This window comes from Helianthus annuus, chromosome 15 (genome assembly GCF_002127325.2).
Source record: "Helianthus annuus cultivar XRQ/B chromosome 15, HanXRQr2.0-SUNRISE, whole genome shotgun sequence".
NCBI lineage: Eukaryota > Viridiplantae > Streptophyta > Magnoliopsida > Asterales > Asteraceae > Helianthus > Helianthus annuus.
In genome coordinates this window covers 12340330-12412418 of record NC_035447.2, presented here as the reverse complement: position 1 = coordinate 12412418, position 72089 = coordinate 12340330, and the positions used below count along the sequence as shown (strand labels likewise).

At 37.2% G+C, this 72089-nt stretch overlaps 3 protein-coding genes across 3 annotated transcripts; 2 read left to right on the top strand and 1 right to left on the bottom strand.

Annotated features, from left to right (window-relative positions):
• The first annotated feature begins 30888 nt into the window (after nucleotides 1-30888).
• LOC110914828 (protein UPSTREAM OF FLC) lies at nucleotides 30889-36256 on the top strand. The gene is made up of 5 exons (XM_022159522.2): nucleotides 30889-31177; nucleotides 31257-31326; nucleotides 32145-32257; nucleotides 33826-34426; nucleotides 36002-36256. Exons 1-5 carry the CDS (start codon nucleotides 31012-31014, stop codon nucleotides 36093-36095), a joined length of 1044 nt encoding a protein of 347 aa, XP_022015214.1. The 5' UTR covers nucleotides 30889-31011; the 3' UTR covers nucleotides 36096-36256.
• A 2075-nt stretch (nucleotides 36257-38331) lies between these two features.
• LOC118487418 (secreted RxLR effector protein 161-like) lies at nucleotides 38332-38769 on the bottom strand. Its single transcript, XM_035984252.1, has one exon. It carries the CDS (start codon nucleotides 38767-38769, stop codon nucleotides 38332-38334), a length of 438 nt encoding a protein of 145 aa, XP_035840145.1.
• A 10277-nt stretch (nucleotides 38770-49046) lies between these two features.
• LOC110910837 (protein DOWNSTREAM OF FLC) lies at nucleotides 49047-50875 on the top strand. Its single transcript, XM_022155420.2, has 2 exons — nucleotides 49047-49238; nucleotides 50341-50875. The coding sequence occupies exons 1-2, from the start codon at nucleotides 49085-49087 to the stop codon at nucleotides 50664-50666; spliced, it is 480 nt and encodes a 159-aa protein (XP_022011112.1). The 5' UTR covers nucleotides 49047-49084; the 3' UTR covers nucleotides 50667-50875.
• Nucleotides 50876-72089: the final 21214 nt, after the last annotated feature.

The following is a 72089-nucleotide window of genomic DNA, read 5'->3' as shown; positions in this document are numbered from 1 at the left end:
TGGTATAAAGACAGACAGAAAACTTGAAACACGTACGGTCGAGACACCTGACCAAATACAGATCGACATACAGAAATCTCTAATGAACGCAAAACCAACATATCAGGTCGAGTTTCGTTCGCCAGAACTTGACTAGATTCATGCCGGAATTATTATTACCGAAAATAGTCTGAAACGACACATCAAGAGCCGATCTAACTAAAACTATAACATGCGGCAAAATAGAAGGCTTACCTGATCTTCGCCGGAGACTCGCCATACTTCATCGGAATACAGTCGTCGTCGACGATTGTTTGTGTGTCGGTCATGTAGCCTAGTAAGTGAAAAGCGCCGCCTGGTAAACCTCGGTAAACATTGGTCCTTCCACCGTTTCTCTCTCTCAAACGAATCTGCATCTCTATCTCATGTCTCTCTCTGCTCTATCTTCTGTTTATATGAATATACAAAGCTTCCAAAAGAAGCTTTAGTAAGGAAATGTACATCTCATCTATGCACATACAACAAATAAAGCCAGAGTTACAAGTACCCATTGCATAAAGTTGTTGCAAATTAGAAGTATATATAATATAAAGGGTATTTAAGTCATTTCACACACACTTAACTGATAAAACAAACCCCCATCCGCTCCAGGGACTATCCGGGAACGAAATTGCAAAAGTTGAGGACTATAGCTGTAATTTTAGAAAGTTAAGGACTAAAGATGAAAAATGGGCAAACCACAGGGACTATCTGAGCATTTTTCTCCTTTTTTTAAATAGTTTACCTAAACCCCCATAGGTAAACCACCGCCAACGTTTTTGAGTATTAGGTAAACAATTTAGGTGAATTGATGTGACACTGTCTGATTGGGTGAATGAGAAGTTTACCTATTCCGAATAGGTTGTCACACCCCGAAATATCAGAACATTGGCGTGACTGGACTGGTATCTTCATTGCACAGCGGAAGCAAATAAACTAAGTCTTTTAGAATTTGAATGCCACTAAGTACTCGACTCCACATGGTTCTCCTATTCCAACCTTGCCATAATTTCTAAAAAGCAACCTGAGAAAGAAACATGCAAAAAAGTCAACATAAAGTTGAGCGAGTTCATAGTTTGTTTGTAAATAAATCTTTTTGAAGTAACCGGTTTTTGAAGTATTGTTGAGAAAACGAATTTAAAATCATTTTCTTGTACAGAACATGTATTCTTGTATGTATCATGTATTCATTGTATAAATCACGTATTCTTGTATGTATCATGTTTTCATGTATAAATCATGTTTTCTTGTATGTATCATGTTTTCATGTATAAATCATGTTTTCTTGTATGTATCATGTTGTTAATGGGTTGCAAGGCCATTAACATGTGACACGACATAGGAAGTCACCAAACCTTAGGCATTTTCTGGTTGGCATATTCTGAGACACAAAAGCACTACTTGGTACTCGTTCTCACCAAGAGTGAGGCTGCCCGACACCCGTTAGATCTAACCTTTTGTTCTGCGGTCTAGGTATATTGTTGATTAATGGTGCTTATGTACCCTATTCGTGACACGATTTCTCGTATCATTTCTCATAACGCATCATACTTGGTTCTCGTTCTCCCCAAGTGCGCTTCTTGTATTCTTATATCACCTCACACTTGGTACTCGTTCTCACCAAGTGTGCTTCTTGGATTTTGTATTCTCAATTCTTGTATCTCTTTGTACTTGTATTTTCTCGTAGTTTAGAAAACTAGAATTCATGTGTATAAATATTTCGAAAAATACGCTTGTTTGAAAAACCGGTATAAAACATAAGTTTTTCGTAAACCATTTGTGTCAGTTAAAACTTGCTTGTAAAATGGTTTAGAAATATGAAATTCATGTATGCTTTGCAAAAAGTGCATGTCTTTCCACCCCGAAAACATTTAGAAAAATGTAAAACTGTAAAAAGGTGGGGTTATGAACTCACCTGAATATTCCTGTGCAAAGCTAGCTAATTACGACTTCGTGATGTCGTTTCCAAGACGAGACTCGCTAGCGTGCATTCTACAATATTCCTAACATGGAATATCTAATAAGTTTCTGAATAAACGCGGTAACTAACTACGTGTCACCGAGCTCTACCGAATCGTTAACCGAACGATTCAACGGTAAGTAGTTAACTTGAAGGAACGAAGAAGTTATACTCGTTTAGTTTTGCTTAATGTCGTTAATAGTTTACTAAGTCGAGAAAGTACTTAGTTTCGAGAAATTAGAATATATAGATATTTATACAAAAATATAAATATATTCTTAGGATAGTGTTCGTCTCGTGAAGTCGTACGTGTATGTAAGGAATGTTTTATGAAAAGATTATATAATAACCTCGCATTACATATCGTATGCCGTTGAGGCGTTTGAAATAAATATAAAACTTATATTTATTTTACAAAATGATTCATCAAGTCGTTGCATAAATATATACTATATTTATTTTATAAAAGAATCCGAATTGTATGATATTTAAAATAAATCTATCTTTATTTTCATAAAGAGAAGTCGTGTTGTTTGTCGTTTGGAAATAAATATACAACTATATTTATTTTTATAAAAGAGTTAGGGTTGTCTGATATATTTAAAATAAATAAACAACTATATCTATTTTAATAAAAGAATCGTCGTTTCGTAAGTTGTAAAGTGTCGTTGTAAATAATTATTCATTCGTGTTTATTAAAGTTTCTCGGATACAAAAAGTTGCATTTTTAATAAAGCGCGTTAGTTTTAAAGGATTTTCTCGAAAAACGGGCAGAGTTTCCTCTGTTTTTGGACGCCCCGACAACACAAGTTGTCGCTATTTTTCCAACATTCAACAATGTAATCAACGCAATGTAATCAAATGTATTTCGCCAAGCATTTCGAAATATAAACTAAATTGTAACGAAATGGTTCGAGCTCGTTCACGAAAATAAAACAATCCTTAAATATATAGTTATCAAAATTATAGACGCGTCGTTATCTTTACCATTCTTCGTGTGCCGATACGTCGACTGAGCTGAGTTGACCGAGTTGACTCGGGTTGATTTGCTGAGTTGGCCGAGTCGACTCGCTGAGTTGACCAGGTTGATCCGCTGAGTTGACCACCCTTGACCGCAGTTGACCGAACCCGGATATTGACTATGTTTACTTTCCGACTCGAACCGAGTTACTGTGAAACCCGAAACTCCCAAAATCTAACCCGCAAGAAACCAACTAAGTCTTGAATCAAACTACCCGAGACATCCACAGGTGGGCCAAAACCATAAAACCTGAGCCAAGCTGTGATCCGAACCAGAACCAAACATGAACCGGCACCACCCAACTGAACTGAGTTGACCCGCAGACTGACCTGACCGGTGAAACCCGTCGGATTGAGACATAGACCGCCGGTCCTTGACGCCGACCACCGGACCGGGTCTCCAACCACCGAACAAATGAACTGACCGGCGGTTCGAATCTCCGACCGCCGGTTCTTTCTCCCTCGTCTCTCTCGATCTCTCTCTCTCGTCTCTCTCACTGTTTGTGGCCGCCGCATCACCACCGGACAGTGGTGGTGGTGCTCCGATGGTTAATCGAAGAAGAAAAATGAGTAGGGGGTGTGTGCATGGTGGTCATCGGGTTGCAGGGGGAACCGAGAAGGGGGGTGTCTCGCCGGGAAGGCCACCACCGCCGTGTACGGCGGCTCCGCCGCCGCATCAGTTTGCCGGAGAGAGTGGGTGAGCCGGGTGTGTGTGTGTGTGAGTGTTTGTCGGCGAGGAGGGTGGCGCCGAAGCTCGGTCGGACCTCCGACTCCGGTCGCCGGTGAGTATGCCGAGAGAGTGGGAGAGATCGTGATGTGTGTGTTGCTTGATCTGCTCAAATTGAATTCACAAGGGGGGGGGGTCACGTGCTTTTATGCTGGGAATTGCTAATGGGCTTTGGGCTTGGGCCCAAGGCCCACAAGCCCAAATCTCGCGTTTTAAGTGGCCTATTACATTCTACGAACCCGTCTTCGAAGCCCGAAACCACCGTATCATGATAAAATAAAATTTCAGATTTGAAAATGTGTAAAATAGTGCCGGTAGCTGTCGTTTGCGCGTTCTTTGTCGATAACGTAAAGTTACGTGATTTTCGTCGTTTCTGATTCGTTTTTCGATCCGGTTTCAACTACGAGCATTAAAGTTCGATAACGGAATCAAATATACTATAATATATTAAGGTTTTTGGTGGTGGTGGATGATGTGTGTGTGGGGGGGGTTAGGTTTTTGGTGGTGGTGGATGTTTAAGGTTTTTTTTTTTTTTTTTTTTGTAGTGGGGTTTTTTTGTGTAGTGGGTTTTTTTAGGTTATTGGACACTTGTCACTCTATAAATCCTTCTTACACTTCTTACAATTAGGATCCTTTGTATTTGATCCTAATCCATATCATTAAGCCCTTCTTCTACGATAATGGTAATAAATATGCAATCATATTATCCATTATCTTCTCTGAATGTGGCTTGTATTCATTACCTGGCCTGATGAAATAAAAAATCATTAAGCCTTTCTTCTACAATAATGGTAACAAATACGCAATCATATTATCCATTATCTTTTTGAATGTGACTTATATTCATTACCTGGCCTAATGAAATCATAAACCACAAAGCTTCTCCTGAACACACAAAAATTAAAACTGTAGGAAAACTTCTCAGAAACTGCTCTTTCTAGAAGAAAATATTGAATTCAACTGGTCCATATTAAAAGTTGGGGACTTTCAAGTTAAGATTAAGGGAAACATTAGTATATATAATTGTTGACATTTGTCAACTACTAAGCATTTTTTTTTGTAGGTGCCATACTTCTAAAGTGCATGACACTAATATCCATAATTACATGAAAAAAACTTTATTAGTGGTAGCAGGCGTGGTTGCAAAGCGTTTGTAGTTTTTCCTTTTAACAATTCTAAAACTAATAAGACGTCTTAAATTAGTAGACTCTTACTTCAACCAGTAGTATAGTACAAAGCAAAACATGACAAGAAGGGCACAAACGTCAAATGATCTTAACTTGGGCTAAGAGTGGAATTATGGCACTCATAAACCCCAGACTGAAAGATCTCAATGAGACGGCTTATTACTTATAAGGCTAAAGGTGGTTTTGCAACAATGATAGTCGATAAACTATGAGATGTTGCAGAGAAAAGGTATGGACGATGAGATGATCCCTAATTTGGAAGGAGTAAACTCCAATGGTAAAAAAAAAACATAATATGACTTTGGGGGTGGGTGGGTGGGTGGGGGGTGTAACAACTCTCATTAAAATCCATAATTAGGATGATAATTAGTCAATAAGAAAACCCTAATTGAGACACCCAAGTAATTCTGCACTAACCCTAAAATTTTCAGAACAATTGGAATTAGGATTAGGGCCCCTAAAACTCGGGGGGGGGGGGGGGGGGGGGTAAACCCTAGTGATATTTATCCACAATTTTCGTTGTACAGATTGAAATTCATTTTAAAAGTGAGTCATGCAAGCTAGTCCCGAACCCAGCTAGCCTATATAATTAGACTGCTTCCCTTACGGACCGTAAGGGGAAATGGCATACGGTCCGTAAGCATGTCCCAAAAATCAATATAAATAGCAGACATCGGCACTTGCTTTCAGAAGTTAAAACGACGTCCAAAGTTTCTCTATACGTCGAATTATAGTTATAACACTACAACTAAACACACACTGATCACGAAGTGCTGCCGCAAAACAGGGTAATCACTCGATCGCTATTACGATTCATTTTCCGACTGATCAATATATCCAATGGATGTTTAAGTGCCGCCCACACAGGGTTATACTTTGTCGTTCGTCGTTAAATCGATGGATGTTTAAGTATTGCACTTTGTCGTTCGTTGTGAGAATTTGATCTCGTGAGTTATCGTAAATGTTGTATTGATCACTAACCCGGTTTTGTGTGCATTATTATTTAAATTAGGTTAACAAGGCTAAACCATATTCTGTCCGTGTTAAATCTGCAATGTGAGTCATTCTCTTTTTTTATCAACTATTTTACAATACTCCAAATTATTTTCAGAGTTATAATTACAGTGATTAAGTTTATGTAATCACCAAATTACAGCCAGTATGTGGGGTATTGTGCACATTACTACTGTTTTAATCATATTAGGTGGGCGAACCTAAAATTAAGTAATGTACGTCATTCATTGGGGCAGCCAATGGTGATATGACCACAGTCACAGATCCGGTCGAGTGACAAATACTGTGGGTAGTTGGTAGATATCAGAAACATATGTAAAAACTCTTAATACTGTAAATTATAATAAACGAGTCATTTTAGTAAACTGAATGATTCACTCAGTATTTCCCGCTGACAAAACCTTTTTCAAACATGTTTCAGGTGATCTATTGTAATTCAGGAAAAGTGCTGGGGAGCATTTCAAGCTTAAGAAAGTGGCTCATTATAAAATAGAGAAATATGTTTTCTAAAAATAAAGATTTATCAGTAAAATCATGTTATTGTAAATTACCGGGATTTTATCCTGAATTGTGAAATAAAATAATCGGGAAAAGTTTTTTTTTTTAGCTTTACAACGATCCTGATGATAAAACTTCCGCTGTTAAACTCAATTAAATAAATATCACGGGATTTCTGTCCCGCGGCTCCTGAAACGGGTCAAACCGGGTCGGGGGCCGTGACAGAAATGAGGTGGTATCAGAGCCACTGAGTTAAGCTAATTAAGTATTTAGAAATACTTAATTTTTCCTGATTACTATTATGTGATTATGTGTTTTATAAACTGATTATTTGTTAGTTACAGTATGGGTAAGCAAAAGCTGCAAAATATCTATCTCAAATTAGATAGGTCAGTCTACGAAGAGGGAAGTTCATCCCAAAACAAATCTTCAAAACTCCCTACAATTCCTGAAGAAGGAATATTTGTGCGAAAAGCACAATATGAGAAACCGCTTTCTCCTAGAAAAAGGAGTATGATTATTAAGAAAAGTAAAGAGCAAATCCGAGAAAAGAGGATTAAAAGGGAAACCCAGGAATTAATCAATAAATCACCTTGGGAAGACAAGCTAGATGAGAAATGGGCAAATTTATATATGTTAGCCACAGTAGCAGAACATGCAGATCTTTAAAAACCCTAAGTCTAGTAATAGCACTTCCCAGTAAATAAATAAATAAATCCGAGTGTGTTCTTTCCTGTTATTTTGTACAAATAGTGTGCAATAAAACTTCAATGTTTATTTGTTAAACTTTGTTCCAAAGTTTTAACTTAGTATTTTTGTGCATTTTGCATATATGCTACACAGCATGAATGAGATATCTGAAGCCTTTCAGAACCTCGATCTTTACCCGGTGAATGTAGAAGTTTCCAAAGATTTCACTGGATACTTTGCTGATGTGGAACAACCTGTAGAATTCAATGCTCCACCTTTGACAAAGCCAAAACGAAAGAAAAGAAAGAATTATGTATGGGGTAGTCGTATCCGTAGGAAAAAGCCAGCCACAAAACTTCCTAAAATAAACAACCCTTTAGAAAAAGGAAAAGAAATTGTAATCAAAGAAAGTACTAAACAGCAAGAGATGGAAACTGAAGTCAAGAAAGATTCTAGGCAAATGGAAAAACAGTTTGAGGAATATTCTAAAGATATAGAAATGGAAGTAGGACAAGGTTCTAGACCAACTCAGATAGAAATTGGAGAGAGCTCAAACCAAAACCAGGGAATAACTTTTCAGGAGGAAATAGATTTCCTATTGGCAAGCTGTGAGACTATTCAGCCTGTCAATACGAATGTTTTTACCTATCCTAGTGAAAATCCACTCCCTATGAATTTTGAACCAGCAATCCCGGAACCAATAGTCCACTCTCAACCTGTAGAAATGGACGAATGGTGGACGAATGATTGGCAATTTCAAAATATTGTCAACGACCCTTATTCGTTTCTTCCACAATTCGATCCAGAACCCCTACCTAATCCACCAATGAGTAACGAAAATATGGCGGAACTTCGCCATTATGGTGAAGAATTGATGGATGCAGGAAATAGAATCAGGGAGATAGGGGGACAAATTTCCTGGAAATATGATGAAAGGGAACTTCGTTTTTAGGACGACAAGTGACGAGAGATAGGAGGATGGTAAAACTATAGTTGTGTAATAGTAAAAGAAATAGTGAAATCAGTCTGTAACATAACTACAAATAAAACTTTGTAAAATATTGGTGTGTATTGATGCATACTATAACAGATATAAAATGGAATCGAAAAATCGATAGTTTTGACTATACATGTATTATTGTTTGATTGTTTGTGTGTAATTGCTATTTATCAAATACTAATAAAAATTATATATATATTATCAGATGACAAATATTGGTAATGAACCGGTAAATGAGGTTAATCAGTCGGAGCAACATCCAGGGGATCAATATATGACTAGACAAGATATTGAAAATATTGTTGCTCAAGGGATAGCCAATGCTATTCCAGCATTCGTTGCTGCTGTAAAAAGTCCAATCGAACCATAACATATCGTTCCTAGTAAACGTACTTCTGAAGATAACTTCAGTAACAGTATAAATGGGGGCAATAATCATGTTAATCATGATAATGAATCCCAGCACACGCCGCTCCCTAAGAAACTGAAAGCTGCAACACCTGGTTGCACTTTCAAAGAATTCCTTGCTTGTAAACCCACTGAATTTGCAGGCAATGAAGGGGCAACTGCATCACTGCGTTGGTTAGAGAAAACCGAAGCAGTAATTGCAATAAGTAAGTGTCACAGCCCCCGATCCCTATCTCCCGGGAACGGGCGGCCGTGAGCCAGTTTCGGTGGTATCACATTTATTTATTCAATTTGGCAGCGGAAATTTTCATCAGGACCGTAGTTAGGAAATATTTTAATCAGAGTAAACCACCATGTTTATAACATTAAACATATGGGTAAAGACCCAAGTTTTCAATACACACGTTTCATAGGAATACATCCTATTTATTTGAATAAAAACATCCATTTTATTCTTAGGTAACTTTATTGCCACTTTTCCAAGCCTTCAGTGCTGTCCAGCTGGCTTCTATTTGGCTTTCACATTTTGTTACCTGAAACGCGTTTTAAAAACATTTTGTCAGTGGGAAATACTGGTGAGTGAATCCCAGTTTAATCAAGTTTAAGTAAAAACCAATTTGCAGTATTGAGGGCACATCCGCAATTACATTTGTATCCAAGACATCACAATTAACATCAGTGGTACGGTCATACTCAACATATGGGATGTTACCACGCCAGTAACCAATTTTGTATACAAAACCCCAACATACCCACTATAATTGTATTCTTTACAAATACTCAAAAACTGCTTTATATATATTTAATTAAGTGAGGTTTTGTAAAAACAGTAAACAAAAGGTTTACAAAAAGCGAATCAACTCACATTGCTGTTTTAGGTTTTTCGTAAGGGTTTCCTGGAGATAATCTATAAATTACACAAATACACGTGTGTTAGTATAATAACCCATTTTAACATTAGTAATACCCTCCCCGAGACGGCATTCCAACGACTACGTCGGGCAGAACCACGACAGCCGTTACGGAACCCTAGATCAATCGGACAGCGTATCTAATACGTCTCCAGGGGTTATAATACTTACATCGTAGCAGAACCTCGCTATTTTAGGGGGTATAATGCCTGGGTATAGTGTATACTACTTCAGAAATTTAGAAAGAAAGAAAGAAAGTGAGCGAGATGGACTGAAGGCCGTTGCCCTCTATTTATAGTTGTGAAATCGCGTTCCCACGCGGCCCGCGTGGAGTTTGGCCAGGCCTTACGCGGCCCGCGTTGACCCAAAGTCAACGTATAGCTTGTTCCGGTCATCATCTAGGGTTGACACGAGTTGGACACGTGGCCGCACCGGGTCACGCCACAATTCCGGACACTCGCGGCCCGCATGGACTTAACCCACCATGTACGCGGCCCGCATCAACTTGTGTTTTAGGAAAAGTCTGGTTAAACACTCTCGCGGCCCGCGTTAACTTGAGGTGAGGCCCTACGCGGCCCGCCTCAGCTTACTAATTTTTGTTTTTTATTTATTTTATATAGTATAATCTATCTTGGGGCTCGGTTTTCACATACGGGGTGCATATAAAGACAAGTTGATATATTTACAATATATATTAGGGTGTCGGAAATATTATGAGGATGTCTGTTTTACCAAGGGTTGTTATATCCTCCCCACCTTGTTTTAGAGCTCGTCCTCGAGATCTACTGGAACAAGTGTGGATATTTCTTTTGTATTTCGGATTCAAGCTCCCACGTGTACTCGGGTCCTCTTTTGGATTCCCACTTTACTTTGACCAGAACCAATCTCTTATGCTTGAGATTTTTAACTTTCCTATCTTCAATTTGTAGAGGCTTCTCCACAAACTTGAGTTGCTCATTAACCTCTATATCCTTAAGAGGTACTACGAGTGATTCATCAGCTAAACACTTTTTAAGATTGGATACATGAAACACATCATGTATTCCTGCCATTTCTTCTGGCAGTTGTAGCTGATAGGCTACAGGTCCTATTCTTTTAAGAATTTTGAAAGGTCCAATATATCTGGGACTAAGCTTTCCTCTTTTGATGAATCTTACCACTCCTTTCCAGGGAGAGACTTTCAATAACACTTTATCTCCTACTTAAAATTCTAATGGTTTGCGTCTGTTATCAGCATAGCTCTTTTGGCGATCACGTGCTGTTTTCAGTCGTTCCTTGACTTGAATGATTTTATCAGTTGTTTCTTGTACTATCTCAGGTCCAGATAATTGTTTTTCCCCAATTTCTGCCCAACAGACTGGGGTTCTGCACTTTCGTCCATAAAGTGCTTCGAATGGTGCAGCATTGATACTTGTGTGATAACTGTTATTATAAGAAAATTCTATTAAATGTAAGTGTTCGTCCCAGTTACCTCCAAAATCAATTACACAAGCTCTAAGCATGTCCTCCATTGTCTGAATTGTCCTTTCGCTTTGTCCGTCCGTTTGAGGATGATAAGCTGTGCTTAGATTTAACCTGGTTCCCATTGCTTTTTGGAAACTTGACCAAAAATGAGAAGTAAAACGGCTATCTCTATCAGAAACAATTGATAAAGGAATGCCATGTAATGAAACAATTTTATTTACATATAATTTGGCTAATTGTTCCATACTAAAGGTTTCCTTCATTGGTAAGAAATGAGCTGACTTGGTTAATCTATCTACAATCACCCAGATTGTATCATTACCTTTCCTTGTTTTAGGCAATTTGGTAACAAAATCCATTGTTATCCATTCCCATTTCCAAACTGGTATTTCTAATTGTTGTAACAATCCTGAGGGTTTCTGATGTTCAGCTTTAACTTGTGAGCAAGTTAAACATTTAGAAACATAAGCTGCTACGTCCTTTTTCATTCCTATCCACCAGAAATTTTTCCTTAAATCCTGGTACATTTTATCACTTCCTGGATGCATCGTATATTTAGACTTATGGGCTTCTTCTAATATACGGTGACGTAAATTTCCTAATTTAGGTATCCACATTCTCTTTTTATGGAACCTCCAAATTCCATCTGTTCCTTGTTCTAATTCCTTAATCATTCCTTTTAACTTTTCAGTATCCTCCTTGATTACTGATTTTTGTGCTTTTCTAATTTGATTGTTTAAATCTACTTGTAGATTTAATTTAAGAGAACGTACCCTTTTTGGTTTTTCGTGATATTTTCGAGTTAAAGCATCAGCCACCACATTGGCTTTTCCTGCATGATACTGGATATCACAATCATAATCACTAAGCAATTCCATCCAGCGTCTCTGTCTCATATTCAACTCTTTTTGCCCGAAGACATATCTTAAACTCTTATGATCTGTGAATATGGTAAACTTACTACCATAAAGATAATGTCTCCAAATCTTAAGGGCAAAAATTATGGCTCCTAACTCCAAATCATGGGTTGAATAATTTCCTTCATGACTCTTAAGCTGTCTAGATGCATAAGCTATAACCTTTTGACGTTGCATCAATACGCATCCATAACCTAATTTAGAAGCGTCACAAAAGACTACAAAGTCTTCAGTTCCTTCTGGTAATGCTAGTATGGGTGTATGGGTTAGTCTTTGCTTAAGGATTCTAAAGGCTTCTTCTTGTTTTGGTCCCCATTCAAACTTAACAGATTTACAGGTTAACTTAGTTAAAGGAATGGCTATTCTAGAAAAATCTCGAATAAATCTTCTATAATAACCGGCCAATCCTAAGAAACTTCTAACTTCAGTTTGTGATTCTGGGGTTTTCCATTTGGTAATTGCCTCGATTTTCGTTGGATCTACATGAATTCCTTCATGATTCACCAAATGTCCGAGAAATTGCACTTGTTCTAACCAAAATTCACACTTTGAAAATTTAGCATAAAGCTTCTCTTTTCTCAATAAACTTAAAAGTAAGTGCAAGTGCTTTGCATGCTCATCTTTACTTTTAGAGTAAATTAGAATATCATCTATGAAGACAATTATGAATTTATCCAAATATGGCTTACATATTCGGTTCATCATGTCCATAAATGCGGCTGGGGCATTGGTTAGACCAAATGGCATGACAGTAAATTCATAATGACCATACCTTGTTCTGAATGCGGTTTTAGGAATATCCTCTTCCTGTACCTTTAATTGATGATATCCTGATCTTAAATCGATTTTAGAGAAAAATCGAGCTCCTTGAAGTTGATCAAATAAATCATCGATCCTCGGTAATGGGTACCGATTCTTAATCGTGACTTTGTTCAATTCACGGTAGTCAATGCACATACGCATTGATCCGTCCTTCTTTTTAACAAACAAAATCGGCGCTCCCCATGACGATGAGCTTGGCTGTATGAATCCCTTTTCCAACAACTCGTCTAGTTGTTTCTTCAGTTCTTGCATTTCCGCGGGTGCTAAACGGTAAGGTGCTTTGGCAATACTTCCCTGTCTGGCGGTAGTCCTGGCAATTCTTCTGGAAAGATATCTGAAAATTGGGATACTACTGGGATATCTTTTACTTCTTTTCCTTTAGTGTTAGTGATTATTGAAATCAAATACACTATAGATCCTTTTCTTATACAACTTGCAGTTTTCATCACAGAGATGAATTTAGTGGATCTAAAAGGTTTATCTCCTTTAATTGAGATCTTTTCACCTCTTGGTGATTTTAATTGAATTGTCTTTTGATCACATAAAATACTGGCTTTATTGGCTATTAACCAATCCATTCCTAATACTACATCAAATCCAACCAGATTCATTGGGTAAAGGTTTGCCATAAATTTTTGATTAAAAATTTCTATTCTTGCTCCCTGCAAGATTTCAGAAATCTTAACAGTTTCTCCATTTGCGGTTTCCACTAGACATTCTTGTGGTAGTTTAGTTAATGATTGATTTAGGAGTTTGCAAAACGAAGTATTAATAAAACTTTGGTTTGCACCAGAGTCAAATAATACTTTAGCAAAAATATCATTAACTAAAAACGTACCAGCAATGACGTCTGGAATCATCCTGGCTTCCTCTGTAGTTAGCACGAATGCTCTGGCATTTTTAGGATTTTTGTTGGTTGCAGCTGGAGCCAATTTCGGACAGTTTGTCCTAATGTGACCTTTTTCCCCACAATTGAAACACATTCCATTACTAGATTTCTTCTTGCAATTCTCTTCCTTGTGTCCTGGGGCCTTGCAAAAATTACAGTAAGTAGAGCATCTTCCAGAATGCTTCTTTCTGCAGGCTTTGCAGTAGGGTGCAGAGGTAGAACCTACATTCCTACGATTGGAATTCCCAGAACGGAATTCATGAGTAAGCCTTTGGGTTAGTGTCACACCCCAACCGATGGCGGAAACATCGAGATGAGACGTACAAACTGTTCAAAGACATCATAACACTAAATGTGTCAATAATTAAAATTCCATTTATTAATAATTCAAAGTTTCATACAAAGTCTCAAAAAGAAATAACATAACATTAAACAAGTTTATTTCGTAGGTGGGTTTCTAAGCCATCCTATTTATTTCTTCACTTCTTGTATCATCACCCTGCAGTATGCATTTAAAATAAAGTCAACAAATAATGCTGGCGAGTATACAAGTTTGTACATAGCATAATAGAGTTAAAATAGTTTAACAGGATCTAGTCCACGTGAATACTTGAATTCATATTAACAGTTATACTCGTAACGATGAAACTATGTGTTCAAACCATAGTTTAACGCAATTAACATAGCCTAACCCTCGAAAGGGTGGTAACATAGAGTTAAAAATCCTAACAATACCCATAATATTACGGGAGGGGCGTTACAACCTACAGCGCTGCCATTGTTAGGGGAGGCTTGCAAAGTTAATGAACACACAGCCATAAATGTTTAACATTAGCATAACATGATTAACATGAGTCAAATAGATTCACAAGAAATGTGGATAGATAGTGCAAAAATGTTTAACATAGTGTTTTTGATATAGGAAATGCATACTACACCCAAAAGTGTAAAATGGAAAATGGGTCAAGTATACTCACCTTAGAGTGCGTTGCGTATTCTTGGAATAAGATAGAATAATAGAATAATAGATTTCCCAAGAGGCGTGCACAAGAAGATTACCCTATTAAGTTGGAAGGATTTTGTTAAATATTGGGAATTTTGGGAATTATAATATGACAATTAAATAGGTAAAATAAATACTAATCTTACCAAAACATCACAAATAGAATTTCCAAAATGTTGGATTAAATAAATAAAAATTTAAATATGTATATAATTATTTTAGATTAACAATCTTAAACAAATAATCTAGTATCAATTAACAATTCTATAAATAATAAATCTATTTATAAAATTCTAGTTATATAAAATAAGATAATAAATCAAAAAAATTAAATAATAAATTCTGGAATTAATAAATAAATGCAATATAAATTCTGTTTTTATTAATTTAAAAATTCTGATATAATATATATAAACAATAATTCTGATGCATATAAAATAATAATTCTGTTTTAAATAAATAAACAATAAAAATTCTGAAATAACTAATATTCTGAAATAATAAAACTGTTTTATTAAATTTCTGATTTAATTAATAAATCAGGAAATAATATATAGGTTTATAAAATTTCTGATTTTAATATAAATAAATCTGATTTTAATAAGCTGAAATAATAAAATAAAATTCTGAAATATATAAACTGATTTATTAAATTTCTGATTTAATTAATAAATCAGAAAATAATAATATATATGTTATAAAATTCTGATTTTAATTAATTTTTCAAATTCTGAATATAATTTCTGAAAAGTATATTTTTCTGATTTTATAAATAATAATATTAATAATCTGTTTTAATATAATGATAATAATAATAATTGTAATAATAATAATAATAATAATAATAATAATAATAGTAATAAAAATAAAACTGAAACGGAAACTGTAATCATTTGTAAAAAAAGAAAGCGGGAAACGAAACGGATTACCGGACGGGGTCACCGGAGGTGGCAGACGGCGATGGTGGTTCCCGGCGGTTGTGTTGAACTCCGGCGAAGGTGGTGTAGAATTCCGGCGACGTGAACGGGTTGCGGTTTGGATCGAACAAAAAGGACAAAGAAATGATGAGGGGGTCGCGATTATATACAGAAGGACGGGGTCGGTTACAGAAAATGGAGAGTCTCAAGTTTTCCGGTTGGAAGTTAAACGAAGGAGATGGAGAAGCATAACAGACATGGCGGTTTCTTTTTGTTTTGAATTCACGCATTAATTACGTGATAAATATATTGCAGGTCAAGATTAATCACAAGTTGTGTCACAACTCAGTTGGTTTGAGCGCGTGCTTGCGAACTGAGGGACGCGAGTTCGAATCCGGGTTAATCCAACCCTTTTTATTTTAAATAACAATCCAACTAACTGGGTTAGCCACTAACTGAGTTTTCTAACTCAGTTAGTGCTGCCCTTTAATAAAATTAACCTGGTTAGTCTTATTTAACCGGGTTTTCACCAACGGGGTTAGTTTAGTTAACGAAAATGCTTAAAATCAAAGAAAATTCAGAAAATAATTATTTATTTAATTTAAATTGTTATTTTATTTATCTAAAATATTAATTTAAATTAAATAAAAATCATTTTAACCCAAATTTCAATATTTTTACCGATTTAGCGTATAAATTCCCAATTTTTGTACGGTTTAGGGTAATCTATTGGCAACGATGAATTTAAGAGCTGAGATTAAGATGTAATTTCACTGTTTTTACGTGTTTAACATAGTTTCAACATGCTATCGATTGTTTCAACAATACATAGCATTCAAACACAAATCATGCATTTTCATTATGATTTCAAGTCTCGAGTACTATTTTTGAAATAGAGTCAAATACCACAAAGGTACAACTTATAAAAATAGAAAGTACAAGTAGCCTTGCCAAAAATGGAAAGATCGAAAATACGAGATGTCACAGTCTCCCCTACTTTAGGAGATTTCGTCCTCGAAATCTAAGAGGAAACTTTTGAAAAGATTATATTTAAAGAATAAATGAGACTTTGATCATAATGTTTTTGTTTAGGAAAATTGGTTTCATGTATGCATCACATAGCACATTGTTTTTCACATAATTTGTCAAATAGTTTCACATAGATTAACATAGCATTACACATAGAATAATATGATGTTACACATAGAATATCATGTATAATGAAAGCAAGATAAATTTAGTTTGTTCACGATGGAGTAATGATTAATTGTTTTAGATTGCGATAATAACGTGATTCGTGTTCCCAAACTTGAAATGAAAATAACGCTCAAATGTAAATCACATAATAATTGAGATAACATAAAAAGAGATTTATCATAAAAATATGGAGTGTCACGGAACGTAACATAAGACTATTCCAAAGTGAATCGAAATCATTTTCGAATTAAGGAGACGTGCTTTGACCTAATAGACAAACACTCTCATCGAGGAGCGACTAACGATGTTTGTCCTTCCAGTTACTACACGTCCTTAATCGATTGGGAAAATCGAAACTTTGGCGAGATCGAAAATCAAGGAATGAGACTAGTTAACAAGATGCGAGTTTCACCTCTAACTTGATAACATCGTACCCTAATGTGGTTGGTACTCATCCAAAGATGAGGGTCCACTAGAATATGAAATGGAAAACTCCCAACAAGGTTTGGATATCACTCCTAACTTGAGGGTATATTTCGTGCAAAAATCAAAGTATAGCTGAGTGAAAATCATCACCAAGTGTGGGAATCACCCCTATCTTGATGAATCATTTCGATTGTGTTGTAAGAGTGTCTTCAAAGCTTCCACGTGTGTATTGTGTTAGCCTTAGGAAAGGCTTGTATATTAGAAGTCCAAAAGAATAGAGGGAAGCAAGGGAGAGAGAAAGGAATAATGTCTTTAACAGCAAATAAATGAGAAAGCTCCTAAACTATAGACTAGGCAAAGCAAGGCATTCCTAATTCCCTATAGTTATGGCTCTGATACCAATCTGGTATCAGAGTACTCCCACTATAGACTAGGGAAAAGTATGGCAATCCTACCTAATTCCCTATAGTTATGGCTCTGATACCAATCTGTCACACCCCAACCGATGGCGGAAACATCGAGATGAGACGTACAAACTGTTCAAAGACATCATAACACTAAATGTGTCAATAATTAAAATTCCATTTATTAATAATTCAAAGTTTCATACAAAGTCTCAAAAAGAAATAACATAACATTAAACAAGTTTATTTCGTAGGTGGATTTCTAAGCCATCCTATTTATTTCTTCACTTCTTGTATCATCACCCTGCAGTATGCATTTAAAATAAAGTCAACAAATAATGCTGGCGAGTATACAAGTTTGTACATAGCATAATAGAGTTAAAATAGTTTAACAGGATCTAGTCCACGTGAATACTTGAATTCATATTAACAGTTATACTCGTAAGGATGAAACTATGTGTTCAAACCATAGTTTAACGCAATTAACATAGCCTAACCCTCGAAAGGGTGGTAACATAGAGTTAAAAATCCTAACAATACCCATAATATTACGGGAGGGGCGTTACAACCTACAGCGCTGCCATTGTTAGGGGAGGCTTGCAAAGTTAATGAACACACAGCCATAAATGTTTAACATTAGCATAACATGATTAACATGAGTCAAATAGATTCACAAGAAATGTGGATAGATAGTGCAAAAATGTTTAACATAGTGTTTTTGATATAGGAAATGCATACTACACCCAAAAGTGTAAAATGGAAAATGGGTCAAGTATACTCACCTTAGAGTGCGTTGCGTATTCTTGGAATAAGATAGAATAATAGAATAATAGATTTCCCAAGAGGCGTGCACAAGAAGATTACCCTATTAAGTTGGAAGGATTTTGTTAAATATTGGGAATTTTGGGAATTATAATATGACAATTAAATAGGTAAAATAAATACTATTCTTACCAAAACATCACAAATAGAATTTCCAAAATGTTGGATTAAATAAATAAAAATTTAAATATGTATATAATTATTTTAGATTAACAATCTTAAACAAATAATCTAGTATCAATTAACAATTCTATAAATAATAAATCTATTTATAAAATTCTAGTTATATAAAATAAGATAATAAATCAAAAAAATTAAATAATAAATTCTGGAATTAATAAATAAATGCAATATAAATTCTGTTTTTATTAATTTAAAAATTCTGATATAATATATATAAACAATAATTCTGATGCATATAAAATAATAATTCTGTTTTAAATAAATAAACAATAAAAATTCTGAAATAACTAATATTCTGAAATAATAAAACTGTTTTATTAAATTTCTGATTTAATTAATAAATCAGGAAATAATATATAGGTTTATAAAATTTCTGATTTTAATATAAATAAATCTGATTTTAATAAGCTGAAATAATAAAATAAAATTCTGAAATATATAAACTGATTTATTAAATTTCTGATTTAATTAATAAATCAGAAAATAATAATATATATGTTATAAAATTCTGATTTTAATTAATTTTTCAAATTCTGAATATAATTTCTGAAAAGTATATTTTTCTGATTTTATAAATAATAATATTAATAATCTGTTTTAATATAATGATAATAATAATAATTGTAATAATAATAATAATAATAATAATAATAATAGTAATAAAAATAAAACTGAAACGGAAACTGTAATCATTTGTAAAAAAAGAAAGCGGGAAACGAAACGGATTACCGGACGGGGTCACCGGAGGTGGCAGACGGCGATGGTGGTTCCCGGCGGTTGTGTTGAACTCCGACGAAGGTGGTGTAGAATTCCGGCGACGTGAACGGGTTGCGGTTTGGATCGAACAAAAAGGACAAAGAAATGATGAGGGGGTCGCGATTATATACAGAAGGACGGGGTCGGTTACAGAAAATGGAGAGTCTCAAGTTTTCCGGTTGGAAGTTAAACGAAGGAGATGGAGAAGCATAACAGACATGGCGGTTTCTTTTTGTTTTGAATTCACGCATTAATTACGTGATAAATATATTGCAGGTCAAGATTAATCACAAGTTGTGTCACAACTCAGTTGGTTTGAGCGCGTGCTTGCGAACTGAGGGACGCGAGTTCGAATCCGGGTTAATCCAACCCTTTTTATTTTAAATAACAATCCAACTAACTGGGTTAGCCACTAACTGAGTTTTCTAACTCAGTTAGTGCTGCCCTTTAATAAAATTAACCTGGTTAGTCTTATTTAACCGGGTTTTCACCAACGGGGTTAGTTTAGTTAACGAAAATGCTTAAAATCAAAGAAAATTCAGAAAATAATTATTTATTTAATTTAAATTGTTATTTTATTTATCTAAAATATTAATTTAAATTAAATAAAAATCATTTTAACCCAAATTTCAATATTTTTACCGATTTAGCGTATAAATTCCCAATTTTTGTACGGTTTAGGGTAATCTCTTGGCAACGATGAATTTAAGAGCTGAGATTAAGATGTAATTTCACTGTTTTTACGTGTTTAACATAGTTTCAACATGCTATCGATTGTTTCAACAATACATAGCATTCAAACACAAATCATGCATTTTCATTATGATTTCAAGTCTCGAGTACTATTTTTGAAATAGAGTCAAATACCACAAAGGTACAACTTATAAAAATAGAAAGTACAAGTAGCCTTGCCAAAAATGGAAAGATCGAAAATACGAGATGTCACAGTTAGGTTTCTCCTCTGATCTTCTTCTCTAGTACGGATTAACTCATCTGTCAAGGTATTAGCTAGTTCTACAGCTTCCTCTATGGTTTGGGGTCTAGCTGCCTTGACTACATGTCTAATTTCTCCAATTAATCCCCAGATGTAACGGGAGATTAACACTGGTTCAGGTGATGCAATGGTAGGTACTATCCTAGCATATTCAAAGAATGTGGTAGTGTAACCCTTACTATCTACCCCGGTCATTCTTAGATTCAGAAACTTATTTGCTATCTGTTCTTTTTCATTGGGAGGGCAGAATTTCCTTTCTACCATGTTCTTGAATTCTTCCCATTCCATATTATAAGTCTTATCACTTCCTCTAGATTGGAGGATAGTGTTCCACCATTCTAAGGCTGCATTTTTAAACAGATTTGAAGCAAACATTATTTTATCTTCTTCAGCACACTTGCTTATTTTCAGAACTGCCTCAGTTTTTTCTATCCAGCGTAAAGCTGCAATGGGTCCTTCATTGCCCGAGAATTCTATTGGTTTGCAGGACCAGAATTCTTTGTAAGAACAACCATGTGGCATGGTTCTTCTTCTTTTGGGAACGGGCGCTTGAAGTATGGGTCCATTGTTCACGCTGTTTTCGGGTTCAGTTGGTCGCTTACTGCTATGCTTACTTTTATTATTCGCTTCCTGAACTGTTTGAATAATAAATGGCATCGCATCTATAATTCCCTGTGCCACAATATGCTGAACGGCACTATTATCCATTTGATTTCCGTTGTTATTATTGTCCGAATTCTCATTAACCACGTTAATGTTACTCTGGTTATCGTTATTCAGATTTTCTTGATTTCCCGCGTCGGCCATCTGAATTTTAGACATTTACCAAATATTAATATCACAATTAATATTTATATATAGCCAATCACATGACACGCACTTTTTAACCAAAAGCGTCGAGCATTGCGACTTTTACTCTTTTTATATAGTATGCATCAGTACACACCAGTACAGAAATAAAAATTACAGTACCGACTGAAATGTAAAGCTACAATACTAATAGTATGCATCCGTAGTTTTTTTTTTTTTTTTTTCTAACACATACACACATATATTATTATATTATTATTATTATTACTGTTTCTACCATCACCTTCACTGACATGGATTCATCCAAAAATCCATATTACGCTCATCGTATTTCCATACGAGGCGTTCTCCCACCTGTCGCATACGATCACTGCTTTCTAAAATTTCTTCCCCAAAAGTCCTAAGTTCCTGGACATTTTCTGCACTCATTGGGGGTGCAGGTTCTAGGACTGGGTTTGGAAACTGAGGTACGGGTTCTTGATACGGAGGCATAGGGGCTTGGTACGGGTATGGATTTTCTAAAATTTCCCTAACATATGCGTCACTAATGTTGTAGGGATCTTGAGGATCTAACCCTGGATAAGCTCCTAAGTTGGGTATTGGCACATTTTCCTGAATTGGGTTTTGTTGCACGTAGTCCCGAACATCGTCCCACCAGGGGTCGTAATTGTTTGGGTCTAAAGGATCAGGTGCAGGTACCCTAGGTATCTCCTCCGGGTTGTACTCAGGTATTTCTATCTGGTCTTCTATTTCCATGGGTTGATCAGGATTTTGTGGTTGTGGTGCTAGCATTTGTTCCAGGTTTGGGTCAGCAGCAGTGGTTGCTAAAATATGGATATTAGCGATACCCCTATTGAGCATATCCAGATTATAAGCATCAGTTTCTCTTTTTGTTGCGGCTAACACTCGCTGTTCCTGCAACTTTTTCATTCTTTTCCTATGCTCGTGAGCTCCCCTACTGAACCATCCCCTCTTTTTCTGAGGAAATGGCTCTTCAGACTGAGCCTTAAACACAAAGATCCCTTCTTCTGTGTCAGCAGAATACCCTGAGAGGGCAGGCTGAGAAGAGGAGGTGCCTTCGCTCCTAGGCGAACCAGACAGTTGACGATAGGCGTCAGAAGGTCCTTGGTCGCTCATACTGTAAACTAACAAATAGTCAGATAACACATAGCAAGAAATACAATTATACACGTATTTCCATAATTTATTTCCTAACACTTTGAATTTTGATGTCAGCAGAACACTTCTGTGGCTGAATCAGTGGCATAGCTCTGATACCACCTTCTGTCACAGCCCCCGATCCCTATCTCCCGGGAACGGGCGGCCGTGAGCCAGTTTCGGTGGTATCACATTTATTTATTCAATTTGGCAGCGGAAATTTTCATCAGGACCGTAGTTAGGAAATATTTTAATCAGAGTAAACCACCATGTTTATAACATTAAACATATGGGTAAAGACCCAAGTTTTCAATACACACGTTTCATAGGAATACATCCTATTTATTTGAATAAAAACATCCATTTTATTCTTAGGTAACTTTATTGCCACTTTTCCAAGCCTTCAGTGCTGTCCAGCTGGCTTCTATTTGGCTTTCACATTTTGTTACCTGAAACGCGTTTTAAAAACATTTTGTCAGTGGGAAATACTGGTGAGTGAATCCCAGTTTAATCAAGTTTAAGTAAAAACCAATTTGCAGTATTGAGGGCACATCCGCAATTACATTTGTATCCAAGACATCACAATTAACATCAGTGGTACGGTCATACTCAACATATGGGATGTTACCACGCCAGTAACCAATTTTGTATACAAAACCCCAACATACCCACTATAATTGTATTCTTTACAAATACTCAAAAACTGCTTTATATATATTTAATTAAGTGAGGTTTTGTAAAAACAGTAAACAAAAGGTTTACAAAAAGCGAATCAACTCACATTGCTGTTTTAGGTTTTTCGTAAGGGTTTCCTGGAGATAATCTATAAATTACACAAACACACGTGTGTTAGTATAATAACCCATTTTAACATTAGTAATACCCTCCCCGAGACGACATTCCAACGACTACGTCGGGCAGAACCACGACAGCCGTTACGGAACCCTAGATCAATCGGGCAGCGTATCTAATACGTCTCCAGGGGTTATAATACTTACATCGTAGCAGAACCTCGCTATTTTAGGGGGTATAATGCCCGGGTATAGTGTATACTACTTCAGAAATTTAGAAAGAAAGAAAGAAAGTGAGCGAGATGGACTGAAGGCCGTTGCCCTCTATTTATAGTTGTGAAATCGCGTTCCCACGCGGCCCGCGTGGAGTTTGGCCAGGCCTTACGCGGCCCGCGTTGACCCAAAGTCAATGTATAGCTTGTTCCGGTCATCATCTAGGGTTGACACGAGTTGGACACGTGGCCGCACCGGGTCACGCCACAATTCCGGACACTCGCGGCCCGCATGGACTTAACCCACCATGTACGCGGCCCGCATCAACTTGTGTTTTAGGAAAAGTCTGGTTAAACACTCTCGCGGCCCGCGTTAACTTGAGGTGAGGCCCTACGCGGCCCGCCTCAGCTTACTAATTTTTGTTTTTTATTTATTTTATATAGTATAATCTATCTTGGGGCTCGGTTTTCACATACGGGGTGCATATAAAGACAAGTTGATATATTTACAATATATATTAGGGTGTCGGAAATATTATGAGGATGTCTGTTTTACCAAGGGTTGTTATAGTATGTGTGCCAAAGATGATCAGGTCATGTACGCATCAAATCTATTTAAAGAAGGAGCACTCGAATGGTGGAACACTGTGTTACAAGCTAAAGGAAGAAATAAGGCTTATGCTATGACTTGGGAAGAATTTAAGAATCTTGTAGAAAGAAAATTCTGTCCTGAGTATGAAAAGGAACAAATGGCAAATAAGTTCCTAAATCATCGGATGATAGGTGTAGATTGTCGTGGTTATACTTCGACATTCTTTGAATATGCTAGAGTGGTACCAACACTGGCTTCGCCAGAACCGGTACTCATTTCTCGCTATATTTGGGGATTAATTAGCGAAATTCGCAATATCGTTAAGGCTGCGAGACCTCGCACTATTGACGATGCTGTAGAATTAGTTAACACTCTGACTGATGAATTGATACGCACAAGAGATGAAGACAGGAAGAAGGAACTAGCTCAGAAAATTACCCAAGGATTTAGGGTGGGTAATTGTAGTTTCAAGAAAAGAGGTGCAGGGCAATCTTCAACTTTGCCATTCTGCAAAATTTGCAAAAAGAAACATTTTGGAAAATGTAATAAAATTTGCAATTTTTGCAAAACGATAGGACATCGTGAAGAAAACTGCAGAAAGAAATCCATAATTTGTTACAATTGTGGAGAAGCCGGACATTTCAAAACAGAATATCCTAAGTTAATCAAACCAGTGGACAACAAAACCAAGGCGACCGAAGGAGCTACTAAGAAGAATGCCAGAGCATTCCAGCTAACCACTCAAGAAGCAGAGCTCATCCCGGATGTGATAGCCGGTACGTTTTTAGTTCACAACGTTTATGCAAAAGTATTGTTTGACTCTGGTGCAAACCAAAGTTTTATAAATACTTCATTCTGCCAAGCTCTTAAGTTACCCTTAACTACCATTAGGCAGATTTTTACAGTCGAAACCGCAGATGGGAATTCAGTAAAAATCAATCAGGTTTTGCAAAAAGTAGAAATAGAACTTTCAGGTCATAAATTTGATGCAAACCTATTACCTATGAAATTAGCTGAATTTGATGTTGTGTTAGGAATGGATTGGTTAATAGCCAACCATGCTCAAATCATTTGTGATAAAAACTCTATAGAAATTCAATCACCTACTGAAGAAGTAATCATGATTACAGGAGATAAACCTCGAAAGCCACTGAAGTTCATATCAGTAATGAAAGTTGCTAATTATGAACGAAAACAAGGAATAGTATATATGATTTCAGTAATCATTAGTACTAAAGGTAAAGAACTTAAGGAAATTCCTGTAGTCTCAGAATACCCAGATATATTCCCGGAAGATTTACCTGGGTTACCACCAGATAGGGAAGTAGAATTCAGGATTCATCTAATTCCAGGAACTACACCGATAGCCAAGGCACCCTATCGATTAGCTCCTACCGAAATGCTAGAATTGAAGAAGCAATTAGATGAATTACTAAGCAAAGGATTTATACAACCTAGTTCATCCCCTTGGGGTGCACCAGTGTTGTTTGTGAAAAAGAAAGATGGATCAATGAGAATGTGTATCGATTATAGAGAGCTAAATAAGGTTACAATTAAGAATCAATACCCATTACCTAGGATTGATGATCTTTTCGATCAATTACAAGGCGCTAGGTACTTTTCTAAGATAGACTTGCGCTCCGGATATCATCAATTAAAGGTTCAAGAAGAAGACATACCTAAAACTGCTTTTAGAATTAGGTATGGACATTATGAGTTTACACTTATGCCCTTTGGGTTAACTAATGCACCCGCAGCATTCATGGACATGATGAACATAATCTGTAAACCATATTTGGATAAATTTGTAATTGTTTTCATAGACGATATACTCATTTATTCAAAAAGTCAGGACGAACATTGTCAGCACTTGCATGCACTCTTAACTTTGTTAAGAAAAGAAAAATTGTATGCCAAATTTTCAAAATGTGAATTTTGGCTACAAGAAGTGCAATTCTTAGGACACATGGTGAATCATGAAGGTATTCACGTAGATCCCGCTAAGATAGAAGCAATTACTAATTGGAAGGTTCCACAAACCGCAATGGAAATTAGAAGTTTTATAGGTTTAGCCGGATATTATAGACGGTTTATTAAGGATTTTTCCAAGATAGCTGTACCATTAACTAAGCTAACCTGTAAAGCCATTAAGTTTGAATGGGGACCTAAACAAGAAGAAGCCTTTAGAATCTTGAAGCAGAAATTAACCAATGCTCCAATTTTAGCCTTACCAGAAGGAACAGAAGACTTTGAAGTATATTGTGATGCTTCAAAATTAGGATTCAGGTGTGTGTTAATGCAACACAAGAAGGTAATTGCGTATGCTTCCAGACAATTGAAGAAGCACGAGAAAAACTATACGACTCATGATTTAGAATTAGGAGCTATAGTTTTTGCCCTTAAGATATGGAGACATTATCTGTATGGAAGTAAGTTTACTGTTTATACAGATCATAAAAGTTTAAGGTATATATTTGGGCAAAAAGAGTTAAATATGAGACAAAGAAGATGGATGGAAATCCTGAGTGATTACGACTGTGATATTCAATATCACGAAGGAAAGGCAAACGTAGTCGCAGATGCCTTAAGTCGTAAGGATCATGAGAAGCAAAGGCGAGTCCGTGCTCTTAGAATAAATCTACAAGTAGATTTAATGGAACAATTGAAGGAAATTCAGGAAACAGCAATCAAGGATGATGGTGAAGGAATGAAAGGTTACCTAAAAGAATTAGAACAAGGAAATGATGGAATTTGGAAATTCCACAAAAACAGAATTTGGGTACCTGAACAGGGAAATTTAAGATCAAAGATTTTAGAGGAAGCTCATAAATCTAGGTATACTGTACATCCAGGACACAATAAGATGTACCAAGATTTAAGAAAGAATTTCTGGTGGATAGGAATGAAAAAGGATATAGCCGAATACGTATCTAAGTGTCTAACTTGTTCACAAGTTAAAGCCGAACACCAGAAACCTTCAGGACTACTACAACAGTTAGAAATGCCTGTATGGAAATGGGAACTCATAACAATGGACTTTGTTACTAAGTTACCCAAAACCAGAAAAGGTAACGATGCGATTTGGGTAATTGTGGATCGATTAACCAAATCCGCTCATTTTCTACCTATGAAAGAAACTTTTAGCATGGAAAGGTTAGCCAAGTTATATGTGGTTGAAGTAGTATCCTTACATGGAGTCCCACTCTCCATTATATCGGATAGAGATTGTCGTTTCACTTCTCGTTTCTGGACAAGCTTCCAAGAAGCAATGGGAACCCGACTCAATCTAAGCACTGTATATCATCCACAAACAGACGGGCAAAGTGAAAGGACGATCCAAACTCTAGAAGACATGCTCCGAGCATGTGTAATTGACTTTGGTGGTAATTGGGATAACCATTTACCATTAATCGAATTCTCCTATAACAATAGTTATCACTCAAGCATCGAAGCCGCTCCATTCGAAGCACTATATGGACGCAAGTGCAGAACTCCGGTTTGTTGGGCAGAAATAGGAGAAAGTCAATTATCAGGTCCAGAAATCGTACAAGAAACCACAGACAAGATAACTCAAATTAAGGAAAGATTGAAGACAGCCAGAGATCGTCAGAAGAGCTATGCAGACAATCGCCGCAAGCCACTAGAATTCCAGATAGGAGACAAAGTACTATTGAAAGTTTCTCCTTGGAAAGGAGTAGTATGATTCGGTAAGAAAGGAAAACTAAGTCCAAGATATGTTGGACCATTCCCAGTGATCCAACGAATAGGACCAGTAGCTTATCACTTACAACTACCAGAAGAACTAGCTGGAGTACATGATGTATTTCATGTATCCAATCTCAAGAAATGTCTATCAGACGAATCCCTAGTAGTACCTCTTCAAGATGTGGAGGTAAATGAAAAGCTGAAATTCATAGAGAAACCCTTACAAATAGAAGACCGGAAGGTCAAGTTTCTCAAAAACAAGCAACTAGTACTGGTAAAAGTCAAATGGGATTCAAAGAGGGGACCAGAATATACTTGGGAACTGGAGACAGAAATGAAGCGGAAATACCCTCATCTATTTCAGTAAATCTCGAGGACGAGATTTTTCTTAAGGTGGGGAGGATGTAACAACTCTCATTAAAATCCATAATTAGGATGATAATTAGTCAATAAGAAAACCCTAATTGAGACACCCAAGTAATTCTGCACTAACCCTAAAATTTTCAGAACAATTGGAATTAGGATTAGGGCCCCTAAAACTCAGGGGGGGTAAACCCTAGTGATATTTATCCACAATTTTCGTTGTACAGATTGAAATTCATTTTAAAAGTGAGTCATGCAAGCTAGTCCCGAACCCAGCTAGCCTATATAATTAGACTGCTTCCCTTACGGACCGTAAGGGGAAATGGCATACGGTCCGTAAGCATGTCCCAAAAATCACTATAAATAGCAGACATCGGCACTTGCTTTCAGAAGTTAAAACGACGTCCAAAGTTTCTGTATACGTCGAATTAGAGTTATAACACTACAATTAAACACACACTGATCACGAAGTGCTGCCGCAAAACAGGGTAATCACTCGATCGCTATTACGATTCATTTTCCGACTGATCAATATATCCAATGGATGTTTAAGTGCCGCCCACATAGGGTTATACTTTGTCGTTCGTCGTTAAATCGATGGATGTTTAAGTATTGCACTTTGTCGTTCGTTGTGAGAATTTGATCTCGTGAGTTATCGTAAATGCTGTATTGATCACTAACCCGGTTTTGTGTGCATTATTATTTAAATTAGGTTAACAAGGCTAAACCATATTCTGTCCGTGTTAAATCTGCAATGTGAGTCATTCTCTTTTTTTATCAACTGTTTTACAATACTCCAAATTATTTTCAGAGTTATAATTACAGTGATTAAGTTTATGTAATCACCAAATTACAGCCAGTATGTGGGGTATTGTGCACATTACTACTGTTTTAATCACATTAGGTGGGCGAACCTAAAATTAAGTGATATACGTCATTCATTGGGGCAGCCAATGGTGATATGACCACAGTCACAGATCCGGTCGAGTGACAAATACTGTGGGTAGTTGGTAGATATCAGAAACATATGTAAAAACTCTTAATACTGTAAATTATAATAAACGAGTCATTTTAGTAAACTGAATGATTCACTCAGTATTTCCCGCTGACAAAACCTTTTTCAAACATGTTTCAGGTGATCTATTGTAATTCAGGAAAAGTGCTGGGGAGCATTTCAAGCTTAAGAAAGTGGCTCATTATAAAATAGAGAAATATGTTTTCTAAAAATAAAGATTTATCAGTAAAATCATGTTATTGTAAATTACCGGGATTTTATCCCGAATTGTGAAATAAAATAATCGGGAAATTTTTTTTTTAGCTTTACAACGATCCCGATGATAAAACTTCCGCTGTTAAACTCAATTAAATAAATATCACGGGATTTCTGTCCCGCGGCTCCTGAAATGGGTCAAACCGGGTCGGGGGCCGTGACAGGGGGGGGGGATTTGGGAAATAATAGGCAGGTAATGAAAGGAAATCCCCAACGAAAGATACACACTATGCCATCTTTTATATCAAATCGATCATAAGCACTACCTACATTCCACGAAATTGTGCACCACAAATAGGAGCGAAAATGATTTGATTCTTGCCTTTCAAAGAATTTCCATGATACACAAGAACAATCATTTTTTTTTTTGAGTTCAAAGGCAATGTTGGTAGGAATGTTGTTAGGTTCGCTTGAAGGTGTTTTGAAGCCGCTACCAACAGGTATCATCCCCCCAGAACAACGTTTTCTTTTAGGCCTTTCAACCTATCGATACGTCCTATGAGAGCTGCTTTTGCTAAAACTCGAGCGGTTTCTTGAAAACTCGCTTCAGATATGAAACTTTGAGTATTCATGGATGCTCTTGTTATTCCCAATAAGACGGCTTGGTAACAGATTGCTTCTTCCAAAGCGCGCCCCATTCGTTCCGGTCGCAACAATCCAGTTAGTTCTCCGGGCGAAAAAACATTAGACATTTCATCTTCTGAAACCAACATTTTTGATGTTATTTGACGTGCAATTAGAAAATTGAAAAGAAAAACAAAATACACTAAAAGACAAATGCTAAGGGTTTATGCTTATTTGATCTAATCGTACCACGTAATCCTTTAAAAAGCGGTCTGAGTGAGTTATTTCAACTCCACACTTTCTTTACTTGATAACCGTGTTTAGTCCCATGACTTTTATAAAGTTTTTTCGCTCGTTAGTCAACTTTGCTCATTTTCATGTTTAGTCTCTCCGTTTACTTCATGTTGATATTATAATAGGGTATCATTTTGGTTGTAACTTGATGTTATATGTTAGCTAAGGGTTTGTGTTTTAGTGTACTTTGTTTTTTAATTTTCTAATTGCACCCCTTGCTTTTTACTATAATTACTGTATGGTACGTCCCTCTGTTTTACCTTTCTTAATATACGTGTTTAGTCTCTCGTCTTTTATAAAGTTTTTTCATATTTTCTTTTTACTTTAATTTTCATAATATACATGTTTAGCCAATATGTCCTTCTACTTTAACCTGTTAAGGGTTTGGCTTTTAACACCTGTTCTTTACTATATTTATACGTTTCTTCTAATTTAACTTTCATAATAATTTATTAAGGGTTTTTCTTTTTAACCCTTGATCTTAATTATATTTACTATACGTTCCTTCTACTTTAAATTTCATTGTACACATGTTTAGTCTCTCTACTTTAATAAAATATTTTCTTTCAATAGTTAATTTTGTATATATATATATATACTTGTTTAGTTATTCTACTTTCAACTTTCTGATATTTAGTCGCTCTACTTTTATGTTGAGTGTTCGGGTTTTACGTTGAGTGTTCGGATCGCTCGCGCCGCAGAACGCAGGTATAACCTCCTAGTTATTTATAATATATCAAATAAAACTGGACAAAATGTATCTGTATATCAATAAAGCATATCTGAACATGATCTGTCTCAATCCGTACAAATTTTAACTGTTGACCAACCAACCCTCCAGTAAACTTTTACCTCTACGTTTTATGCTCATCATGCCACTACCTAGCTCATTACACATTCACTCAAGTTCAACATCACCGGTCACCTTCATCTCTCTCTCTCTCTCTCTCTCTCTCACACACACACACACTATTCGTGACCCAAGAACAAAAGGTGGTCCATCCAAAGAGTAACTTCGCTTTCAAATGGAAGAAGAAAGAAAGGTCAAACTTCCAACAAAGTCAACCACCATGGTCAAACCCACCTTCAAAAAGGTCCAAGTTGTTTACTACATTTCAAAAAATGGTCAGCTTGAGCACCCTCATGTCGTAGAAGTTACACATTTGGTTCACCACCAGCTTCGGCTCAAAGGTTCTTGGATTTCATCATATGTTTTGACTTTTTCCTGGTTGACTTTTCAATTCTTGTGCTTTACTTTGTTGTTATGTAGATGTGTTGGAGAGACTGAGTGCTTTGAGAGGTAGAGGAATGCCCTCCCTCTATTCTTGGTCTTGCAAAAGGTCAAACATTATTTACCTTCTATCTCTCACTTTCTTCCATTTATTTGTTGCTAGTTTGTTCTAATTTCTAAGGGTTTGATTTTGGTTTAGCTATAAGTAACCTGTTACTAATGGTTTGTCTTACGGCTTGACCTAAAAATCGTCAAAAATCTGACGTAAACACCCTTAAGTTTAGTAGAAGGCTCTCACTATTCTCACGTCCTTAAGCATTCACATTCGTTCCACCAAATTGTGTGAGTGAAGTTTTTATAACATAAAGAGAATAAAAAGTGGTTGTGAGTAGAGTAAAGTGAAAATATTACTGTTTATCTGTATATTTGATATTTGAGGGGATATTGTTTACCTTCTATAATTTTTTATATACTTTGAAAATGGGCGCTGTGAGTGAAGGAGAGAGAAAAGCTAGTGATTAATGTATAAAAAAATATTATTTAATTGAAATGAGAGAGAAAATGTAATGTTTTTTAGTGTAACATAAGGTGAAAATATGATGGAATGGATGTAAATGCTATATCTTATTCCCACATCTTTTACATGCTATCTCTCTCTCTCTCTCTATATGTGTATATATAGAGAGAGAGAAGGGATGTTAGAATATTAACTCCCTAAAATGGTGTGTTGGTTTATATATAAATTGGATATGTTTGTTTGGTTTGATTCGGTTTTCATTTTCTAAAATTGGTTTTGGTTTTTAATAATAAAAATACGTTACTAATGGTTTGATTTACGGTTTAATTATTACGGTTTAATTATAAACCGTCAAAACCGAACCGTAAATACTCATAAGTGAAGTGATTAGTTTGTTTATATATGGTTAGGATGTACAAGAATGGATATGTGTGGAATGACTTGGGGGAGAATGATGTTATTTTGCCATCAGAAGGTCAAGAGTATGTACTCAAAGCTTCTCAACTTGTATTCCACTCACCAGGTTCTTTCTCTTCATAACTTTTGTGTTTGTAAAAAAAACAGTTTTTAATTTCTTTCGAAACCCAATTTGTATATACCAAAATTCTTTAGTTTGTTTAAAATGATTGTTATTTTTTAATAATATTATTAGTATTTTGTCATGCATATATACTACAAGTATACGTGTACACATTAAAAAAAGAACATTAAAAGACGGGAATTTAGTAGAAAAGATAATTCAAATGCAGCCGAAACAAAAATAAACATTTTTTTTTATTTTTCTATTTTTTAATTAAAAACTATGTACATTTTAATGAGAAATGTTGGTTTTGAAATTAATGGTGTCTGTGTATATAAAGTAATTAATGAGAAATGTAATATGAAAGTAAATAGAAGAGAATGACATATGACATATCTTTTTTCTTTCGTGTTAAATTAACTTCTGGCAGTAGCAACTCATTTTCAAATCTCGCAGGCTTTTATTATCGTCTGCTACTGTCTAAAGCCCATTAAATTTCTTTCACTTTTTACCATTTTTTCTGTAAATAAATGGTTTTGAAATTAATGGTGCGTGTGTATATACAGTAATTAATGAGAAATTTTACAATAAATGGTTTATATTTTAACAGACGGGTCTGAGTTAATTTTTTCTATATATATTTTTTGAGTTGTTCTATATATACCTATGGTGCCTTCTATGAACAGACCTACCTGACAATCGACAAACCACGCTTTGTCTGAAGGGTGCTACTTTCTACACCCCCTATTTACTTTTTTCACCCCTCTCCTCTCACATACTTACAGGTGGGGCCTGCGTGAGACCGACAGTTTTCCTCTCACAAGGGGGGTGTAATCAGGAAGGAGGGGGGGTGTGTATAGAATGGGCCTTTTAAAATAGATACATTAGACGGGGGTATGGTGGGGCGTGGGTTGGGGGCATTGTGTGACACGTGGACTATGGGACACCCAAGACCAAAAGGCTAGTGCTCTTGGCCAATGAGGTTCCGCCATGTCATGTGGTAGCCCCGCCCCACGCCCGGCCTTAAACTCCCGCCCAAGGGGCCACACCCAAACCCAAGCCCACCTGAGGTGGTGACTTAGGCGTTTCTCTCCAGCCCACGCCCCATACCCCATAGTGTTACATTTTTTTACTCGACCCAACCCTTTTTGTTAGCAATGTAGAAAAAGTAAATTTTCAAATAATTAATAATTTACTTTGCAATAGTTATTTTAAAAAAATGTCTTATTGTTTTAATTTATATACAACTGATATAAAATTTGCAAAACTTGTAAGTGTGTATACACACCCGCATTTTTAGACAGTTTTTGTAAATTATATGTTTTTTGTGAAAAAGTGAAATTCCTTAATGCTTTAAGTTTTATATTTTTTTATATATGTTTTCAATATACGTATGTATATGTTTTAACTTTTTCTTTATACGCGTGTGCATTCACACACATACGTCAACAATTTGGTATATAGAGCCAAATCGGATTTTAATAATTCAAATCCATTGGCCGATAACAATTCATATTAAGTTATTAACAATGTGCTCAATGACAATTCTAACTTTTAACCTATTTTCATAGACAAACACATGCATGTTAACGACGAGCCTCAAGTACACGTCGCAAAACGCAAGCCAATGACACCAAAACGACAAACTGAATTCAACGAAGAAGAACTAGACTTCGAAGAAAAGAGAATAAACTACACAAACCCTCAATCCAAATGTTCTTCAAGGGGCATCCATATCTCCACCACCTTATCACCCCCCTCACCTCCACCCTCAACCACCTCTGGCGACAGCAACAACACCTCAAAACGCTTTGAGGATGGCGACCCTTACCCAACACTGACCCGTAACTCCATGCTGCTTCACTTGATGGCATGCGGCGGCTCCATAGGGTTTAAAGGGAAATCTGATATTATTAACCAAGCAACAAATGTAGCGGCTGCTAGGAAGAGCTGCAGTAGCTCTGGTAGTTTGCATAAAGGAGTGGTGTGTAAAAAGGCGGCGGCTGTGGCGGTGGAGGATGAGATATGTTGCATGTCGGAAAATCCACGGTTCGGGAAAATGCAGGCTGAGGAGAGGGAGTATTTTAGTGGGAGCATTGTGGAGGCAATGGCTGAAGAAAGAGTTCAAGTTGAACCTATGTTGAACAAGTCATCTTCCTACAATGAAGAAAGGTTTGTCACTTGTTTTATATAAACTTGTTATGCTATTGTTTGTTTTAGGTGTTTATTTTGATATAATATATTTTTAAGAAATCTAACAAAAATGATAATTTTTCTAAGTATGTTATACACTTATACCTATACGGTCTTAAACAAGACCCGTACAATCACACTTGAATTAACTAAAGGGAAACTTACTAAAATAGTCAAAGTTGACCGAAAAGCTTAGAAAATGGACATGGAACTTAGCATTTACCAAAGTAATAATTAAAAGCGAGGGCTGAGCCGGCGCTTTTCACCAAAACACGTCAGCTCAGCCCGCGCTTTTGAGTCATTATTTATAGAAAAAAAGTCTGATACAACCGGGCCGGCTACGTGGTTTGATGGTTTCCAACTTTCTATTGAAATCATTTGATCGTAAGTTGGAGGTTGGTGGTCAAAGGAGAACAAAAGGTTTGATGGTGTATGGCTATATGCATAAATTATTCTGAAATAATTATAAAGGTGTTAGTGTATTAGTTTTTTTTTTCTTCATAAATTTGTTAATAGGGAAAAGTCTGTATAGATATAACATAACTAGAAAAATAACCGCTTTCTGTTAGTTGCACATATCATTGTTGTATGTTCAGGGTGAGGTTCCTATAAAAAGGATGTTTTTCGTGAGAAGTGTGAGAAGCTATAGAAATTGACATGTAGGCATCATGTTTTGAACTTAGGAATGATGTTTTGGGTTGTTTTGGCAAGAAAAACACCAAACATAACAATTTAAAACACAATGCAACGTATTATGGGCGTGAAATTTAAAACACACTACTTAACACTTAAAACACACTACTTAATGTTCATGGCATGATGTTTTAAGTTTTAAGCCTAGAATTTATTGCATTGTATTTTAAATTATTATGTTTGTTGTTTTTCTTGCCAAAACAACCCAAAACATTATGCCTAAATCAAAAACATGATGTCAACATATGAATTTTTATGCCTTCTCACATTTTTACGGAAAATGTCCTTTTTACAGGATCTAAATCCTAAGACTGTATGTTCATATTGTTGTGTCTTGTGACATAATTATACAAGTGTATAACACACTTCAAAAAATAGTTTTATCAGTCCCTTAAATTTTAGTGTTGACAATAATAGTATTTCAGAACAGTCTGCTACATGACTTTTTTTTAATAGTGGATTTTCTAAGATATACACAGTATGCATGTAATTAATCTATAGAATTTGTACTATTGAACATTTTAGTTGTGGAATATATTACTTACACTAACATGTTCCCTTAGTGGCCTATACATGACTTTTAGTTGCATATTATATTATTATTATTATTATTATTATTATTATTATTATTATTATACCGTTGACATGATTAATACTTGGGTATATTGGTATAACACACCTCTAAAACAATTTTTTTCGTATTCTTATTTTCTAAAACAATTTTTTTAGGTTTCTTATTTTATGTTAAACCCTTATTTAGGTATTTAAGAAAATCTGATACATTAATTTGAAGCTTGTAAAAGGGGAGACCAAAGCAGTGAGTTTTCATTACTGATATATGTTGTGAGAATTTGGTGTCAGAGGGTCCAAGACAATGGCAGCAGAAGAAGAAGATGATGAAATGAAGAGAGAGAAAAGAGTGGCAGGGAAATGCATCCCAAAGAGATTTTGCTAGAGATTTGATATGTCATGTATCCATTGACTTTCTTTATTGACTATTTTGTTTTTTTCCCAATGGATGAAGCTTGGAAATTTATTACGTTTTCCTAACTTGGTGAAACTTTTTACATGGACTATTGGTACACTCTAAAATTTATTTGCACAATCTGACTTTTATACAGGTCGTGGAAATATCACTTTTCTTTCCTTCGATCTATGGCTATTGGTACACTCTAAAATTTATTTGTACAATCTTTGACTTCTGCAGTTGTGAATTCTTATTTGGCAGCTAACTAGACCTATACGGATTATATTATTCGTATTGAATTGTATTTTTTTTTACAAAAGAATTCTTTATTTTTAAAAACAAAAATATTTTTAAAAATTTATCACATGGTATAGATTTGGTACATGTTTATTATATTATACTATACTGATACTATAGTATCTATGTTATAATCGTACTATAGTTTATTATACTATACCATACTACAACTAGGGGTGTGCAAATGGCGGTTCGGTTCGGTTATTACCTTTAACCATATCCGTAACTAATAGACACATAATAGACAATTATGTGGGTCGTATTAAACCATGTTATACTTATACTATACTATCTATGTTATAATCGTATTATATACTACACTTATACTATAGCTTATTATACTATACTACACATATACTATACTATACTACAACATAAGCATATACGAGATCTATGTTAGTAGTAACCTGGTAATAAAAACTTGAAATCTGAAACAGAAAACAGTAAAGTAAACGAGACAGAAACGATAACAGTGAACCGGGCTTGTGTTTGACACAATTCCCTTAAACAGATTCGCGGTCTGTTCCCAGGGTACGCCGATTCGAAGCAGTAACAGCGCCCTGCCGGACTTGAACACTTGCCTGAAAAGAAGAAGAACGATGTTGCAGAGATTGAGAGAGATGATGTGTTGGTGTGTCTCAACTGTGTTGGTATGATTTGGTTTTATAGTCACAGAATTCATAACCGAATTCTGGACATAATTGCAATGAATTAAAACCAAATAATGGTCATTAGTACAGTTTTAAAACTGATAATAATAACCGTTTAAAACTGAAACTCAATAATGATTATCATCAATACTGAATAATCATTTCAGTTTAAAACTCATTAACAAGACCAACCATTTCAGTTTTAAAGACTAATTAAAAAACAATTAGTCAGTCTCGAGTGCAAAAACTGTCTCACGCAAGCCCGGGTTTTCGGAGCTGCATTCATGTCCGCAGGACGTGCGGGCACGCACGAGTTCAACCAAATTCCAGTTCCGAAACTCAATTTTTTTGCACCCCCTCTGCGTGCGCGCGGGTAGGACTTGTGGTAAAACATGTCATAAGACTTCAAAAGCTTGGTTAATGTTTCACTTTATAAATAGCCTATCCTTTTGTTCCCACTCCAATGTGGGACAAAGTGGTTTTACCACTTGAGACTTTCCATTCACACCAAAACTTCCAACAATCCCTCACATGAATGGAGGTCGATCTCAGAAACAACATAATTCCTTATTACATTTCAGCAGTTGAGTTTTGCATACGATAGGTAGGTGTTACCCTTTGAACCTTCGCTCATGAAATGCACTTAGCCCACTAGCTCTGAGTAGAACTCGATGTCTTTGAACTCGTCTGCCGTTTGTGTAGACGACAACGCACTTCACACAAGACTCTCCCTGACAAAGTCAAGTCCTCATAGTTATGTTCGTTATGGTCATGAACATGAGCCTGTTCTGCGAGAGCCATTAGGTATTGTGCCCCAACAACACCCTTCGAAGCGACCCCACTTCTCTCTCACATAGGTGATTCACTATGTATTGTTACCTTCGTCGAATCATTAAAAGCCTCACTTTTAGGAATGGACTATGAAGTTTACTAAGCTTTGCGATAAACTCCCTTATATATATACGTAGGGTTATCCCCCACAGTGACCTTACTAATTCATACAATTAGGTTTTCCTATTGAACTCAGCTCTTGGGATCTCCAGTCTACTGAGTTAGATTTCCATCATATGAACTTATATTTTCAAGGGCTTCAGTCCCATTCCCATGGACGACTTCTGTACTAACTCTCTACTTAGGCCTTTTGTTAGCAGATCCGCAATATTATCCTTTGACCTCACGTAGTCAACAGTGATAATTCATGTATAGATTAGTTGTCGTATCGTATTATGTCTACGTCTGATATGTCTGTTCCTACCGTTATACATTGTGCTATGAGCTCAGCCAAGTGCCGATTGGCTATCACAATGTATACAAATGGCCGATGCCGACTTAGGCCATCTTGGTATATCCTCAACAAATAGCCATTCTGCCTCTTCACCTGCTTTATCTAAAGCGATGAACTCTGATTCTATCGTGGATCTAGCGATAACCGTTTGTTTTGATGATTTCCACGATATAACAGCACCTCCAAGTGTGAATACATACCCACTTGTTGCTCTGGAATCATTCGTGTCAGATATGCAATTTGCATCGTAGTGTCCTTCTATAACTGCTGGATATATGTTATAATGCAACCCGTATTCCCGGGTGTATCTTAAGTAGCAAAGCAACCGAGTGATACAGTTCCAATGCATTGAACTTGGGTTGCTCATGTACCTGCTTAGCTTGCTCACAGCATATGCTAAGTCTGGTCTAGTACAACTCATAAGATACATCAAGCTACCAATAATTCTTGAGTATTCCAACTAGTTTACAGGTTGTCCTCTATTCTTGGCTAGATGTTGACTTGTGTCAAGTGGAGTTCTAGCTTCATTAGAGTCATTTGCATTGAACTTCTCAAGAATTTTTCCACACAATGGGATTGACTTAAAACAAGTCCACTTTGGGTTCGCGTAATTTTGACCCCCAAAATCACATCCGCAAGACCTATGTCTTTCATGTCAAACCTTGCTTTTAGCATGTTCTTTGTAGATTTTATGATTTTGTCATCACTACCAGCAATGAGCATATTATCTACATATAGACACAAAATGACATATCCATCAGATGTGTCTTTCACATACACACATTTATCACATTCATTGATTTTCAACCCAGCATCAAGCATGACATGATCAAACTTTTGGTGCCATTGTTTTGGAGCTTGTTTCAATCCATACAAGGATTTTACAAGTTTACACACTTTCTTTTCTTGCCCAATTGTCACACCCCAACCGATGGTGGAATCATCGGGGCGCGACACTGAGCGAAACAGATTGTCCAGAAGTTTCCATAACAATTATCATTACCAATCAATTTAAATTAACATGTCCCATACCATGCCTCAAAATGTAAACAAATTATTACAGACAAAATCCAGGCAAATAGTCCTGTTCCGACAACTCAGATTTTCAAATAGCCCAATTGTTTATCTACTTCTAGAGACTCTTAATTACATTAGTATAGACAACTATTTGTTGGCTTCTAGAAACTTATTATAGCCTCGCTTTCCTAGCAGATAAGCATCCTAAATACCTGTCACATACGTTAAAATAAAAGTCAATACACATAGTGTAAAGGCGAGTATACAAGTTTGATAATAGCATATAGAGTTCGAGATAGTTTACGCATAACCAGCACGTACACGGAGAAAAACGAAGCAAGTTAATTATCGACATGAACCTATCGATACCAATGACTGCGGGTTGACTGCCCAAGGCAGTTCGTAATACAGGATCACCACTGTAATCCATGCAAATAATTGTCCTTAACAACCCCGAGTGAACGGGTGCTGAGTCCAAACTATAGTACTATCGTCGTTAAGGCAGGTAGACAACATTCCATATGTAAACATAACAAACAAGCATTTATTTAGTCACGTAATACATGCGATAATGGTTAGCGTTTAAAGTACTTGCGTAGTGTGTTTGATTATGATTTCGTATAAGTAACGTATGTAACACCCAAAAGTGCATAAAGCAAAAAGGGATCGAGTATACTCACCGCGGTTGGATGGATTGAAGGGAGCGCTTGAGAGTAAGGTTAGCCTGAATAGTTCGATAGAATAACGATAAGCGACACGTAAAACGAGGATAAGTGTTGGTGGGTTGGACAGCTGGTCGATCGGACGGTAGTCCGATCGGACAACGGATCGTGCGAGTGACTGACCGTTCGGACGGTTGTCCGTTCGAATGGTTGTCCGATCGGATGGTCGTCCGAGTGGATTGTTCTTCCTTTAGGAAGGATGTGTTTGTGTATGATGGTTTGACTTTTGAAGTTTTTGTTGTAGCATTTGAAAACATTGAAGTGTTTCTACCTTTCAGTTCGGTCGATCGGACAGTCGTTCAATCGGCCGACAATCCGATCGGCTAGACACTTTAGTGAGAACAAGTTTACAGCAGAATGCCACTCGTTCGGACAGCAGTTCGATCGGGTAGCATCCTTAGTGCATTGAACATGTTGAAAAATCAATTAAGTGTTAAAGCCTAAGTATCTCATGATCCGAAGAGTAATCCGATCGGATGGTGGTCCGATCGAACAACAGTTCGTTCAATACTCAAACTTCAAAGGTTAAGAAAAGGTAATTAAGTGTGGGTCCCATAGTGCAAGCCGATCGGCTGAGCAGCCGTTCGGGTGGCTGTCCGTCCGGACAGCAGTCCGATCGGACGACACCCCGTCCTGGTCATCCTGTTCGTCTCACACTTGGTTGTTCTGATTGTTTATCGTCTTATCGAGGCATTTTGATAACGAGTCAAGCAACAGGAAACTTGTCAATACTTGGTTCTCCTGATCGGACAGGAATCACCCAAACCCGACCAATGAGCTGTTCGAGACGGTGGTTCCCGTTTAACCCGAAATCGGTAAGCCTCGCGGATAGGATTGGATTTTGAGCTAACACGACCACTTGAATGAGTAGTATGTCGACACAAAGGTCCGATTTCTCCGATTTTGAGTGCATTGAGTGTAAAAGAGTTGAAAGAAAGTTGGAAAACCATCTTTCAATCCTTTCTTTGGTGAAAATGTTTAGATCTACTAAAGATCTTTGTTTGTTTATGTGGAAATCGGTTAGATCTAGGTTGTTCTTGGTGGATTGAGGCCAAAACATGAAGTTCTTCAAGAACACATGATGACGTCATCCTAGAACACCTTAATTCTTGGTGATTTCACGGTTAAAAGTTAAGATTCAAAAGGTAGAAAGGTGTAGGAGTGCGTGTAGATCAAGGAAGTACAAGATTTAGGTCGAGATCTTACCTGAATAGAGAGAAATCTGAGAAAAGGTGAGGAGAGCGTGATGTTCGGTCAGATAGTTTCCAGAAATGGAAAGTGTGAAAGTGACTTGGGTATTTATAGGATTCCAAAAGAGGAAAGGGCTGGCCGATCGGTCAGCAGCTCGATCGGACAGCCTGTCCGATCGGACGGCAGTCCGAACGGACGGCTGGTCGATCGGCTGGTGGTCTGATCGATCGGTCGCCTGTTTCGAGTGTTCGGTGCGACGAGTTTTGCTGTTTCGATTTCGATTGCGAGCGTTGCGATGCGATAGAGCACTGTCTCTTCTCCACTAATTATCGTACTATATCAACATATAATCATCATTAATTCGTATTCGATTTGCGATTGCGATTCGATTGATTACCACATAACGTAAATAAACATGCACAAGTAACACATAGGGCACACACACACACATATAATAATCACCAAAATGCGTAGTTCGAGTTTGCGAGCGCGATGTTGATTAGATTAGATTGATTAGCGTTTAATTAACTTTATCGCATTGTTACTTCCTATCATTCACAGTCGTAGAGCGATTCGTAGCGATAAACATTCAATTACTGCGAATATAATTACTTACTCCACATAATACAACTAACGTAACATAAAATAGACTAACTAAAGTCAAGGAAGTCAAAACAGGAAATTGAGCAAGGAGAGACAGATCGCAATTAGCAATCGTTTCTCCCTTTGACTTCAATCTTGACTTTGACTTTGACTTTCGAAACACTGGGGTGTTACACCAATAGCTGTGAAGCCTTCGGGTTGCTCCATGTAGATTTCTTCCTCTAGAATTCCATTCAAGAAAGCTATTTTTACATCCATTTGGTGAACTTCCAAATTTCTAATGGCGGCAATGACAAGCACCAACCTGATGGATGTTATTCGCGTAACTAGCGAATCTGTATCAAAGTAATCTAAACCTTCTCGTTGTTTATATCCTTTAATCACCAACCTTGCTTTGTACTTATCAATGGTTCCATCTGGTTTCATCTTCTTCTTGAAGATCCATCGATATCCTAGTGGTTTACATCCTTGAGAAAGATCCACTAGTTCCCAAGTATGGTTTTGTAAGATAGAGTCTCTCTCACTTTTAATTGCCTCCCTCCACTGAGGTCCCTCTGAGGAATGCACTGCTTGTTGGTACGTTTGAGGTTCATCTTCTACCATATAGGTAAGAAACTCAGGGCCAAAGGATTTTTCAGTCCTTTGCCGTTTGCTTTTCCTGATTTCAACTTCCTCAGTCTTAAATTGTTCTCGAGGTTCATCGTTTTCAACTTCACCCACGGGAACAATTTCCTCAACCGGTCTAGTAGAACTCGGTTCACTTTTATCTAAGCATGGGAACATATGTTCAAACCATGATGCATCCTTAGATTCTATTATGGTGCCTTTGCATATTCCAGGGTTCTTAGAATCATACACAAGAAAACGATAAGGACCATAAGTACGGGTGTATCCTATAAATACACAATCCACCATTTTGAGTCCTATTAGTAGGTGCTTAGGTGGTGTGACTACCACCTTAGCTAGACACCCCCACACTTTCAAGGATTTATATGGTGGTTTCTTTCCCGTCCATAATTCGTAAGGGGTTACATCCTTTTTCTTATTGGGTATCATGTTCAACACATAATTTGTCGATAAGATTGCTTCCCCCCACATGTTTTGGTTTACACCAGAACTTATCATCATGGCATTCATCATTTCTTTCAAGATGCGATTTTTCCGTTCCGCTATGCCATTTTATTGAGGGGAGTAAGGAGCCGTGAGTTCGTGGATGATTCCACTTTTTGCACATACGTCAATAAAAGGTGAAACATATTCACCTACTCGGTCAATCCTTACGATTTTGATTTTCCGATTTAGTTGATTCTCAACTTCGGCTTTGAACAAGATAAACTTGTCAATAGCCTCGTCCTTACTCTTAAGTAAGTACACATAGCAATACCTTGTACTATCATCAATGAACGTGATGAAGTACTTGTTCCTACCACGAGTAGGAATTGCTTTTAGATCACACACATCCGTGTGGATCATCTCGAGGGGTTCGGTGATTCGTTCAACCTTTTTGAATGACGATTTCATTTGTTTTGCTTCTACACAAGTTTCACATTTATTAGTTGAGTCGATATCGAATGTTGGTATGCAATCAAGTTTAATTAAATGACGAATGGAATTATAATTAACATGACCTAGTAGCGGTTTCTTTCATTGCATTCACAACCATTACATTGAGTTTAAACATTCCATTTAGGGCATAGCCCTTACCAACATACATACCATTTTTGGTCAACACGACCTTATCCAACTCAATCACCATTTTGAACCCAAACTTGTTAAATTGCCAACCCGACACAAGGTTCTTACGAATTTCTAGAACATACAACACGTTTAACAAAGTGAGTTCCTTTCCAGAAGTCATTTTCAAAACCACATTCCCCTCGCCTTTGATTTCGGCCATGACGGAATTTCCCATAAAGACCTTTTCATCATTAGTCACCTCCTTGAAGGTGCTAAACAGGTTCTTGTCAAAACACACATAACGAGTAGCCCCCGTATTAATCCACCAATCGTTGTGGTTTTGCCCAACTAAGTTAACTTCCGTGACCAAAATCGAGAGGTCCATGATCATAGCAATGAGGTTATCAACCTCATGAACCATGTTAACTTGTCGAGCATTTTTCTTCTTTGTAAGCTTGCATTCGTTGGCCTTATGGCCTTGTTTTTGACAATTATAGCAAGTTCCTTGGAACTTCTTTTTCCCAACTCCCCCCTTAGGACCAAGGTTAGAGCGTTTCCCATGAGCTTTCATTCCACCCTTTCCACCGTTCTTATTTCCATTCGAAGATTGGCCATGCTCAACAATATTAGCCTTTGGTGTTTCAGGGTTACCAATCCTTTTCAACTTTATTATCTTCTTCAATGCGAAGGCGAACAACAAGATCTTCAATGGTCATTTCCTTCCACTTATGCTTATGCTTGAGATAGTTCTTGAAATCAACCCAGCTTGGTGGTAGCTTTTCGATCATAGCTGCAACATGGAATGTCTCGCTGAACACCATTCCTTCCGCATGAATATCGTGAAGAATAACTTGAAGTTCTTGGACTTGGCTAATGACAGTTTTAGTGTCTATCATTTTGAAGTCCAAGAACTTAGCCACAACGAATTTCTTAGTGCCCGCATCTTCTGTTTTGTATTTGTGGTCCAAAGACTCCCATAACTTTTTGGCAGTCTTGGCTTTACAATACACATTGTAAAGCGTATCAACCATACCATTCAAGATATAGTTGCGGCACAAGAAATCCGAATGATTCCAAGCATGAACCGCGCTCACTGATTGAGCATCAATATCCCCTTCATCCACATGGGGAACGGTTTCAGTGAAGAACCGTGCTAGGTTCAGAGTGGTTAGATAAAAGAACATCTTTTGCTGCCACTGTTTGAAATTCACACCGTTGAATTTCTCAGGTTTTTCAGCATGTGAGACTGTGTTAGGCAGTGGTGCAACCAGACCGGTTGTGACAGCAATAGCGGAAGTCATGACAACAGTCATGACTGTAGAAACAGAGGTAGACATGGGCTGGGATTTCATTCTGAAAAGAAAAGAATGCAGAAACAATTAGTAAAACGAGTCTGTTTAAGTTTGTTAGTAACCTGGTAATAAAAACTTGAAATCTGAAACAGAAAACAGTAAAGTAAACAAGACAGAAACGATAACAGTGAACCAGGCTTGTGTTTGACACAATTCCCTTAAACAGATTCGCGGTCTGTTCCCAGGGTACGCCGATTCGAAGCAGTCCAGCGCACTGCCGGACTTGAACACTTGCCTGTAAAGAAGAAGAACGATGCTGCAGAGATTGAGAGAGAAGAAGATGTGTTGGTGTGTCTCAACTGTGTTGGTATGATTTGGTTTTATAGTCACAGAATTCATAACCGAATTCTGGACATAATTGCAACAAATTAAAACCAAATAATGGTCATTAGTACAGTTTTAAAACTGATAATAATAACCGTTTAAAGCTGAAACTCAATAATGATTATCATCAATACTGAATAATCATGTCAGTTTAAAACGCATTAACAAGACCAACCGTTTCAGTTTTAAAGACTAATTAAAAAAACAATTAGTCAGTCTCGAGTGCAAAAACTGTCTCACGCGAGCCCAGGTTTTCGGAGCTGCATTCGTGTCCGCAGGACGTGCGGGTACGCACGAGTTCAACCAAATTCCAGTTCTGAAACTCAATTTTTTTTGCACCCCCTGTGTGCGCGGGGGTAGGACTTGTGATAAAACATGTCATAAGACTTCAAAGGCTTGGTTAAGGTTTCTCCTTATAAATAGCCTATCCTTTTGTTCCTACTCCAATGTGGGACAAAGTGGTTTTACCACTTGAGACTTTCCATTCACACCAAAACTTCCAACAATCTATACTATACTTACAGTTTATCATACATCACTATAGTTATACTATACATATACTATAGATCTATACAAGTCGTATAAAAGCCTTATAAGACACGTACAACAATCTATACCCTAATACGACACATACAGACAATAAACATCACAATATCGAACGTCACCGATACGACATGTATGAACAATAATCGTCATAATACGACACATACAGACAATATACATCATAATACGGCGGCATATAACGACAAATTATGTCAAGTAATGATATGGTACGACGTGTATAGGTACAATAGGACACGTAAAAGTACAAGTGAATTTAAAACAACATGACACGTAATCATAGAATACGATACTACACATAACCAAACGTCACTGATACGGCACGTATAGAGCATATACTTCATAAAACGACACGTAATGACAAATATGTCAAAATACGACCTATATACGCATCAAAAAGGCAAAACATATAATTTTGAAAAGAGTAAATTTCTGTTTTCGTCCCTGAGGTTTGTCAATTTTAACGAGTTTAGTCCAAAAATCTAATTTATAACAAATCAAGCCCTGAAGTTTGCATTTCTTAACGTTTTTCATCCCTAAGGGTGCTTATTTATTTAATTCTTAGGGATGAAATGCGTTAAGAAATGCAAACCTTAGGGATGAAAAACGTTAAGAAATGCAAACCTTAGGGATGGTTTTGTTATAAATTAGATTTTTGGACTAAACTAGTTAAAATGGACAAACCTCAGAGACGAAAACATAAATTTACTTTTTTGAAAATTTAATTTTACCCTTATATGTAACATCCGCCAAGAAAACGGATCCTAAAAACCCCGCCCATTTGTGAACCAGATTTGGATCCTAATTAAAAGGTGCGAAGTTTTATTATCCGTTAATATATATTTTCTATATTGTTTAATAAGTGAATAACATATCTAAATCAACACCCGATCCCAAACGATACCGGCTTCCGAGCAACATCATTTCAACTTAAACGACATCTAGACCCCTTCATTCCAAGCAACATCATCTCAACTTATGCGATTAGCAAGATGTCTCAGTTTCTCCAGGCACTACTGATCGGACCCTGGGTGGCAGTCAAGCGGATTTTGCGGTATCTTAGGGGTGGCAGTCAAGATGGATTGTGTATACGTGATCTACTTGTGTTGATTTACATCCTTGTCGTGATACTAACTGAGCTGGATGTCTAGATGATCGATGTTCCACCATGGATTAGTGTGTTCTTTTTGGGCCCAACCGCATTAGTTGGAGTTCCAAGAAGTAGCATATTGTTGCCAGATCGAGCATTGAAGCTGAGTACCGTGCTCTTACTCATACAACTACTGAACTGTGATGGAATACAACCATATTACATGGGCTACATATTACAATGACTTGTCTATTATCTCTTTAGTGTGACAATGTTGGAGCTACATATCTTGTAGTCAACCTGGTGTTTTATCAGCGCAACAAACACCTTGAGATTGACTTGTATTATGAACTTGATATCTTCTTTCGCCATTATGAAATGTTTTCATACGATCGTATTTTAACTATTAACAATTAACCCATAAAATATTAAATCATAAAACAATCCGCGGTATGGTGCATGCTCTACAAAATAGTATAACTTCAAATTCTTGCAAATACTAGATTACCTCTATTAAGTGTAAAAAAATAACTTTAACACTCGCATCTAAAACACATAACATATTATCGTTACCAAAACACCGACTAATGGGATTTCAAACCCAAAAATGTGTGAATAGGCGTTTGGAAAGTGCATTTATTACTCGATCCGGCTTCGATGGGTTAGACATTTGTTGTTCCATTAAGTATGGTCTTGCACATGATGCAGATGCCCACTTTTATACTTTTTTTTATTAAATGCTGACTTTTAAGTTCCATGTGTGCAAGTTAAGTTCCACGTTACGTACGCTAACCAAGGCTTAAAATATTCAAACTTTTTTCATAGTAATGAAAAATTAGGTATTAATAATGAAATCATAATCGAAAAACTTCAATGAAACAAATTCGATAGTTCAGTTATATTTTTTTTATTTGTAAAAATTTACCAAACCAATCACGTAACTAAACCAACATTTGTGTTTTTTAATCTTTTTTAAAAATCACATATATTAGGAAGATCGTGTAATGTTTTTTTAGATGATAGGTTGTTTCCTCATTTTCTTGTACATGGTTGCAGAAATCGGCCTAGGCGGCCGATTAATCGGCGCCTAGACGCTAGGCGGCCACTTACTGCCTAATTTTGAGCTAGTCGGTCAATTAATCCGCCATGGTCAAAGTCGGTCAAAGGCGGTACCTAGGCGGTCAAAAAACGGATTAATCGGACTATATTAATCGGTCAAAATCGGTCCTAGGCGGTTAAATTAGTCAAAATCGGTCAAAATCGAACCATACTATCTGAAACTTGAAGTATTTATGTGAATTTTGAAGTATTATTTTTATATTATTGGGTATATATATATAATTTTTAAAAAATACATATAAAAATCCCATTCCGATTAATCCCTAGGCGGTACCTCACCGCCCGACTAGCGCCTAGCGCCTTCTACAACATTGTTCTTGTATATAGATATTTCCTTATATAAAAAGTTTCGATGTTCGTCACTTTAGTTAAGATTGAATTGGGACACGCCAGAACTAGTTTCAATGTTTTTGTAAGCACTATAAACGAACTATAAAGTCAAAGCCCTTTTTAAAAAAAAAAAAAAACTTTTTAGTATAAATCTCTCTTTTACCCGAGCTTAGGACCGCTAATTATAAACTAACAAATTTATAGTTGGCAGAGTTAACTTTTTTAGGTTTATAAATATAATATATGTTTAGATTAAATTTATTAATGCAAATTGCTTAATGAGTTCCTGAGAATGAGCATAGGAGCAGAGGATGCGTTGAAGTAGACGACGGTGTTCAAGATACAAGAGATCTGAGCCATTAGATCTTCAAGTTTTGAGCCTAGACCTTTGCCTAACATGCTAAGCCTCTATCTAGGACCGGTTCTGCCCTAAAAACCAAACCATATTTCTTAAACCGAAATAGATTAATGTTTATAACAAAAAAACTGAAGATTAGAAGAAGCTAAAAACCTATATGCTACTTGCATACTCGACCCCTAGTGTAATGCAACTATTGAGGTGTTTGTAATAAATGAAGCAAGTGCCGCATGACTCGGTTTCATTAGTTACCAATGTCTAGAACATGGCACGTGATCAGATCTCACTTTGCTCATCTACATTCAAATATCCAACACACTATATATATAGTCCCACCAAGTCCCAACTCCATCAATCATACTTCCATTCCTTTCATCTATTCACCAACCCTTCAATTAACAATGGCCAAACTGTTAGCCATCTTCGCTCTTTGCCTTCTTCCCGCGCTTTCTATCGCAGCCACGCTCACTCAAAACCCATTCCGTCTCAAAGGTCGAGTCTACTGCGATACTTGCCGTGCTGGATTCGAAACATCCGTCACCAGATACTTGGCTGGTAAGTTCCTTTCCATGTGGTGTAAACCAGTGGCGAAGCTTGAAATTTTTTTAGAGGGGGTCGAAAATGTATAAACCCAAAAATTTCTATAGAACCGGGGGTCGAAAACATATACACCCAAAAATTTCTATACGAAAACTACATATATAACACTACTGCTCGTAAAGTTCGGGGGGTCGGGCGCCCCTCCCGGCCCCTTCAAAGCATCGCTCCTGGTGTAAACGAGCCTAGTCAAACCCGAGCTACCTAAGCTCAAGCTCGGCTCGTTTCACAAATAAAAATTTTGAGCTCCAACTTGTTTCAAATATATTAGTATTGTTTTTATAGATATATAACAAAAAAAATATATATAACATAATAATTATATTTTAGTTTACAAAAAGTATGCTATTTTTTTCTTTATTTTTAAATTCGATTTGATGAGTTCGTGTACGATTATTGAAGTTGAAAGATTCAAAGGGTTTTGGTTAAATTGGTGAGATTTATGGTCATTTGACAATTGGTTTGAAGGTTATTTTAAAGGTTTGATAAAATAACGTGTGTACACAATGGGTTTGTTATAATCGGCACCACATTGGCACCAGGTTTGACAAAATAGTTGTCGTTTGGCATGTTTGCTGTCAACTGGCACCACATTTTTCGGTTTCTAGATGATATGTAGAATACTATGCCACGAATAGTTATTCTTACTAATATGTGTACACAATGGATTTGTTATAATTCGTGCTAAACAAAAGCTGAGAAACGCAATGACTCGGCTCAATTTAGTATGACGTCTGCGCACGCTTTAACGTGATGTCCGCACATGTTGTCCGCGGCGCAACGCCCGCGGAGTATTATCCTAGTTTTAGTTTATTTTATATCACAATTTCATATATAATAATAGCATTTGTATGAATATATCTAATATATCAAATAGTAATCATATAAATAGAACACTTACATAGGCTTGCGAGCTCGAAAACTAAAGTTCGGGGATCAGGCTCGTTTATTAAATAAGTTTGAGCTTATTTAAGTTCAGCTTGATTTAAGATTTTAGTGAGCCAGTCTCGAGTAGCTCAGGAGCGGCTTGGCTCATTTACACCTATATTATGACATGCAGGTGCAAAGGTTAAGGTAGAATGCAGAGACAGGGACTCACTAAACCTGAGGTACACCTTAGAAGCGGTGACCGACGCAACTGGAACCTACGAGATGACGGTTAACAGTGATCATGGTGATCAGAAATGCGAGTGCACCCTTGTGAGCAGCCCAGACCCTGAATGTAAGGAGCCTAACATTGGCCGTAACCGAGCCACCGTCATCCTTACCCGCAACAATGGGATGAACCAAAATGCTCGTTATGCAAATGCAATGGGTTTCTTGAAGACAACCCCCTTAGCTGGCTGCACAGAACTCATCAAATCTTACTTTGCTGAGGACATCTAGTTTCGTTTCTTATAGTTATTGGTTATAAAGATCTTGGTTAAATGTCTCATTTGCTGAAGAATAATTACACAGTTTAGTGCATGCTATATTATATAATGTCCATTTTATTATATTTCGGTACAATCATATGTTGTTAAGTTTCTCCTAGTTGGTTACCAACATGTGTAACTTTTCTACGTATCATCTCTATTCTACATGCTGTTGGTTCAGTTCTGTTTGTTCATGAAGGAAAATATTAAAACATACCTGTTATAGCAGACAGTGCGTTGGAGAATCCAGTAATGGAGTTCGACATGCTTGTCATCGTGATCTGGTTCCTCCTTAGGGTGCTGACTAATGATGGGGACTTGGAAAACCGAAAAGGGATATCGGCTAGGAGAGGAGGTCGAATTATGATCTTATGGCTATTGGGGTGTGTGTAATTGTGTAACTAAGTAACCCCTTAACCTCCACATAATTCTCCTTATATAAGCACCCAGGAGGAAACCTAATTAGTTAATAAGGGTAATATGGTCCATCAACAATTACCAACTAATTATTTAATAGGTTCTAATATATTTTGATCTCTATAATGTAAATGATTATGATGGCTATAGATTAAATATTAATACATAATATATTTAATCTTACACATGCTATTAATATTCCTTATGTTTTTATCCTAGAAACATAGAAAAAGTATATTAATAATCTACCGTTTAGAATTGTGTCAGGTGTGTTTTAGGACGGTGTGAACGAACTATATAACATCACTTCTTATATAATTAACAATCATATTTACAAAACAAAAGATCCGTACCCCTAAACACATCTTAAAAAGAAAAAAAAACAGGTTTGTAACTTTTCAATCGGGCTCCAGTTGTATTGTTAAGAAGAGGGTCAAATAGAAAAGAGTAAATTATAAAAGTCGTCCTGTATGTTAACACTAGATTGCAAAGTGTATCCTTTGTCTTCAAAAAGTATAAAAACGTACTCAATGTTTGCAAACCCTTGCACGTTGTGTCCTTTAGCCCTAACTCAGTTAATTTTCATAGCTAAATTTGACTAAGTGGACCCATATGAGGGTATTTTGGTCATTTTACCCTAAGCACTAAAATAAATAACCAAAAAACCCATAGAACCACAGAAGCCAACGTTCGTTCCACAGAACCACCGCCATAGCACCACCGCCATAGCACCGTTCACCACAGATCCACCGCCGGCCACTGTAGCAGCAACTCGCCATAGCATTGTTCATCATCGCCGTTCAACAGATAGCTTCGTTCATTCCACAGAAGCCAACGTTCGTTCCATAGAAGCCACCGTCGTTCGTTCCAGATAACCGAATCACCCGATCTTCGTTCTAGGGTTAGGGTTCTTACGAATTAGAGTGGTGGTTGTCAGATTTGGTGTGGGGGTGTCGGGTTGGGAGTGGTAGTTGTCGGATTTGGTGTGGGGGTGTCGGATTCCGTGGGTGGTTGTTGGATTTGGAGTGGTGGTGCTAGGGCGATGGTTTATGGCAGTGGTGGTGCTTGGGCGGTGGTGGGCACAAAAGTCGTAGATTTGGTGCGGTGGTTGGGATTTGGCAATGGTGGTGCTAGGATGGTGATTTATTGGCGGCTGCTGGTGGGAGTGGTGGTGGCTCAGGGTGGTGGTGGTGGTGGACGGTGGTTAAGGTGAGAGTGGTGGTGGCAGATGATTATAAGAGAGAGTTTGGTAAAAAGACTAAACTACCTTGTGTTACTTAATTTAACCAAAAAAAATTAACTGAATTAGGGTTAAAGGATGTAACGTGCAAGAGATTGCAAACATCAAGTACGTTTTTTATACTTTTTGAAGATAATGGACACACTATGCAATCTAATGTCAACGTAAAGTAAAGGACAATTTTTGTAATTTACTCAATAGAAAATTACGACCATCTTTTCAAATAAAAGAATTACTAGACTGCTTATAACTTTGTTTATAACTTTGAAGCACCTTTGTCTACGTACCGATCAACTTTTTCTATCTATTTTCTATATAGTTTTCTTCTTCTTTCTAATATCATAACATGGTTTTCATTGGTAAATGCAAAGCCCTTAAATATTTTCGGAGGAGAGGGTCTTGGGTTACAACAGAAAATAAAAGAAATTTTCCGTTAAAAAAATGTGGTATTTAGGGATCGTCATTACGATTTAGATACACTTTATTTATGTTAATATGTTTTATAAATGCATCAATATGCTTACAAAATATATTGCTTTGTTTTGGACCTATATTATGATGGTCATGAAAAAAAAAATAGCTATATTATGATGCAATTAAGTTAAACATGAGATAGATATGTGCTAAAGATCGACATTTCGAGCTTCAAATATTTTTTATACTAATGCTTTAAATGAGAATAAAGAAAGGAAACTTTCAGTTTTGGTTTCTGTTATAACTAGTAATATGACCTGCGTGCGATGCGCCGCAAACCCGTTGCAAACATCGTATGGATTAGGTCAAACATTATGTGATGCGTAACAATATAAAAACGCACGATCAACGTATTAGATTTAGCTTTCAATGGAACATATATAACCACTGTGGTTGGATCAAAGTTGCAGCATGACTGCGTGTAGCGACATGTTTGCAAACTTCGTTATACTCGTTGTGACAATGACATTAACGTGTGTAAGTACATATAAGAAAACATATTAAGATCGTATTATGCCTCACTCATTACGACTTTATAAAATTTGTAAAGTATTTTAAACGAAAGACCCTAATTACCTCCTGCACGTTGCGGCGAGGCCTTACAATGACATTAACGTGTTAAAGGACACATTTGCAAACTTCCAAAACAACCAGGGGCGTACTCACTCTAAGCCAAGGGTGGGCGGGCGCACCCCATGAAAAATATTTTTTAGTGTTATTTTTCGTCGGAAATCCCGACCGCACCCCTTGGAATTTTTCACCCGCACCCCTTGAAAAATTTCAACCGCCACACTTAGAAAAAAAATAATTATTAACCACTTATTCACTTAATTATTTAATCTAATCAAAGCCCAATCTGCAATCAATTTTTATTACCACAAGCCCAAACCCAACCTAAAGAAATTTGTACTAAATAAAATAACCCAAACCCATCCACCCATTCCATTTTCAAATCCCTCCCCCCCCCCCCCCCTCAAAAAAACTCTCAGCGACTTGACGCCACTGCTCACGACCTGGTGGTTTTTTTTATCGGAAAAATCAAAATTCCGGTTGGACTGACCCATATTACGTTAGAATTCCAATATAGAACTAGTATGGTTTATTTATTTATTTTGTTTTATGTGATGATTAGGAGAAAATATAGATGTGTAAGGGTTTAATCTTTTTATATTTTTTGATTTTTTTTTTTTTTGTTCTAGACTTGTAGTTAAATGATTTTGTTGTTTTATTTATAGCTTTGTTTGTTTAAATGATTAGTTACAAGTAATCAACATTTAATATTAGGGCTTGAATGTTTAAAATATAATTGAAAGTTATGGGCTATGGTTGAACATGATTGTTTATTTTGTTTAAGTGTTGTTTTATGAACTTATGGAGCAAATTATATGTGTTAGGAACAATGAGTAAGAATGTAATAAACTTATGGCGTGTTTAGTATCTTTAGATGATATTTTGGATATATGTCAAATAAAAGAACTAAAACTGTAGGGCACAATTTTAAATACGTTTGTAATTTGTAATGACGTTTGACGTGTTTTTGATGATTTATAAATTTTAGTTTGATGTTCTTTTGTCTTACATGATCCGACCCGACCCGCTATGAACCGATATTTTTATACAGCTAGGGGCCTAAAACCTTTGAAAATATTTCGCACCCCCAGAAAAAAATTCCTGAGTCCGCCACTGAAAACAACGTCAGAACATTGTTGCGAACCCGGTTATGGTTGTGAAGTCGATGTGGCTAGGGTTGAGTAGGTTCTATTATGGAAACATAAACATAGGATAAAAAGTTGGAAGTCACGGAAATTCTTTTTGAGTTGTATAACAATTCATATATGATAAAAGGGAAAATCAATGAACATTTATTTATTATTATTAAATTAAAATTAGAAATAGAATTATTTAGAATTAACAGTGATTTATTATTAAATTAAAATTAGATGGTATCGGGTATAGGTATCGGTCTCAAATTTACCAAACCGGTGTATTTTCGGTACCCGTTCTGCACAGGTATTCACCGGTTTTTATCCTCAAATACCGGTGCCGTACCAGTACCGACCGGTACCGAACCGTACCATACTAGGTATATTCGGTACCGGTACCCACTTTTGGGATTTCGGTACCGGTATTTTCGGTACCGGTTGGTACCGAGCTCATCAAATCCTGTAGCAACGCAGCAATGCAAGTAATTGCACCGTTTAGATTACTTTTCATACACACAGTAAGTAAACTGTATTTCGTTTGAATGAGGTTTTATATACACAACAACTTATTTTGCTTTCTTTTGTCTTTTTCTGTAATGAATGAATTGTAGCATGTAAAATTAACTTGGATATTTAGAATATTGATGAGCAAATCGTATCAAATCCTATAAACGAACCGGTATCATATCGGTACCAAATTTACTATACCAAAACATTTTCGCTACCAATTTGGTACCCACCTTTTGGCGTTTTCAAAATCGTTACTTTCGGTTCGACACCGGTCTAGCACTATACCTGTATTTATTGATTTTTATCTTCAAATACCATACCGTATTGTACCGAGCATTTTCGGTGCCGGTACCTAATTTCAATGATTTTCCGAAACCGGTACCGAGCTCATCCATATTTTAACGTGTTAGCACCGTAATAACTGAGCTGAAAACAGTCGAATTTCTAACGTGTAAGACGTGTGGATCCTATTATTATATATTAGGTTATTTAAAATCGTTTTTTATGACGGAGTGACTATCCTTACCACGTCATTTTATTTATGTTTTGTTGGTGCACTTGTGTCTGTACTTTGTCTGTATTTTGTCATGATACAAAACGATGTCTTTTGTTAGTCTGGGTTACGTCTTAGGTTTGTTAATATGTGTGTTTGATGTAAGTTTGACCAAGTCAACCATCCTCCTGGTTTGACTTGGCCAAACAGTTAGAACATGGTTGTAACATGTTTGTGTCGAAGGATGAGTCATCGAAGGATTGTTTAGATCCTTCGATGAGCTCGAAAGATAAACCTTCGATGGATGTTGATGGACCTCGAAGGATATCATCCTTCGAGGTATATGTGGATCCTTCGATAGGTTTCAGATCGATAGATGATCCTTCGATCAGTCTATCTGATCCTTCGACCAGACGAGCTGTGATGGGTATATATACTCATGTAATGTGTTCACTTCATTGTGTGAGAGAGAGTGTGAGTGAACTTAGTCTTGTAGAGAGCGTATTTTCAGTTTGGTCAAGGGCTGTAACCGTGTCCACTGAAATACAAGAGAAAACTTTGATATCTCATGTGTCTACCTTTCTCTTTGTAGCTTGTGTTCTCATATAAACTACCGGTTTACATTCTAGCTTGGATTCCGCACTTGCTAGTGTGTTAAACATAACAAGGATAAGGTTTAACCTCAACCTCTGGGGGACCTACAAGTGGTATCAGAGCCATGGCTCCTTTCCTTGTTAAAAACCGAGTTTATACAAGACTTTGGAGTGTTTGAACAAAAACTCACATGGTTTAGCACCCGTTTTTAGTGTTTTTCTCGCATTTCTTGACGTAAAAACGTGTTCTAAACTAACCGGGTGTGTTAAAGGACGGGTTGGGTAACTTAAAAACTTGTTTTTAAGAAGTTTGGTAATTTCCGGCCAAATTCCGGCTTACTCCGGTGACCGGTTTTCTGGATAAGAACCTTCCTTTTTAAGTAATATTTTATTGGGTCAAATCTGGTTTGGTAAAAGGTATGGTCTGAACATACCTTCTGCCGAAAGCTTTCTACCAACCAATCACCTTTTCACCAACCTGTCACTTTTTGTCAACTGTGTCAGTACAGATCGAAGGATATCCTTCGAAGTCGAAAGATCATCTTTCGATCAAAGGAAGTTCGATAGATAATCATCCTTCGAACATCCTTCGAAGTCTGTGACTTATCCTTCGATCCAAGGAATCTTTTCGAAGGATATATCTTTCGATCTACAGTTCTTATTCGAAAGATAAGGATCTTTCGATTGGAGAATCTTTCGAAATCATTGTTCGAAATTCAACAGTGATCTTTCGAACACTGTTGATCCTTCGAACAAGTATTGATCCTTCGATCCTAGTCTGTTTAAGTTTAACAAGTTTGTGTTTTTCAGGTCTTTCGATCAGGGATCCTTCGGCTGGTTGTTTTCATTCGAGATATTAACATAGTTTGTGAAAATTAAATTTTTAAAAAGGGAAAACTTGTTTTTCAAATTTTAAATCAATTTTCACTTAATATATTAATTTTTATAAAATGGGAACAAACGGTCAGTGGGATCCAACCGCGTGGACTCAAACAACTTTGACTCCACAATCATCAGCTACGCAATCTGCGTCAGATTTCAACAAAACTGCATGGATGCGGGCTATTGCCCCACCTCAAACTGCAATGATAACTGCAAATCAATGGGCATTGGTCACAAATCAAAGCAGCAGCATTCAAGCAATGATGCAGAACGACAGTGAAACTGGTACAAGCACAAAACCGCCAAAGCTAAATCACATCAATGATTGGGGATGGTGGAAAGAAAGGCTGAGAACTTATGTTCAGGGGCAAGGTCAAGATCTATGGATGTGTTTCTTCACCGCATTTGACAATGATTTGGAAGTTGCAGGATCTAATCCAACAACTTACAGCACTATGTCGGATGATGATAAGAAGAAATTTGAGTTAGAAAAGAGAGCATTCATGATTCTCACACAAGCTCTTCACAGAGACATTTACCACCAATTTGTTTACTGCACGACTACTAAAAGCTTGTGGGATATGCTCACGTTACGATGTGAAGGAAATGCTCAATCTAGAAAGATCAAGCAAGAATTACTGAAGAAAGAGTTTGAAGGATTCACGTGTATGGAGAATGAGACTTTGGCAGAGTTATCTACAAGGTTCCATCACTTGTTGAGCGAGATGTTTGCTTTTAGAGTCACTGCCACTCCACAAGAAATGGTGCAGAGATTCGCTGATAGCTTACCAGCAAAGTGGAGCAGTTTTCTTGAAATTCTCAAACAAAATGGTGTTCTAGATACAATCACCGTCTATGAGTTAATTCAAAAATTGGAGAACAAGGATGTAGAAGAAAAGCTTAAGGCAAAAAGAACACTAACTCCTCAAAATCCAGAGATGTACTATGGGATTGCAGGAGGTATCAGTGGAGAAAAACCAGACTCTCAACACGCGAAGCTTCAAACAGCTTTCATCTCAAACACTGGACTTTCCACAACAAATCAGTTTGATCCTTCAGCATACACGATGATGTATTCAAGACCAGATTCTTCTTCTCAACAACAGTATGTGCAACCGACAGCTCAGCAATTCACACCACCGCCTTTCTTAGACCCAAGCAGAGCTCAGCAGCAACAACCGCAACAGCAAGGGTTTTATGGAAGCTCTTCAAACTTTCAAGCCACTTCCAATCCGAACACAGTCAGATTAGACACTTCCAACTTTTCCAAAGTCAGTGTCGAAATAGCCAAGGAGCATATGGAGATGTTGAACACCTTGGTTAGTGCTTAGAGGTCCTGCTTGGGACCTGGGTCAAATTTAGTAGGATCTCCTTCAATGCCCATAGGTATTGGATGGCGGGGATCCAAACTCTTTGACCCCCTCATAAGTTAACTACTATTAATACTATAACCCGGCTATTTAGGACTGTATCCCTGCTGACTCAGACTACTTAGCCGAGGGTAACGTCACCGCCAAAAGCGGGGCCTACCAAAATTTGCATTAATAACTTAATTCATTATCTTTCAATAATCCGACCCTTTAGGATTGTATCCTTGCTGACTCAAACTACTGGGTTGAGGGTAACGTCGCCTTCAAAAGAGGGGCCTACTACAATAACTAAGATAATCTCTTAAACAAGTGCAAAAGTGCAAAAATAATCAAAGGTTATACTAATACACGTGTCGGATCCAAGTGATTCATCTTGTCTATCTGTTTTTATTTTATTTTTATTTTCAGCATTTAGTTAGTTTTTATTTTTCTTAGTTTAAAACATTTTCCTAACTTTTTGATTTGATTAGACATTGAGGATAAACCGGTATTAAAAGCTCTTGTGTCCTTGGACGACCTCGGTATCTTACCAACACTATACTACGTCCACGATGGGTGCACTTGCCCATATGTGTGTTTAGTGTTAGTGAATATCGTGTTTTATAAATTTAAAACCTGGCTAAAAGTGTAAGAAAGGGGCTTAAATACTCATAAAAAATATAACACACTTCACGCACATCAAGATCTATTCTCTGCCAGAAATCTGCTGGAACTTCCGAGAAGCTTGCTCAGTTCTTCTCTGAAGATGGATCTTTTTCTTTTCATACAGCCTTTATGGCTCACGTAGAAGGTCAGACTTCTCAGGTATGTGATACTAATTCTGACTCTATTTCTGTTCCTATTGAATGTGCAAAGTGTTTAAAATATGCTGAAAAGGAAAGTCAGTTTGAAATCACACACAAACACATCAAGAATTGATTATAGATCTTTCTAAAGCAACCGAAGCTAACTTGTTTTTAACCAGAAATGAAAAGGAATTTAAAGCAACAATTGCGTCATTAAGACATGATGTTTCAGAATTACAAAAGGCTGTTTTGCGAAAACAACATGCTAACAATAATCTTATTGACACAATTGAAAAGCAAATGGTAGAGTTAGCAACAGCTCGATGTGAATGTGAGACAATTAAGCAGAAACTGGAAAGCTATTCCAATTCCCGCTATGTATTGGATCACATCATTGACGTTCAAAAGAAAAAGGGGGATGCAAAATGTATTGGATTCAAATCATGTCCTCCCCCAATGAATCACAATTACTCCAAATTTCCTGATGACGAGGATATGCCCCGTTTTGAACCTACTGTGCCACTCGGTCTAGATGACTTTGCAGCAGGCCTCGGGTTCACAACTGGTACATCATCCTCGAGTCAATCAGAATATGAGAATGTGACAGATTCATCGTGTGTTAAGGAACAGAGTCCTCCCATTGTTGAGGATGCTGATTCTTCGGACGATGAATCTGAAGAAATTGTGAAACAACAGTCTAACTCGGTTACAACAGATATTCCAATCGAGAATCACATCCTGTGTGATCCACCAGTGAAACCGAGTAAGACTGAAATGTCAAAAGCAATGGAGTCCCTTGTATCTAGCCTTGAAGGGAATAATTTGTTGTACACGCTCAAAGGAGATAGCAAAATCTACTCTAACAAAGATTTTCCAATTAAAAATGTAAATCAAGATTTAATTGAGCAAATTTTTGAAGGATGCACTGATAAGTTTTTGGGGAACAAAAGTGGCAAAGTTACCGTCACTCAATGTGATCCAATTCCGTGTGAACAAATTAGAAAACAATACGGAAACCAAAAACTACCAATTGAGCGAAAACAACAAGTCAACTCCGGAAAGGGTAAGGTACAGGGAAAGAAGGCTCAGAACAAGAATGTTCAAGCACCTAAAGTTCAGCAGCCTAAGACTGAACAACCAAAGGTTCAACAACCTAAAGTTGAACAGTCTAAGGCTACTCAACCTAAGGCTGCACAACCTAAAATTCAACAATCAAAGGTTGAGCAACCTAAGGTTCAACAACAAAAGGTGCAAAACAAAAGAGCTCCTGTTAAGAAACGAGAACCGAAAATGAACTTTGTTGGATCCACGGGTTCAGACAAACTTGAAACATTTCAGGATAAATCTAACGTTGATTTTGTAAAACAAGTTAGAATTTTAAAACGAAATGATCAGAATAATTACACCCAACACACCAACGGATGTGATTTAGGTCCAAGCACGCCTAGATCACAAAGTTCATTGTCTGGTTCTCCGTCTGGTCATCAACATGTTTCTCCGAAGTTTGTAGAGCGGAGAACATGTTTTGAATGTGGCACAGTTGGGCATATTGTAAGATATTGCCCACACGTGCAAAAGCTGAAGTAAAAAACGAATGCTCCCCAAGAAATCGATTACCAAAAACGATCAGTTTCCCTGAAACAAGACCCACGTGTCTTGAAAGAAAGAGAAAAGAAGTTAAAGCAAAAGAATCAAAAGGTAATTGAAAAGGCCTTAAAATCAGAGGTCAAAGAAGAAAAACCTGTACAAGCAAAACCTGAAACTGTAAAACCAGTAAATGCTAAAACAATAAATTCAAATACTGGTAAAAGACAAACAGCTTGGAAGCAAAAGTAGGTAATTCAATCAGGGGGAGCACCACAGGTTCTTTTTCCTAATCATCAAGTGATTGAAATCACTTTCCTTGATGATCAAGGACGACCCAAGTCCACAAAGGCTTGGGTCCCCCTCTCAAACTGATAAGTTAGTTGCATGTGCAGGCGGCTCTAGGAGGAACTATTAATAGTCATTGGATTGTTGATAGTGGGGCTTCCAGGCACATGACGGGTGACTATCGTCTTCTTTTCGATGTGCGAAGTATAAGAGGAGGATATGTCGCGTTTGCTGGAGACAAAGGAGGGTATATCACCGGCGAGGGAATGATCTCAAATGGAGTTGTGAGTTTCGACAAAATCAATTATGTGCAACAGTTGGATCACAATCTCCTGAGTGTTTCTCAGATCTGCGACAAGAAGTTCACCGTGCATTTTGATGATGCCGGTTGTTATGTGCTGAAGCCAGGATTCAAGATTCCCGAAGAATGGATTCTCTTATCAGCACCAAGAGTTAATGATTTGTATGTCCTCGATATGAGCCAAGCAATAACTAAGTCCAAACAAGTTACTTGCTTTATTTCAAAAGCCACTGAAAAGGAGACGATCTCTTGGCACAGACGGATGGGTCATATTCACCTCAGAAAAATGAATCACCTTGTCAAAAACAATCTGGTGAGAGGTGTCAATGTGAAGAATTTTCAACTTCAAGATGTCTATGTGCCGTGTCAGAAAGGGAAGCAGATCAAGAAATCACATCCATTGAAGAAGGTTAACACTGTAAACATGCCACTCGAACGTCTGCATATGGACCTTTTCGGCCCAATCAAACACAAGAGTGTGCACGGGGAGGTTTTCTACTTGGTAGTCACTGATAACTATTCAAGATTTTCATGGGTTGCTTTCATGGTCCACAAGAGCGAGACTCCAGAAATTCTAAAGAATTTGATCACCTTGTTGGAAAATCTTTATAATCTAAAGGTGAGGTGAATTCGAAGCGACAACGGAACCGAGTTCAAAAACAGGGTTATGGATGAATTTTGCACTGCAAAAGGAATCCTTCATGAATACAGCACTCGGTACACGCCACAACAAAACGGAGTCGCTGAAAGAAAGAACAGAACCTTAATTGAGACTGCAAGAACCATGTTGGTTGAGTCTCAGCTTCCAGTTCGATTCTGGACTGAAGCTGTTGCCTCGGCTTGCTACACGTTAAACAGGGTTCTCACAGTGAAAAGACATGGCAAAACGTGCTTCGAACTCCTACACAAGAAGACTCCTGACTTGGAATATCTAGAACCTTTTGGTGCACCATGTACCATGATTGAGCCTGACGGGAAGTTTGGTGCCAAAGCTATCGAAGGTTACTTCCTTGGGTATGCTACTCCTAATCTGCGAGTATGGAACCTGACTACCAAGAAGATTGAAGAGTGGGGTGAAGTAAAAGTTCAAAGATATTCTAATCCACCGAAGCCTTGTGGAGATCCATGGATGTTCGATTATGATGGTCTTTTCGACTCATTCAATCTGCCGACATTTGATGATGACAATGCAATTGCTCAAATGTTGTCTGAAAGCGAGAATGCGACTGGCTCTCAGTTAGTTCGCCCAATCATTGTTGACTCACAAGCATCTTCTTCTGTCAACAATCTCGTTTCAAATGAGGTGTTTAATGATGATGTCGACTACAATTTGTCATCAGAAGATGAGGAGTATGTTGATGCAAATGATGGTGAAGCACCGCGTCCGGTTCAAGGTACTTCAGAAGCAACGGATCCAGTGTCTGCGCCAATTGTCCAAGAAGAAAATGCATCATCTTCTACAACTCAACAGCTTCAGAATGTTAAATATCAATAACTTGAGGACCAATGTTGAAATTCCTCCAGTTCCTGAAACCCGAATTCATAACATTCATCCTCAGCAGAATATTATAGGTGATGTTCTCAGTGGTGTAAGGACAAGGAATCAAATCAGAAATAACGAAAATGCTGGCTTGTATGCTGAGATACGAGAATCGGGACAACAAAATGATTGGTCTTTCGCCTGCTATGTTAGCCAAGAAGAGCCTAGATCTTGGAAGGAGGCATTGAAAGATGATTCCTGGGTGGAAGCAATGCAGGAAGAATTGCAACAATTCCAGAAGCTAGGTGTCTGGAAACTCGTAGAGAAACCTGCTGGTTACAAGAAGATTGGTACCCGTTGGGTGTTTAAATGCAAAAAGGATGACCGCGGAGTTGTTATCCGGAACAAAGCACGTTTAGTCGTTCAAGGTTTTCGTCAGATTGAAGGGATCGACTACAACGAAGTGTATGCACCTGTTGCACGTCTGGAAGCAATTCGGATCTTTCTGGCTTATGCCTCATTCAAAGAATTCAAGGTTTACCAGATGGACGTCAAAAGTGCATTCTTACATGGTGTGGTTGAAGAAGAAGTGTACGTCGAACAGCCTCCAGGTTTTGAAGATCCTATTCATCCCGATCGGGTTTGGTTGCTCAACAAAGCTCTCTATGGTCTTCATCAAGCACCGCGAGCTTGGTATGCAACCTTATCTAATTACTTGCTGGAGAACGGTTTTCGAAGGGGTCTTATCGACTGTACTCTTTTCATCAAAGAACAAGATGGAGATCTTCTTCTGGTACAGGTATACGTCGATGATATTATTTTTGGTTCTACTAATGATGTCTTGTGTAGGAATTTCGAGCGCATTATGCAGGATAAATTCGAGATGAGTGCTATGGGGGAAATGACCTTCTTTTTGGGCCTACAAGTACAACAAACGGAGTCTGGGATATTCATTCATCAGACTAAATATGTTGGCGACATCTTGAGCCGGTTCAAGATGTCTGATGCAACGCCCATTGGTACCCCATTGCCACAAAATCACGGAATTACTCCAGACTTGAAGGGTGAAGCTGTTAACCCCTCATATTACCGCGCAATGATCGGATCTCTTATGTACCTCACAGCATCAAGGCCAGATATAATGTACCCAACGTGCCTGCTTGCCAGATATCAAGTTAACCCGAAGGCCACATCTTGCAGCTGTAAAAAGGATTTTTCGTTATTTGAAGGGTTGTCCTGACACCGGTCTATGGTACCCTAGGGATAATAACTTTGACTTGATCGCTTTCAGTGATTCTGATTTTGGCGGATGCAAAATCGACGGCAAATCCACAACGGCTGGATGTCAGTTTTTAGGAAATCGCCTAGTCACATGGCAGTGCAAGAAGCAAACGTGTGTCGCTACTTCAACATGCGAAGCTGAATACATTGCTGCCTCAAGTTGTTGCTCCCAAGTCCTTTGGATCCAACAACAATTACGCGACTACGGTTTTGAATTCCTAACTACTCCTATTTACGTTGATAATTCTGCTGCATTACAGATCACTAGAAATCCTGTGCAACACTCAAAGACCAAACACATCGATATCAAATATCACTTCATACGTGATTGCTTTGATAAAAGGCTAGTCGATGTTGTTAAGGTCCACACCGATGACCAACGTGCCGACCTATTTACCAAAGCGTTTGACAAATCAAGATTTGACTTTTTATTATTGGTAAACGGCATTAAGGTCAAGCAAGAGTAAACCAACATCGGAAAATCATTTTTGTAAATACCTTTGTGTTTTAAATTTGTCTTAGTTTATTGATTTTAGGGGGAGTAAATCCAAAAATCTGAAAATCCAAAAACATCGAAAAATTTCAAAAACACAAAAACAATAGAAAAACAAAAATGAGTTTCCTGGCGAGCAAAAGAGAAAATGATAGTACATCAGTGGTCTATCCAAACCTCTTTAAACCTTAAATGAAAAACGATAAGCAGCTCTATATAAGATGTATCGGTAGGCTCACAATCATTTTAAAGTTATAAATCTTAAATCGACTGAAGATCAGGTGGGAACCATTCATTGGCATATGGTCTTAGTACCGAAATTTCGTTTGAGAGATTGCCGAGGTTCTGAGATATTCGGTCTTTATGCTGCTTGTCATCTGGGTATCATGGTTGTATCTTTTACCGAAAAATAACGGGGACGCAAGTCTAGATCTTCCATGATACTATACATACGTGTACATACTGCATTCGACCTCAATAAGTGATAAACAATCACATGTCCAAACAAATAAGTGATAAAATATCACATTTATCCGGGAGTCAAGTTCGTCTCTCTGCTGTACGGAAGTACTGACCTGTTCACGGACTTGCTCCTGTGCCCTCATGCATATGAAAATCAAGTTCCTCATCAATAAGTGATTCTATCACATAGGGCTTGTTTTCAAATCAAAATAAGTGAGAATCTCACATCATATACGGTCAAACAGATGATAATCGGTATAGTCGCCAGTAAGATGAACTCTCGTGCATACCTTGATACGGGAATGTGTCGTGATGTGGATGAACACCGGTCGGTAAGTATAAATCATACCTCAACGTATCCCCTCGCCATGATTACATCTGATAAGTTGAGCTTATGTGGACAACAATACCGATAATTGTTATAGGATGCTTATCTTAATGTTAACTAACTGAACAAAGAGAGTGTTTTGGCTTGACCGTGCACTGATATGATTCTCTTACCCTCGAAACTCACAAAAAGAATGTCTGTATATATTTATTTACTGCTTTCAGTCTTTACATTTGAAAAATTCAAAAATACCAAAAAGATTTTAGGTGTGTTTTAATATAAACTTTATAAAAGCCAAAAAGATTTTATTTCTATTTTATTTTCGATCGTATGATGTTGGAACTCGAGTCTTCGTTGCCTGAAACCTGAACGAAAACCGAATTGACTAAATCTTCATAAACGGTCGAAATTTGCAAGTTTTGAAAGTTAGAAACTAAAACTGACAAATTTACTAAACTTTCAAACTGTCAGACGGTGTTTGATTGTGACATGGTCATTCGTGTGTCATTTGTTTATATAAACTATATTCCAAGCAGTTGTTGTCATTACGCGTTTAGATTTCTTGCATGTGCAGATTCTAAAGGCAAGGAGAACATGGTCGATGACAAGCTTCGGAATGAAGACACGATGTGAAGGCCCTCAAAAGATGAAAATGATCGAGTTGCCGCTGACCATCATCAACACCACAAGGATCTCAAGCTATAAGGATCAAGTCTTTCACGAGCATAACTCAAGGGGGAGCTTGTGTTAAGGGGGAGTTTGTCAACACACTTCCTACATGAAACGGGGAGTTTGTTGATACACTTTCTGCTTTCAAGACGTGAAGACTTTGAAGATCCTCCGACATTGAAGACTTGAAAGGACGTCAGAGACTTGAAGACACGAAGATCGAGACAAAGCTACAGCCAAGGGGGAGTTTGTTGGTGCACTTGTGTCTGTACTTTGTCTGTATTTTGTCATGATACAAAACGATGTCTTTTGTTAGTCTGGGTTACGTCTTAGGTTTGTTAATATGTGTGTTTGATGTAAGTTTGACCAAGTCAACCATCCTCCTGGTTTGACTTGGCCAAACAGTTAGAACATGGTTGTAACATGTTTGTGTCGAAGGATGAGTCATCGAAGGATTGTTTAGATCCTTCGATGAGCTCGAAAGATAAACCTTCGATGGATGTTGATGGACCTCGAAGGATATCATCCTTCGAGGTATATGTGGATCCTTCGATAGGTTTCAGATCGATAGATGATCCTTCGATCAGTCTATCTGATCCTTCGACCAGACGAGCTGTGATGGGTATATATACTCATGTAATGTGTTCACTTCATTGTGTGAGAGAGAGTGTGAGTGAACTTAGTCTTGTAGAGAGCGTATTTTCAGTTTGGTCAAGGGCTGTAACCGTGTCCACTGAAATACAAGAGAAAACTTTGATATCTCGTGTGTCTACCTTTCTCTTTGTAGCTTGTGTTCTCATATAAACTACCGGTTTACATTCTAACTTGGATTTCGCACTTGCTAGTGTGTTAAACATAACAAGGATAAGGTTTAACCTCAACCTCCGGGGGACCTACAAGTGGTATCAGAGCCGTGGCTCCTTTCCTTGTTAAAAACCGAGTTTATACAAGACTTTGGAGTGTTTGAACAAAAACTCACATGGTTTAGCACCCGTTTTTAGTGTTTTTCTCGCATTTCTTGACGTAAAAACGTGTTCTAAACTAACCGGGTGTGTTAAAGGACAGGTTGGGTAACTTAAAAACTTGTTTTTAAGAAGTTTGGTAATTTCCGGCCAAATTCCGGCTTACTCCGGTGACCGGTTTTCTGGATAAGAACCTTCCTTTTTAAGTAATATTTTATTGGGTCAAATCTGGTTTGGTAAAAGGTATGGTCTGAACATACCTTCTGCCAAAAGCTTTCTACCAACCAATCACCTTTTCACCAACCTGTCACTTTTTGTCAACTGTGTCAGTACAGATCGAAGGATATCCTTCGAAGTCGAAAGATCATCTTTCGATCAAAGGAAGTTCGATAGATAATCATCCTTCGAACATCCTTCGAAGTCTGTGACTTATCCTTCGATCCAAGGAATCTTTTCGAAGGATATATCTTTCGATCTACAGTTCTTATTCGAAAGATAAGGATCTTTCGATTGGAGAATCTTTCGAAATCATTGTTCGAAATTCAACAGTGATCTTTCGAACACTGTTGATCCTTCGAACAAGTATTGATCCTTCGATCCTAGTCTGTTTAAGTTTAACAAGTTTGTGTTTTTCAGGTCTTTCGATCAGGGATCCTTCGGCTGGTTGTTTTCATTCGAGATATTAACATAGTTTGTGAAAATTAAATTTTTAAAAAGGGAAAACTTGTTTTTCAAATTTTAAATCAATTTTCACTTAATATATTAATTTTTATAAAATGGGAACAAACGGTCAGTGGGATCAAACCGCGTGGACTCAAACAACTTTGACTCCACAATCATCAGCTACGCAATCTGCGTCAGATTTCATTCTGAAATACAAGAGAAAACTTTGATATCTCGTGTGTCTACCTTTCTCTTTGTAGCTTGTGTTCTCATATAAACTACCGGTTTGCATTCTAGCTTGGATTCCGCACTTGCTAGTGTGTTAAACATAACAAGGATAAGGTTTAACCTCAACCTCCGGGGGACCTACATGTTTTGATATTCGGTATCTGTTTGCCGTTGTTGACACGCCTTTTGTAGTCATTGGGTCCCGCCGCAACGCACGGGCGGAAAATAACTAGTTATTGTAAAATATGAATTCAATTTTTTTTACCCGCAGTTACGACCTAATAAGTAAATTAAATTAAACTAACAAATATAAGAAAAGTTCTAGGGAAAAAAGAAGAAAAAAAGGTGCACATAGATCGAAACCTGGTCACAACCAAAATCAAGAAACCACCTAAGGGGATACGGGGCACTTTGCGGGTGGCAAGCGGTGACCCTAGTCCCCGAGCGGGAACACCGCCGTCATCCCCGCGGTGAGGAAAATCGGCGAGCATATTCGGTGTGTATTCACCGATGAGAGGAACGACTTTTAAATGGCTATATAGCCGTTACATATTTAAAAAAAAATTCCTAACCCCTATAAATACTACCTCTTTAACCATTTTATTTTTCAAACCCAAAACAACTCTCACCCATTCATATCATCTAATTTTTTTTAACCAATCTTTAAAAAAATGGATTCCAAGTTCCCGTTTTTTTCTCCCCTTTCTGACTTTCCCGACGATGAAGATTCATCGTCAAGTGATGGTAGTTTAATTTTCTTCCAAAATCTCATCCAACAAGCGGAGCTACTAGACACGGCATCGTCTAGTAAAAAAAATTGTCCGTCGAGATCGTGTGGGAGGCCACGAAACACTCATGGCCGATTATTTTGTCGAAAATCCAAAATTTAATGCCGATATTTTTCGTCATAGGTTTCGTATGTCCAAGTCTTTGTTCCTAAAAATTGTTAGTGACGTGGAAGCGAGCAACGAGTGGTTTCAAGAGGGCTTGGACGGGAGAATGAAGAAAAGTTTCACGTCGTTGCAAAAGGTTACTTCTACGATTAAACAACTTGCAACCGGTAACCCACCAGACGAAAACGACGAGTATTTAAATATGGCTGAAAGGACCTCTCGTGAGTGCCTTGAATATTTCTGCGAGACGGTCTGTAAACTGTATGCCGGTGAATTCTTACGTAGACCAACGAGCCACGACGTCGCGCTATTGTATCAGGCTCATGAGGAGAGACATCACCTACCTGGTATGTTGGGTAGTCTGGATTGTACACACTTCGTCTGGAGAATGTGCCCCATAGAATTGCCTGGACAATATATGAGAGGCGATCATCAATACCCGACAGTTATGTTAGAGGCAGTCGCGTCTCAAGATTTGTGGGTTTGGCATGCTTTTTGTGGCCCGACGGATTCACAAAACGACATCAACGTGCACCAACAATCTCCATTATTTTTTACTCAACGAAACGGAACGACGCCAAATTGTCCATTTCAGGTGAACGACCACTTATACAAACGCGGGTATTATCTTACTGATGGGATCTACCCTAACTGGTCCGTGTTTGTGAAGTCTTTTCCATATCCTCACATCTCGAATGGAAAAAAGTTCAAGAGGCAACACGAGGCCGCAAGAAAAGATGTGGAACGGGCGTTTGGTGTGTTAAAGGCGAAGCGGGGAATACTAAATCGTCCAATGCATTCCAAAACGGTGAAAAAGATAAGGTCCATCGTGTATACGTGCATTATTTTACATAACATGATTATAAAAGACGACGGAAGGGCGATAGCACCGGTACACATTCAAGATCATCCAGTCGAACCCGTCTTCGATGATACAGCTTATAGCGAGCTCATTGACGAAGAAACACATTAGAGACTAAAACACGATCTCGTTGAGCATCTCGGACGTTTAGATCTACCTCACCTTGAAGTGAGTTCCGACGACGAGTAGTTTGTTTTTTTATTTTTCTAGTTTGAATGTAATTTTTATTTTTAATTTAATGAAATGTCTTTTATTAAATTTTATTTAATTTGTATTAATATTTGTTTAATTTATAAATATGCATAATTACAACAAATAAAAAAACAAAAAAAAATAAAAAAGCAAGTCCCCTAAGAGAGGAGTGCCGCCATCAAATTGAGGGTGTGAGGGGAGTTAAAATGGGAGTTGACATGGCAAGTGCTGATTGGGTGTGTGTAAGAGAGGGGACTCCCCTAAGAGAGGAGGGCCCCTTACACCCTAACAACTGCCCTAGGAATTGTTATGAATTGGTGGCTGCTTGTAGAAAATATAAATTAGTGGTGGTTGGTGACTTTTGCCATCCACATTTGCGTTTAAGATATTATAAATATCAAGTTGTGAAATTAAAATGGCTAGATGGATGCATGGTACTAACTAGGGTTGTCTAAATCGTTCATTGCTCATCACTCGTTCAGAAAATGCTCGGAATATGCTCGCTCGGTTTGGCACTCAACAACCAACATATACAAGTGGCATCGCTTGTTACCAACAACTGGTTAGAAAATCTAGTGATATTTATAATATCTATTATTGGATTTTGTGTTTTTCTAGGAAAGTCTTTTATTTCTTGGAAGAGTAATAAACACAGTGATGTGTCAAGGTCTTCTACTTAGGCAGAATACCGGTCCATGTGTTGAGATTTGTGTGAGATTATGTGGTTGATAAATGTGCAAGCAGTGCGAGTTAATGTCAATACTCCGGTATGTTTGAAGTGTTATAGTAGTGTTGCTTAATCATTAGCAAGAAGCCCTGTCTTCTATGATAGGGCGAAGCATGTTGAGGTGGATCTATTTTTTCTTTGTGAGAAAATTGCTTCTAGTTTAATCAAAATTGTCGATGATTTTAAAAATTTCCACCAACCGGTAGACAGAATAACTTTTTACATATGATTTTATAAAATGGTTTATAGGAGTAATAATAATAATAATAATAATAATAATAATAATAATAATAATATATTATATTATATTATATTATTCTCATCTACATATATGTAGAATAAAGATTGTACGTAGGAGAGTAAACACATTTTGCTAACCTAATAGGACAATATTGTTGATCAGTTCTGTTTAGACATAACAGAAAACATAAAAACATACCTTTGATTGCATCAGTACAGGCCAGCAGAGAATCCAGATGGAGACGCAGCAACAGTGTTTGACATGATTGTCAACTTGGTCTGGTTCCTCCTTAGGGTGCAATCTAATGATGGTGATGAAGAAAACCGATAAAGGGTAATCAGTTGAACAGAGGAGGTCAATTGATGTTATGAGAGTAATTAGGTTATGTGTCTAACCCTAGAACCTCTACATAAGTCTCCTTATATATGCACCTAAGAGGAAACCCTAATTAGTTAGTAAGGGTAATAAGGTCCATCAACAATTACCAACAAATTATTTAATAGGTTGTTATATATTTTGATCTATATAATGTAAATGATTATAATGGCTACTAGATTAAATATAAAATAATATATATTTAATCTTACATTCTCCCACTTAGCCGAGTAATCATTTACTAAGAGTATTAGATAAGCCTGATCAGGAGTTAACACTCATTTTAGCCTTAAACAAGAACTATAGCAGAGAAATACAGCCGTTGAATCATTATGCGACTCAGGGCCCCCATTAGTCATACTATAGCCTTAATTTAAAACCTAATCGTTATGATCAAAATACGCATAAGCGCTTTGTTTGATTTGTAACTTTGTTTGTATATATTCCATTATGCCGGCTTGACATATTCTTAGGGACATACAAAATCAAACTGATGAGGAAAATTAACTAATAGTTAGTCATTCATAGTACGATATGCAGTTGCGCATGGCCGTCAATTAATACCCGTCTATGAGCTCTCTTAATAAGACTTATGGGTAATAGCCCTTCAGTTATAGGATCCTTAAGCATATCATGAATGTATTCGATACAAAACTTAGTTTCCTCAATTCGTTCATAAACGAATAATTAATTGTGTATCGAAACTTAATGCAGCACCTCTTGAACTGTTACTGTTCAAGGAGTCATGGTAGCTGACTTTATCACACTAAGTCTTCAAAATAATAATTATATGGAGTTGATAAACTTATGAGACCACTGATAAATTTCCAACAACATTTAGTGACTATATTATGTCATTATAACTTAGGTTGTTATTATCAGTTTATTATGACTCCTC

Bases quoted from the DNA above. Each gene is read 5' to 3' on its own strand.
- LOC110914828 (XM_022159522.2), top strand. From the start codon at position 31,012: ATGGAAGAAGAAAGAAAGGTCAAACTTCCAACAAAGTCAACCACCATG. The intron at 32,258-33,825 runs GTTCTTTCTCTT...CTATTTTCATAG, and splicing joins ACTTGTATTCCACTCACCAG to ACAAACACATGCATGTTAAC. The intron at 34,427-36,001 runs GTTTGTCACTTG...ATTTGGTGTCAG, and splicing joins TCTTCCTACAATGAAGAAAG to AGGGTCCAAGACAATGGCAG.
- LOC118487418 (XM_035984252.1), bottom strand. From the start codon at position 38,769: ATGTATCTTATGAGTTGTACTAGACCAGACTTAGCATATGCTGTGAGC.
- LOC110910837 (XM_022155420.2), top strand. From the start codon at position 49,085: ATGGCCAAACTGTTAGCCATCTTCGCTCTTTGCCTTCTTCCCGCGCTT. The intron at 49,239-50,340 runs GTAAGTTCCTTT...TATGACATGCAG, and splicing joins CGTCACCAGATACTTGGCTG to GTGCAAAGGTTAAGGTAGAA.